Raw genomic sequence first — 72,089 nt, 5'->3', positions numbered from 1 at the left:
ATGATCCACAAAGAAATCGAAGTATACGTGGACGACATGATCGCAAAGTCGAAGGACGAAATGGACCATATCCAATATTTGAGAAAACTATTCAACCGGCTTCGCAAGTATCAGCTTAAGCTAAATCCGGCTAAGTGTACTTTCGGAGTTCGGTCGGGTAAGCTTCTCGGGTTCATCGTCAGTGAAAAGGGCATAGAGGTGGACCCCGATAAACTGAAGGCAATAATGGAAATGCCTCCTCCTAAGACCGAGAAAGAGATAAGAGGATTCCTCGGCAGGGTGAACTATGTCGCAAGGTTCATCGCATAGTTGACTGACACGTGCAAACCAATATTCAGGCTGTTGCGCAAGAATCATTCCGAATCTTGGGGTGAGGATTGTCAACGAGCTTTTAACAAGATCAAACAGTGCTTGGCCAATCCACCAGTATTGGTGCCACTTGTCGAGGGAAGACCGTTAATACTCTATTTAACCGTGCTTGATGAGTCCATGGGATTTCTGCTAGTCGGTGAAACCCTCTACAAGAAAAATTATGACTCGGTCTTGTTGAGATGTATAGACCAAGTCGAAGCTCAAAATATGATCAAAGAAGTACATGAGGGGGTTTTCGGTACCCATATCCCCGGGCCTGCAATGGCTAAAAAGATCCTCAGGGCGGGATACTATTGGTCGACCATGGAAAGGGATTGTTACCAGTACGTGCGAAAATGCCATAAATATTCATGTCCCACCGACTCCACTCAATGTATTGGCTTCACCTTGGCCATTCGCAATGTGGGGCATGGATGTTATTGGGCCCATCGAGCCGAAAGCATCCAATGGACATAGATTCATCCTTGTGGCCATTGACTACTTCACCAAATGGGTAGAAGCGGCATCGTATGCTCATGTGACCCGAAAGGTGGTAACATCCTTCATCAAGAAGAACATTATATGCAGATACGGTATTCCCGATAAAATCATCACTGATAATGGATCTAATTTGAACAACAAAATGGTAGAAGAACTGTGCCAAGAATTCAAGATCCAACACCACAACTCTTCCCCATATCGACCAAAGATGAATGGGGCAGTCGAGGCAGCCAATAAAAACATCAAGAAAATTATGCAAAAGATGGTTGTCTCATTTAAAGACTGGCATAAGATGTTACCCTTCGCTCTTCATGGTTATAGGACTTCAGTACGCACATCTACAGGAGCTACTCCATTCCCCCTCGTCTATGGGATGGAGGCAGTTCTACCTGTCGAAGTCGAGATACCTTCGCTAAGGGTAATCATGGAAGCAAAACTTTCCGAGGCAGAATGGGTTCAAAGCCGATATGACCAATTGAATCTTATCGAAGAGAAACGGCTGAACGCCATATGCCATGGTCAAGCCTATCAGAGGAAGATCAAAAAGGCTTTTGACAAGAAAGTCCACCCTCGAGTCTACCATGAGGGAGAGCTGGTAATGAAGAAATTACTACCAGCTCAAAAGGACAAAATCGGAAAGTGGGCCCCGAATTACGAAGGACCATACGTGGTAAAGCGAGCCTTCTCAGGAGGAGCATTGATCCTCACGGACATGGATGGAGAAGAACTTCGATACCCAGTCAACGCTGACGTGGTAAAGAAGTACTATGCTTGAAGACGTTGCTTGCATAGGCCCGCTAGGATGAAAACCCGAAAAGGGCGTCCTAGGCAAAAGTTAGGGCAAAATAAAAGCCCGCCAGTACAAGGGTACTAGGCAAAATAAAGGCGAATTTATCCCCGCTAGGATACGTCCTAGACAAAAATTAGGGGCAAAAGAATAAGACACAAAAACAAAGCAAGCAACGATCACTTGAATCGAAAACCGAAAGGCGGTTCAAGTGATTATCTTCTAGAAGCAAGCGTCTTGCAGTATCTACACTCCTGGCTCAGGCATCTCACCCGAAGAAATTAGGGGAACGTAAGAGCAACAATTACAGATATAATTGTTAAGCCTGATGTATATAGCCTACCCTGGCCAGCCATTCTTCAGAAATTCCTTTTGTATATCTTTCTGTAAAACCATTTGTGAATATCAATAAAATATCTATTCATTTCTCTTCTCTCTTGACCATGTGGTTATGCCTCTAAATTGGTGTTTCTAAAAAAAAAAATTGTACGAAATTCCTTTAATAATCGGTCAATAAAGAAAGTTGGAGGGGTTCCTATAAAATCCGTAATCTCCTGCGTAAAAGGCTCACAAAAATATTCCCTCGCGTCGACGACAGAAATTCCAACAAGAAGAGGAGGATAGGGAGATCCATTCATTTTTCTAAAAACATTAACAAAATGATTAAACTTGCATTTGTGCATCACACACACATTAGTTGCACATTCAAAGACCTTATCATGAGGCAGTCGCATAAAAATAGAAAAATAGGTAAAATTTGTTGTGTATGACAGCAGCCAACAGAAAAAGCCGAAATCAACGAAAAAAGGCAAAATTCAGAAAATCCAACAAATATACAGAATAATTGAGCCTGGAGAGGCTTGCCGAAATAATACTCCCCAGAGACATCTCAGCTTGCACTTTTGGGCTGAATTCCCAGTGAAAGCTATCAGAGCAAGATCAGCAAGATTCCCCAATGGAAGCATAATCGTCCAAACAAAATATCCAAGTCAAAGGACTTAGACTTCCTCAGTGGAAGATAGCTTTCCAACTCAAGCGACGAGTGAAGCTAAGCCTGAAGAGGCTTTCTAAATAATACTCTGGGATACACAAGATCCTCAATCCCCATTCGCCTACTCAGAGGCACTCCTCCAAAAAAAAAGAGGGAAAATCCAAAAAGATCAATACCCATTCCCCAAGAGGAATTCGGTATTCAACCAAACACCGAACGTCAAGATAATCCGCCTAACAGAAGAGGCCAATCAAAATCATACGACAGAATCCCCCAGCGGATAACAGCCTACACAGAGGCAACAAAACCAGAAAATCAAAAAGAGTCACCCGAATAAGGATAACCGGGATACTCCACCACCGTCGAAAGGACGTCAGCCAACCATAAGGCACCGCTCACATCAGAAAGAGCATCTTTGTGTCTGCATCCCCAAGGAATCAGAATTTCCCCAATGGGCACCAACTACGCAATGGAAAGTTGGGACACAAGAACCTATGAGTAACTGCACATCCCCTAGACGGATCCCTGCGCTATCCAGCCCTCAGCGGCACCAAAATCAAAAACAACCGTCGAAGCAGCATCGTGGACTGTGGAGACAAAATCATCACAAATCCCTGGAGAGGGCAAACTCACGCTACCAAAGTGACCAGAAGCACGGAGGTATGCAACCCTGGGGAGGGCAAACCGCAGACCCTGGAGAGGGCAAACTCACGCTACCGAGGTTGTCAGAAACACCGAGGTATGCACGAGCCTGGAGAGGCGACGACTAATACTCAGCTACCCCGTCGTCAGAAACACGGAGGTATGCAGCTACCGAGGTTGTCAGAAACACCGAGGTATGCACGAGCCTGGAGAGGCGGTACTCAGCTACCCCGTCGTCAGAAACACGGAGGTATGCAGCTACCAAGGTTGTCAGAAACACCGAGGTATGCACAAGCCTGGAGAGGCGGTACTCAGCTATCCCGTCGTCAAAAACACGGAGGTATGCAGCTACCAAGGTTGTCAGAAACACCGAGGTATGCACGAGTCTGGAGAGGCGACGACTAATACTCAGCTACCCCGTCGTCAGAAACACGGAGGTATGCAGCTACCGAGGTTGTCAGAAACATCGAGGTATGCACGAGCCTGGAGAGGCGGTACTCAGCTACCCCGTCGTCAGAAACACGGAGGTATGCAGCTGCCAACATCGTCAGAAACATGGAGGCATGCAGACCCTGGAGAGGGCAAACTCACGCTACCGAGGTTGTCAGAAACACCGAGGTATGCAACGAGCCTGGAGAGGCGACGACTAATACTCAACCTGGAGAGGCCACTCAACAATTTTCCCACCGGAAGACACTACAAGTCGGAAGGATGGCTTACTCCCCGGACAATTGGGTCAACTCCTTTACTTGTCAATCGGTACACCAAAAAGCCGTTCGACTAAGTAAAGGGGGGGCAGCTGTAGACCCCTAAAATTGTCCGGGTCGGAAATAAAGCTCAAAGACTCTCGAAGACCGAAGGAAAGTCAGCCGGAAGGACTCCTGGAAGACCCTAGGATGATTCTTTGTAGGTCTAGAAGTCTTAGAGTAGCTTAGAATAAGGGTGTGCGAGGATTGGAGCTCAATACACCCTCCCAGAGGTTCAGTACGGCCGTACTGAGCCATTTGAACTGCAATACGGCCGTAGAGAACTCAATACGGCCGTACTGAAGTTTTTGAACTTCAGTACGGCCGTACCAAATTCAATACGGCCGTACTGTAGTTCAAAAAACTTCAGTACGGGCCGTAGTGAAATCAATACGGCCGTACTGAAGTTTTTGAACTTCAGTACGGCCGTACCAAATTCAATACGGCCGTACCGTAGTTCAAAAACCTAGTACGGGCCGTATTGACCTCCCAGGCCGTATTGCGCCCCAATCCTATAAATAGGACGTCATTTGCACGTCCTCACACACTTTTTTGATACTTCTGGACCCTCTGGCTGAGGATTCTTGGGTTTTTGAGCTTTTCTCTGCCCTAGGAACCTCTCTGAGAGCCAACCCGACTAAGTTCTTGAGTCATGAGCCTTGAAGCTTGAGACTCGAACAAGTCGAAGGGAAATCTCTTTGATTTCCATAGTAAACATTATTTTTAGGGAAAGGAGCGAGCGAACGTGTAGTGGGAAGGAGCGCCAAAAAGCCTCCTAATTCCTTTTTGAATCTATAAAAGCACGCTTCAAAGGTTTCTTTCCAAATTCTTTCTTTTACCGCTTTCATTTATCGCTTTTTGATTGTTGCATTGCACGTTTAAGCTTTCATCATGTAAATATTATACTTATAATCGTTTCTAATAAATAGGGGTAATTTAGTAACTTTACACTATTATTCATGAAATAATCCGTCATAGGGAACCCGAAAGGGGCGTTGTGGGGTGCTAACACCTTCCTCGCACGTAACCGACTCCCTTACCCAACTCTGGTTGTAATGGCCAAGTTGATTTGTGAAAATCAATTGCCTTATTTCTTTTTCCAATGTTTTGAGTAAAACATTGGTGGCGACTCCAAGAACCCCCTTTTGCGAAAACCACTAATCCATGGAGGGTCCCGCTTGGGATTAAGATGGATTGGTGAATCATTTAATAAAATTGTTAGTTCGATGAGGTCTCAGTTTGAGAATAAGTCGTTCTAACAATCCACCATCTTTCAAAACTTAAAAAGAGTCCAACCATCGTCGCGAATGCCAAGGTCCGTTTCGGCGGGTGGCGACACGGTTGACTTTAAATTTTTTGTAAGTAGCCGTTTTGGTCGGCCATACTCTTATTTCTATAACTGATACCGATTTTTTGCATGTTTATAGCGCCTAGTAATGTAGACATAATCCGACCTGTATGGGTGACCAAGTGGACGTATATCGCGATTAGTGTTGATGATTAGTGCATATTTCGTGTGTTTAACCGAGTGTACTGTTTTGGTGAGTGTTCGGTTGAAGTTACGTGTTTTGATCGATTACTCGAGATTTTCTCGGATGCAGTGTGTTCGGAGTGTTCGGCATAGGGCACGAGTGTTTTTCTTTTGATTAACCGAGGATTGATCGGGCTCGGTACGGATCGCGCGTAGTGCTCGACCTAGGGAACGAGTGCACTCTCCGTAATCGACCGAATACTGGTCGGCGTCGTCGCGGTCGTGCGTAGTGCTTGGCTTAGGCGCATCCTTAGCCGAGGAGGGTACTCGGGAGGGAAGCCTGTTGCGCGCGAGTGCACATTGTTGTCGTCGGCCGATTATTGCTCGGCCTCGTCGTGGTTGGGGATAGTGCTCGGCCTAGGTACGTCCTTAGCCGAGGAGGGTACTCGGGAGGGAAACCTGTTGGGCACGAGTTCACTTTGTTGTCGTCGGCCGAGTATTGCTCGGCCTCGTCGTGGTTGGGGATAGTGCTCGGCCTATGTACGTCCTTAGCCGAGGAGGGTACTCGGGAGGGAAACCTGCTGGGCACGAGTTCACTTTGTTGTCATCGGCCGAGTATTGCTCGGCCTCGTCGTGGTTGGGGATAGTGCTCGGCCTAGGTACGTCCTTAGCCGAGGAGGGTACTCGGGAGGGAAACCTGCTGGGCACGAGTTCACTTTGTTGTCGTCGGCCGAGTATTGCTCGGCCTCGTCGTGGTTGGGGATAGTGCTCGGCCTAGGTACGTCCTTAGCCGAGGAGGGTACTCGGGAGGGAAACCTGTTGGGCACGAGTTCACTTTGTTGTCGTCGGCCGAGTATTGCTAGGCCCGTCGTATTTGGGTGTATTGCTCGGCCTAGACAGAATAAGAACAAACGATATGAAATTTTGAACTTTTATTAATGAAGTGCCTCGTTAAAAACCTTGCCGACCCAAAAACCCTCCTTAGGGAAAAAAGAGTCGGTCAAGGAAAAGAGTGCACCATTACATCAGCTGTAATACATCTTTAAGTGTGTCGAATTCCATGTCCTAGGAATAGGTTCTCCTGATAGGTATTCTAGCTTGAAAGCTCCATTGTTTAGGTTGTGTCGGATGCGGAATGGTCCGTCCCAATTTGGGGCGAGCTTCCCCTGTCTCGGATCTTTTCTTGCTTCACCTGTGGCTCTCCAAACAAGATCTCCTTCTCGAAATTCTCTTGGTTTCACCCTGCTGTCAAATCTTCGCTTGTAGCGTTGCTTGGTGGCCTCGGCCACGACTAGTGCTCGGTCACGAATCTCTTCTACCGTGTCCAAGTTTGTTTGGAGTTCGGCTTCGTTGCTTGCTTCGTCAAAGTGGGCTCGGCAGAATGACGGTTCTCCGATTTCCACTGGGATCATCGCGTCGGATCCATAGACCAACCGGAAAGGTGTTTCTTGTGTGGTTGACTGGGGGGTGCATCGATATGGCCATAACACCTCGGGTAGCTGCTCGGCCCATGCTCCCTTTGCTTTCCCTAGACGTTTCTTCAGTTCTGAAAGGATGACCTTGTTGGCTGACTCGGCCTGACCATTCGTTTGCGGGTGTTCGACCGATGTGACCTTGTGCTGCACTCCTAAGCCGGCTAGGAATTCGTTTAGTTTTTGGTCGGTAAATTGCAGGTCGTTGTCGGTTAGAAGAGTGCGTGGGACACCGAAACGGGTGATAATATTCTTCCATAGAAACTTTTGGACTTGATGGGCCGAGATACACGCCAAGGGTTCGACTTCGATCCATTTGGTGAACAGGTCGACGGCAACGATGAGGAATTTGCATTGGCCCTTGGCGACCGGGAAAGGTCCGAGTATATCGGCGCCCCAAGTGGCGAACGACCATGCTGGGGGAATGCAATGTAATTGCTCGGCTGGCTGATGGACCAAATTGCCATGCTTTTGACACGGCAGGCACTTCTTTATGAACGTAGCGCAGTTGGTGTTCATGGTCGGCCAATAGTACCCGACTCGTAGGAGTTTGGAAACGGTTGTCCTCGCTCCCGAATGCAGTCCACATATACCCTCGTGCACTTCTCTCGTCACATAATCAGCCTCGGCGGAGTTGAGGCACTTGAGTAACGGGGTAGAGAAACCGCGTTTGTACAACTGGTCGGCGATGACAACATATCTGCCGGCTTGGGTTCTTAGCCGTTTGGCTTCGGACGGATCGGTCGGCGTGTTTCCATTTACGAGGAACTCTTTGATTTCGGCTCGCCAGTCTTGGGAATCGTCTTGATCGGCGCAGTCGGCATTGACATTTGCCACCACTTCTGCATCGACACTAGGGCGGTCAATCTCTTGTTGGATTATCGTTCTCAAGTGCCTCGGCTTTTTGGTCGCGGCCAGCCGAGCCAACTGGTCGGCACAGGCATTGTCTTCGCGTGGAATGTGCTCGACCGACACCTCCTGAAAGCCCGCTTTTATTTTTTGATAAGCGTGATAATACTTCATCATGTTGTGATCCTTTACTTGGAAGCTTCCACCAACTTGCTCGGCCACCACTTTGGAGTCGGTTCGACATTTGACTTTTGATGCACCCATGTCCTCGGCCAGTCTTAACCCTGCCAATAAAGCTTCGTATTCGGCTTGGTTGTTCGAGGCTTTGAACCGGAAGCGCAGGGATTGTTCCAATGTTATCCCTCTCGGCCCTTCTAGGATCACTCCTGCCCTGCTCCCCTGGCTGTTTGAGGATCCGTCCACATGGAGGGTGATAGACCATGGGCCAAGGGCCCAGTTACCAGAGCTATGGCTAGAAGAATACAGGAAGAGTTGGACCTTGTAAAGACTAGTGGACTTGCCAAGCCCAAGGTAGTCTTCATTTGGAATGCTCTATCATGAAGAGAAGCCTAGTTCTACTTGTATATATTGTATAGTTTCAAATAAGTATCTTGTATAGGTTATTTTTCCTTTGTATTTGTGAGGCACTTTACTTGTTTTTTCCTAATGTTTGTATATTGTTTTTAAGGTAGGCTACTTGGAGAGTTTAGCTCCATTTAACCTCCCTAGTTGATACATTCATTTTGTATTTTTTCAGTAGGGAAAAAGGGGTGACAATTAGCAAAGCTAGGGTGTGTGTTTAGAAATTGGGCCTGAGTTGGGCCTAGGCAAAATTTTACATATTGGACTCATTTTGCTCCTAATTTTTCATAGATTTGATTTAGCTAGGTCTCATCATCATATGATGAACCTAACTAAACCAAATCAAGATTTTTCAAATTAAATCAAGGAGCAAAATGACCCAAAGGCCGCCTAGCTCTCCTTCTCCTCCTTGGCCGAATTTTTGAACTAGCACCTCTAGGTTTTGAAGCTTGCCTTGCAAGCTTCTAAACCTAGGAAGGTTAAGACAACCTTACCATGGTTCTTAAGTGAACCATGGTCAAGGTTGGCTTCTCCTACAAGCTACCTAAACCGTGGGAGTTAAAGCTTACCCTACCATGGTTCCTAGTGAACCATGGTTAGGGATAGCTTCTCCTACAAGCTACCTTCCCCTATATATTTGATTTTCCTACACTTGTACTCACTTTTGGACATTAATGAGACTTAGAATTCAGAAATTCTCTCTCATTTTCAAGAGTCAAATTCGTGAGAAAAACTTCTCCTAGTTTTCTCTCAAAGTTCCTTCTCCTAGAAGCTTGGTTCTTCAAGCTTCTTCACCTCTCTAAGAGGTAACCGAACCTCCTCAAAGGTGCTTCTCCTCCATTGAAGCTTCTTCAAAGGAGAATTCCAAGGTCAAAACGTGATAACCTCATGGAGCATTTCGGTCCTTGCATGGAAAGCTTGGAAGAATATCAATCCTCTCCAAGTACTTCCATCAGTTTTGGTATCTAGAGCCTAGTGCTCTTGAGGTTTGGTATTCTAATTTTTTTTGTATGAATCCGTGTTGTCTCTTCCTTCTTCTATGTCTAAATATGTGTTTGCTGCATGGATCTAAATTTTCTAAATTTTTTTGATAGATCCTATATGTCACATAAGAAGTAAATTGATTCATGTTCTTGCTTGTTCCTAATCCGTGAATCAATTGTTGTTGTGCTTTAGGTTCTCTTTGCTTGTACATTTTATATTTGCTTGAGTCTTCTCCATTCCTTAACATGTGTCCGTGATTGGACTTCATTCAAATTGCATTGGTTTTATTTTTGAATCAATTGTTTTGTCATAGAAGTCATGTGTAGTCCTTTTGATGTTGAAAATTCCTAGACTAGCTTGTTCACCTAATTTTTTGTGTGTTGTTTGTGTCCGAAATTTTTTGTGTATTTTCTTATTGAATCTGAACCTTACCTATATGTGCTTTTGTTTTACATAATTGTGTTCATAATTTGCTATTAGTTCTAGCAAATTTCCTAGAGTTAGGTTTCCTTTATGTCTTGTTAAAAGTTTGTCAAGAAAAATTGTAAAACACTAATTCCTATTAGGTTTCTTTGAGTCTTGTGTTGTGGCTGAAACTTTTAACACTTTTTAGGCACTTAAAACAGAGCCCAAACAGAGGTGTATGTGTTCTAAATGCATGAGAAAAACAAAAGAATGAGTGCTTAAAAATTTGACCTAAAAACACTACAAAATTATGAAGCACTAGTTACAAAATGCATATGAACACCTCTTGTTTTGTGTGAGATTTTTGCTGCAGTTTTTAATGACTTAAATCCGAGACTTATATGTGTTAAAAGGAATTTTAACTCCTGAACATTAAAAGAAAAAGAAGTGAAAAATATTTTGCCAAAAAGAAAAGAAAGAAAAAGCAAAAGAAAAAGCCAAAAGGAGTGAAAATTTGGTATGTGTAGCTCTCGGTTTTGGTAATATTTTTGCATATAAATTTCTTATCCAGCCACATCATTTGTGTCTTATTTTTGTTTCTAATCTTAGCTTTTGATTTGTAATCCATTCTAGTGCCTTTGATAGGATATCTCTTGTGTGCTAGCTTTCCAAAATTAGCCTTAATTGTTGTTTGTCATTTTTGTGAAACTCCTTCTAGTTTGTCTCATTTCATTCCACCAATTGGTGTAGCTATTCTAAATTGTTCCTTTTTTCAGTTTTTGCACTAATATTCCAGCAACTTAAGGTGTGTTGAGTGCCTCTTGGAAGGTGTTGAAGGCCAAGCTTAAGGATAGCCAATATTGAAGGATTTTGGTGGTGACCTAGGAGCTTGTTTCTCATTGGATTGGATTCTTGGAAATTCAAACACCTAGGAGTAACCAACATCAAGGTTGCTTCTAAAGAGGAGTGAAACACATTGTGAGGCTGCAAGCTAGGTGGCTGAATTGGAGAAAGAAGGAGCAAGAATTTTGAAAATTTTTGTGAAAATTTGGAGACTAATTTTAGTCACGGAATTTTTTAGTTTCTAAAATTTGTTTTTCCTTACAAAATCCGTCTCTAAAATTTGTTTCTAATTAGTGGCTAATTTTTTTTTTCTTTGAAATTAAGTGCAGCCACTAATTTCATTTGAATGTGAATTTACATTTCATTTGGAGTGTGAATTTGCATTTCATTTGAAGAAAATTTGAATTTCATTTTTCTTGTAATTTTTGATTTCCAAATTTTTGTACAAGGCCTTTATTAAAGAGTGTCTTGGAGTGCCTTTGGTGTATCTCCATCTCTCCTTAAGAATTTTCATAGTAATTTCCGTGTAGTACTTGTGAGAGTGGTCCTTGAAGGTCTTTGGTGCCTTTCAAGCTCTCACTTAGGTTTAATTGCTTTCAACGCCTAGTTTATGTTTTCAAGTCATTTATGTTTTAAGCAATTTATGTTTTAAGTCATTTAAGTTTTCAAGCAATTTATGTTTTCATGCTCTTTATGTTTTCAAGCATCTTATAAATTGTACACATAGGCACTTGCTTGTTATTTTTCCTTTAAGAAAAGTTCTTTGTGAAAATTGTTTTGTGCAAGACAAAAGTACAAGGGGGTTTAGAGATTTTTACTTGAAGAGGCTTGGTTATTAAGTGGCTCTTTAGTAGCTCACCTCCCTCCAAAGTTCAATTTGTACTCTTAGACCTCCAAGTGCCAAGTCTAAAGCACTTCAAAAACTTTATTTTCATAAAAACTATTTTTGTGTGAAAAATCTCTTGAATTAAAATGTCTCAAAATTCCTCCAATAGTGAAAGTGATGGCTCTCCAAAAAGTCTTTCTTACATCACTAAAGAGCTCAAATCACTTAAACTATGGAAAAAGCAAGAGTCCATTCAAAGAGAGAAGGAAAGAATTGAAAGAGAATGACAACTTGCTTATTTAGAGGAAGAATTGAGAATTTTAAGGCAAGAGGAAGAAAAATTAAAAGAAGATATGAAGAAACATAGGAAAAAGAGTAGGAGCTCACATTCCCAATACACATCCCCTAATGAAAGCATGAATCAAGGGGATCACTACCAACATACTCCTAGGAGAACTACTAGGCCAAGGGAAGTCAAAGTTGACCTCCCACAATTCTTTGGCAAAGATGATGTGGAGTCTTATTTAGATTGGGAAATGAAGGTTGAGCAACTCTTTGCTTGCCATAGGGTAAGTGAAGAGAGGAAAGTACCTTTGGCTGCCCTTAGCTTCCAAGGGCATGCCATGTATTGGTGGACAGCCCTAGAGAGAGAGAGACGCCTCCACAATGATCCTCCAATTCAATATTGGAATGATCTTAAAAGTGCAATGAGGAGGAGGCACATTCCCACCTACTATGGGAGGGAGCTTATGAATAAGCTCCAAAGGCTCCAACAAAGAGACATGTCTGTAGAACAGTACAGGCAACAAATGGAGCTATTAATGATGAGGGCTTGTATTAGGGAAGAGGAAGCTACTACTGTAGCTAGATTTTTGAGTGGTCTTAATTTAGAAATAAGAGACCAAGTGGAGCTACTACCCTACAGGGACCTAAATGACTTGGTCCAACTTTGTGTAAGGGTAGAACAACAAAGAATAAGGAAATCTTACAAAAATAGCTCCAACTCTTCATTTCTAAAGAAAGATTCCAAGAAGGAGGGAAAAACTTTTGAAAAGAATAAAACTTTTGAACCCTCCAAAAATCTAGCCACAGAAAAAGATAAGGGAAAGGGAAAGGACACTACACACACTAGTTCTAGGACTAGTGATATTAAGTGCTTTAAATGTTTAGGGAGAGGCAATATTGCCTCCCAATGCCCCACAAAGAAGGTCATGATCATGAGGGGGCATGACATTTATAGTAGCCAAGATGAGGCTACTACTTCCTCTAGTAATAGTGAGGAAGAAGCAAGTGATCAAGAGAAAGGTGTAGAGTCTACTTTTCCTTATGAAGGGGAGCTCTTAATGATTAGGAGACTCCTCAACAACCAACCTAGTGATACTCTATCACAAAGAGAGAACATATTTCATACTAGATGCAAAGTTTCAAACAGTGCATGTTCTCTCATTGTTGATAGTGGCTCATGGTGCAATTGTTGTAGCACTAGGCTGGTTGAGAAATTGGGCCTAACTACTAGTCCCCATCCTAAACCTTATCAACTTCATTGGATTAATGAGGATGGTGACTTGGAAGTTGACCAACAAGTAAAGGTCAAGCTTTCTATTGGTAATTATGAAGATGAGGTGCTATGTGATGTAATACCAATGGAAGCTTGTCATATCTTATTAGGAAGGCCATGGCAATTTGATAAGAAAATCATGCACAATGGCCTTACTAACGAGATTACCTTTACTCATAAGGAAAGAAAATTTGTGCTTCATCCTCTTTCTCCTCAACAGGTGGCTGAGGATCAAGCACAAATGAAACTAAAAAGAGATAATGAGAAAAGGTTTAAAAAAAAAAGAAGAAAAGAGTGAGAAAAAAAAAGTCTGTGAAATATAAGGATAGAGAGGAATCTAGGGAAAAAGGAGTTCCCTCCCTAGAGGTTGTTGCTCAAGAAAATAATTTTTCAAAAAAAAACCTCTTGATTCAACAACCCTCTTATATCCTTCTCTGTAAAGGAACTCTTTCTTGCACTGCCACATCTAGTGGACATGAGACTTTACCTAAGGGGGTAAAAACACTTTTAAAAGAATTTGAAGATCTATTTCCTCCCGAGGGTCCAATGGGCCTTCCTCCTTCTAGAGGAATAGAACATCAAATTGATTTGGTGCCTGGGGCTAGCCTACCTAATAGGCCTGCCTATAGGACCAACCCCCAAGAAACTAAAGAAATAGAGTCTCAGGTCCAAGATTTGTTGGAGAAGGGCTGGGTTCGAAAGAGCTTAAGTCCTTGTGCTGTTCCAGTGTTGTTGGTTCCAAAGAAAGATGGCAAGTGGAGAATGTGTTGTGATAGTAGAGCCATCAACAACATCACTGTGAAGTATAGACATCCCATCCCTAGGCTTGATGACATGTTAGATGAGCTTCATGGAGCCATCATATTTTCTAAAGTTGATCTTAAAAGTGGATACAATCAAATTAGAATCAAAGAAGGAGATGAATGGAAAACCGCTTTCAAGACCAAGTTTGGATTATATGAGTGGTTAGTGATGCCCTTTGGGCTCACCAATGCTCCTAGTACATTCATGCGTCTCATGAATCATGTCCTTAGGGATTGTATAGGTAGATTTGTTGTAGTTTATTTTGATGACATCCTCATATATAGTAGGAGCCTAAGTGATCACATAGGACACTTAAGGCAAGTTTTTGATATTCTTAGGAAAAATCAACTTTTTGGAAATTTAGAAAAATGTACTTTTTGTGTAGATAGTGTTGTTTTCCTAGGTTTTATAATTAGTAAAAAAGGGGTTCATGTGGACCCCGAGAAAATCAAGGCCATCCAAGAATGGCCCACTCCTAAAAGTGTTGGGGATATTAGGAGCTTCCATGGTTTGGCAAACTTCTATAGGAGGTTTGTTCCTAATTTCTCCACACTAGCCTCCCCATTAAATGATCTAGTCAAGAAGAATGTGGAATTTATATGGGGAGAGAAACAAGAAAATGCCTTCATAACCTTGAAGCATAAGCTTACCCATGCACCACTTCTAGCTCTACCAGATTTTTCAAAAACTTTTGAGTTAGAATGTGATGCCTCTGGAGTTGGTATAGGGGCGGTTTTGTTACAGGGTGGGCACCCTATTGCATATTTCAGTGAAAAACTCAAGGGTGCCTCTCTTAACTACCCTACCTATGACAAAGAGCTCTATGCTTTGGTTAGGGCCCTTCAAACTTGGGAACATTACCTTATTCCCAAAGAATTTGTCATTCATAGTGACCATGAGTCACTTAAATATTTGAGGGGCCAAGGCAAGCTAAACAAAAGGCATTCTAAGTGGGTAGAGTTCTTAGAACAATTTCCATATGTGATTAAATACAAGAAAGGGAAAAATAATGTTGTGGCTGATGCCCTTTGTAGGAGACACACTTTGTTAGTCTCCCTTGGATCTCAAATCTTGGGATTTAATCACATTAAGGAATTGTATACTAATGATCTCGAATTCAAAGAAAATTATACCCAATGCTTAGCAAAGCCTCAAGGAGGTTTCTATATTTCTGAGGGGTACTTGTATAAAGAGGGAAGAATTTGTATACCCCAAGGATCTATAAGAAAACTCCTTGTTCAAGAAAGTCATGAGGGTGGTCTCATGGGGCACTTTGGAGTTGAAAAGACTCTAAGTTTTCTAAAAGAAAAATTCTTTTGGCCCCATATGAGAAGATGTTGAGAGGTTTTGCTCTAGATGTATAGCTTGTTTACAAGCAAAGTCTAAAGTAATGCCTCATGGCATCTATACACCCTTGCCCGTTGCTAACTCTCCATGGGTTGATATCAGTATGGATTTTATTTTGGGCTTGCCCAAGACCCAGAGAGGCATGGATTCTATTTTTGTGGTAGTAGACAGATTTAGTAAAATGGCCCACTTTATACCTTGCCACAAAATAGATGATGCAAGCAACATAGCAAGACTCTTCTTCAAGGAAGTGGTTAGACTTCATGGTCTACCCAAAACTATTGTTTCAGATAGGGATACTAAGTTCCTTAGCCATTTCTGGAAAACTCTTTGGAGTAGGCTAGGAACTAAATTGCTTTTCTCTACTACTTGTCACCCACAAAACAGAAGTAGTTAATAGATCCCTATCTACAATGTTAAGGGCAGTCCTTAAGGGTAATCATAAGTCTTGGGATGAGTACTTGCCCCACATTGAATTTGCTTATAACAGGGTAGTCCATAAGACTACCAAAATCTCACCTTTTGAGGTTGTATATGGTTTTAACCCTCTTACTCCTTTAGACCTAATACCCCTACCAGATTCTTCTCATTATTTTCATAAAGAAGGGGTATCTAGGGCTGAATTTGTTAAGAAATTGCATGAGAAGGTTAAAACTCAAATACAACAACAAAATGAGAGAACTGCTTTAGATAGAAGCAAGGGAAAGAAAGCCCTCATTTTTGAGGAAGGGGATTGGGTTTGGCTTCACTTGAGAAAGGAAAGGTTTCCTTCTCAAAGGAAGTCTAAACTCAATCCAAGAGGAGATGGTCCCTTCCAAGTCCTCCAAAGAATTAATGATAATGCTTACAGGTTAGATCTTCCTAGTGATTATGGAGTGAGTAACACTTTTAATGTAAGTGATCTTATTCCCTTTGCAGGTTATGATGAGGAAGATGAGCCTACAGATTTGAGGACAAATCCTTCTCAAGAAGGAGGGGATGATAGACCATGGGCCAAGGGCCCAGTTACCAGAGCTATGGCTAGAAGAATACAGGAAGAGTTGGACCTTGTAAAGACTAGTGGACTTGCCAAGCCCAAGGTAGTCTTCATTTGGAATGCTCTATCATGAAGAGAAGCCTAGTTCTACTTGTATATATTGTATAGTTTCAAATAAGTATCTTGTATAGGTTATTTTGCCTTTGTATTTGTGAGGCACTTTACTTGTTTTTTCCTAGTGTTTGTATATTGTTTTTAAGGTAGGCTACTTGGAGAGTTTAGCTCCATTTAACCTCCGTAGTTGATACATTCATTTTGTATTTTTTCAGTAGGGAAAAAGGGGTGACAATTAGCAAAGCTAGGGTGTGTGTTTAGAAATTGGGCCTGAGTTGGGCCTAGGCAAAATTTTACATATTGGACTCATTTTGCTCCTAATTTTTCATAGATTTGATTTAGCTAGGTCTCATCATCATATGATGAACCTAACTAAACCAAATCAAGATTTTTCAAATTAAATCAAGGAGCAAAATGACCCAAAGGCCGCCTAGCTCTCCTTCTCCTCCTTGGCCGAATTTTTGAACTAGCACCTCTAGGTTTTGAAGCTTGCCTTGCAAGCTTCTAAACCTAGGAAGGTTAAGACAACCTTACCATGGTTCTTAAGTGAACCATGGTTAAGGTTGGCTTCTCCTACAATCTACCTAAACCGTGGGAGTTAAAGCTTACCCTACCATGGTTCCTAGTGAACCATGGTTAGGGATAACTTCTCCTACAAGCTACCTTCCCCTATATATTTGATTTTCCTACACTTGTACTCACTTTTGGACATTAATGAGACTTAGAATTCAGAAATTCTCTCTCATTTTCAAGAGTCAAATTCGTGAGAAAAACTTCTCCTAGTTTTCTCTCAAAGTTCCTTCTCCTAGAAGCTTGGTTCTTCAAGCTTCTTCACCTCTCTAAGAGGTAATCGAACCTCCTCAAAGGTGCTTCTCCTCCATTGAAGCTTCTTCAAAGGAGAATTCCAAGGTCAAAACGTGATAACCTCATGGAGCATTTCGGTCCTTGCATGGAAAGCTTGGAAGAATATCAATCCTCTCCAAGTACTTCCATCAGAGGGTCCACCATGGTTCCTCGAATTGGCCCTGTGGGTGAAGTTCATTTATGAAGTCGGCCAAGCACTGAGCCTTGATCGGTCCCCTCGGTTTGAAGGTGATGTCGAACTGCGAGAGTTCTATCGATCAGGCCATCATTCTTCCGGCGAGTTCGGGCTTCCTTAACACCTTAGCGATGGGGCAGTCGGTGTGTACAACAACTTGGTGGCTTTGGAAATAATGGCGTAGGCGTCGGGAAGTGTGTACTAGACTGAGCGCCACTTTTTCGATCAACTGGTACCGAGTTTCTGAATCTTGTAGCAGTCGGCTGACAAAATACAGGAGCTTGGTTGCCTTCTCTTTCCTGCACCAGAACCGAGCTGATCGCCTCCTCGGACACGACCAAATATACCAGTATTGGGCTGAGAGGGTCAGGCTTCGCAAGGGTCGGGGGAGTCGCCAAAGTCATCTTCAAGGTTGTGAAAGCTGCTTCGCAGTGCTCGTCCCACGAGAAGGCCGACGCCTTCCGCAGGAGCTTTGTCATCGGGCTAATTTTGTCGCCTAATCGTGGGAGGAATCGGGATAAGGCGACTAGTCTCCCAGAGAGGCGTTGCAATTCCTTGAGGTTGCTTGGGCTTCTCATGTTCAGCACGGCCTGGCATTTGTCTCGGTTCGCTTCTATGCCTCTTGCTGATAGCATAAAGCCTAAGAATTTGCCTCCCTTGACCCCAACAGTACACTTCTCGGGGTTTAGCCTCATGTTGTGCTTGCGGAGTTCGCCGAAGATTTTGGCTAGGTCCGTGATGTGCTCGGTGAGAGAATTGGACTTGACCACCATATCATCCACGTCGATCTCTATGTTTCGGCTGATTTTCCCCTGGAACACTTTGTCCATTAACCTCTGATAGGTTGCCCCGGCGTTCTTCAATCCAAAAGGCATGACTCGGTAACAGAAGTTGGCGTTCTCAGTGATGAATGTCGTCTTCTCCTCGTCGGAAGGGTGCATCCTTATCTGATTGTAGCCGGAATAGGCGTCGAGGAAGCTGAAGATAGAGTGCCCGGACGCTCCATCGACAAGTCGGTCGATGCAAGGGAGTGGATAGGCGTCCTTGGGGTAGGCTTTATTGAGGTCGGTGTAGTCGGTACACATTCTCCATTTTCCATTCGACTTTTTTACCAAAACCGCGTTAACTAGCCAAGTCGTGTACCTGACTTCCCTTATGAACTTAGCCTCTAACAACTTCTTCACCTCGGCGTCCGCAGCTTTTCGCTTCTCCTCCCCCATCTTTCTTTTCTTTTGCGCGACGGGTCGCGCATCTCGGCATACGGCTAACCGATGGCATAAGAACTTGGGGTCTATCCTTGGCATATCTGATGCCCTCCATGCGAATAGGTCTCGGTTATCCCTCATAACGCACTTGACTCGTCTTGAGTCGGCTTCGCTCAACTGAGATCCCATATTTGTGATTTGTTCGGGGGTATTGCCTAGCTTAAAAGGTCTGAGGTCCTCGGTTGGCTCGATTCGTTCTTCTTCGCCTAACCGAGGATCGAGTTCGATGTCTTCCGTCATCTGCTGCCCTACTACATTCACACCCTTCGTCCTCGGGGGGTCGGCCATTGGCTGTACCTTTAGACTGGAGAGATAGCATTCTCGTGCCATTTTTTGATCAACATGTACGGTTATCACTTGTCCATCTCTCGACGGAAACTTCATGCACAAGTGGGGGGTCGAGACAATCGCCCCGAGGGCGTTAATGGAGGGTCGACCTAGTAGGATGTTATACGACGTGTTTGCGTGCACCATGATGTAGCGGATCTTGATCTCTTGGGAAGGCTTTTGATCGAACCCGAATCGGGTATACAGGTCGATGCACCCTCTCGTCATCACCCTTTCGCCTGAGAAGCCTACCAGTGGCTCTTGGTACGGCTCTGGGCTCTCCTCAAGAATTCCGAGCTGTACAAATGTATTCCAGTACAATATGTCGGCCGAGCTCCCCTAATCAACCAAAGTTTTCTTTACGATGCAGTTGTGTACTTCGACGGAAATCACCATGGGGTCGTCCTGAACAGGATCAACCCCCCGGAAATCTCGGTCGGAGAAGGTTATGGGTGGCATCCTGGGCATCCTTGGCTGGTTCACACTATTTACCGACCGCATTGCCCGGAGGTGTCTTTTCCTCGCCGAAGAGGTGGAACCTCCCCTGGAGAAGCCCCTGGCTATCGTATTTATTATCTTTCTCGGTCGGTCATCGTCTTCTCGAGAATGCCTTGACTGGTCTCTCCTTTCGTTTGACCAGGATCGGCGGCGTCAGTCTCTTGGTGGGGGTGCTTCACGTGAGTGGTGGCGGTTACTCCCCCTCGACTGGTGGTTCTGGGGGGTGATGAAGCTTGACAGGTGGCCCTGTTTGATGAGGTCCTCGAGTTTGTCTTTTAATGCTGAGCATTCTTCGGTCTAGTGTCCTCTGTTTCGGTGGAACCGGCACGCTTTCGCCTTATCGGCTCTCGGGGGAGTGTTCGCCCTTTTCGGCATCACAAGGATTTCGGAAGCGAGGGCCTGCTCCATCACCTTGACCCTGCTCGTATTCAGGGGGTGTAGGCGGTGTAACGTGGTCCTCTCGATGGTCGAGTGCTCGAGGACTCGGCATTCGCCTTTTTCAGGGGCTCTCGGCCTGGCTCTTTTCGGCCGTAACCCTCTTCGGCCCTGGCCTGGTTTTGGGTCTCCGCCAGTTCCTCCATTTGCATATACTTCTCGGCTCTTCGTCGGAGGTCATTCATATCAACGGGTGGTTTTTTGCACAAACTGTTCACGAATGGTCCCGGCCTGAGGGCCGTGCTCAGCCGATCCAATGCCACGGTAGGATTAAGATCACCAATCTCCATTGCAATCTTGTTGAATCGGTCCATGAAGCTTCTCAAGCTTTCTTTCTTTTCCTGACGGACCCCGGCCAAGGCTAATGAGGTCGTCTTGTACGGCTTACTCGTTGCGAACTGCAAGGTGAACTGGGACGACAACTCACCAAACGAGTCAATGGAGGCACTCGACAGTCTCGTAAACCAACTCAAAGCTCTTCCTTTCAGCGATGTGGGGAATATTCGGCATAAAGCCGAGTCGTCCTGCGTGGAGAGGGTTGCCTGGGTCAGGAAAACGTTTAAATGTTCCTTGGGGTTGGATGACCCGTTGTACTTCTTGATCGGCATGCTTTTCCAATGGTCTAACAGGGTTGCCTCCATTATTCTTCGGGAAAAGGGATGCCTTAGGGAGTGAGTGGTGGTATCGGCCTTGTTGGCTATCAATGAGCTGACGGGAGTTCGGGTCACATGGTCGGTCGGGGCGTGATATGCCGACTCCTCTTGGAGAGTAGGGGTTGACGGCACATTTGTTTGGTTAAGACCTTGGAGCTCGGCATTTTGTCGTCGCAGTTCGGCCAACTCCCTGGCGTCGGCCTCTCTCTGCCATAGGATAGCGGCCATTTCCTCTCGTAAAGCACGCAAGTCATCTTGGAGGTCAGGTTGGTCTCGGTTAGTGTTCGGCCGGACCTCTTGTATCACAGGTTCTGGTTCGGTTTGAGGCATTCCATACAGGTAGCGTTCTTGGTTGGTCATGACGGGGTTGCTATCGGGATTAGGAATCGGTTGAGTTGTTGTTGATTGTCCTTTGCGGGTTACTACCATGTCTTGGTCTCAGTCGTAGAGTTCGGAAGGGGCTGAAAACGTCTTCTCGGCCCCACGGTGGGCGCCAAATGTTCCTGTGTTAGGATACACACTTCAATTATCTTTGTTGTGACGGGTCGGATCTTCGGTCTCAGTTTTCTCGTTCCAATCTGGGCAGTCCGAAGCAGAAAGGGGGGGGTGTGCCTGCAAAGACACTCCGACGCTCAAGTTAGTGCTCGGCGTAATAAATGCGGTAGTTCAGAATTAATTACATACCTCGTTGGGGTCCTATTTATAGTAGTTCTTATTGGGCTGCAATTAGGGACTGGGCCCCGGAAAATTAGGGGTCTAATCCTATGCATTATGTTAATTAATCTCTCCGTAACCATCTAGATGATGCCGACATACTCGGCCGACTCCGCCGACCCGTTTCGCCCCATCTGGGGGTGGTCGGCGGGCTCGGGTACTCGGCATAAGCGACGGTCTCGGGTATTCGGGCGATTCGGCCACCATACGGTATAATTCATAATTAGTAATAAATATCCTGTTTTGCAATCATATTAGATGTCATATTTTATATTTATATTTTCTATTATGCCTTAGAAATAATGTATACATTCAATGTTGTTCTAAGGCTCCTCAAATGTATTTGTGCTTTTGCTATTTCAGTTGAATTGGATTGGTGCAGTTGCTAATTTGGTTTACCTTAATTCAATTATATATAAGTTGTTGGATGGATTTTGTTAAACATTTATGCTATAGGTAGTACATATACATGACCAAACAATAATATGATACTAAACTAATAAAATACAATACTAAGCATAGAAATGATACATAATACAACAATAAACTTGCTATCTTAAAGACAAGTCTCCTAAAGAGAGTATGTTCTCATTGCCAACAAACTTTAGATAATAACACACTTGCCTAATTACATTCCTACTAGGCTATTATTTAATTAAATATAATTCTTATACATAGCAGCCATCATGCAGTTTCTAATAATTAATGCAAAATTACTTATCAAAGTTTCTTATTGGTATTAGTCCGAAACATAGAAGAGGAAAATAAATGTTATGAGCCATTATTTTCTCACATATCTTTTTCTTCATCTTTTTGGATGATAAGTACAACATGGGTGTGATTACATACCCAACATTCCTTGTAACTAGAAACATGAAACACATAAAATGGTGCTTTAGTAGAATATATGACAAGTTGGATGAATATGATTTAATGAATTTAAGTGGAAAGCTAATTGTGGATTTTTAGTGAATGGTGAGCCATTGTGGTTGATTGACAATGGAATAGTAACAATGTTTTTGAAGGGCAACCTATTCACAAAATTTTTTTGCCTTAAGTGGTGAAAAGAGAGATTATAAGAAAACAATATAGATAAAGTGAACTTAAGTTGATCCATGATTGCACAAGCTGAGAACATGTGTGGAACACATGCAACACTCACATGGTCCATAAGTTAATTGTAGTGACAGAAATCTCATAAAAACAAACTATGCCACATATGTGAACATTGTGAAGCTTGCCACAACCCTCATAATTAGTAATAAATATCCTGTTTTGCAATCATATTAGATGTCATATTTTATATTTATATTTTCTATTATGCCTTAGAAATAATGTATACATTCAATGTTGTTCTAAGGCTCCTCAAATGTATTTGTGCTTCTGCTATTTCAGTTGAATTGGATTGGTGCAGTTGCTAATTTGGTTTACCTTAATTCAATTATATATAAGTTGTTGGATGGTTTTTGTTAAACATTTATGCTATAGGTAGTACATATACATGACCAAACAATAAATATGATACTAAACTAATAAAATACAATACTAAGCATAGAAATGATACATAATACAACAATAAACTTGCTATCCAAAGGAATGCATTCCTCTGTTCACATTCTTAACTTCAGGCCTAGAAAGCCAATCAACATATTCTATAAAAATTACAGAGTTTCAATTAACTAATTTTTCATTCTGAATTCTGTCAATTACCTGTAATTTTCTCTTTGTACAATAGAGCTGAACCTTAGGAATCTCTTTCACTGTTTCTAGTATATTAAAAAAAAAGCTTATTGCAGAAATCAAGATTAGTTAAACTAAGGTCTAGTTCCTTATACCTCCTTTGCTTTGAGGTATTGAGATCTAAAAGAACTGTAATAGGAAAATTAGATGAAAGATAAACTATTTCTAATATACTAATGAGGAAGAAAGAAAAAGACTATGTTAGTATGTTAAGTTGGGTCATCACTCATCACAAATGTTTAAAGATAAGGGTGTCTGTGTCTTGATAAAGCCCCACATTGAGCAACTTACAAAACTGAAGTAAACTCTATATTATAAAATAAGACACCTACCACAGCTTGTAAGCATGGAGCCGTGTGATAAATACAAAGCGAACTATTCTTTCGCCTTTTACTAAAGAATACCGTGTATTTGTCACATATAGCGGCATACTTTAATTTTTTTAAATGGTTCTTCCTTAGAGGACCTTACAATACTAGTCAAAGTTTTTAGTGTTATATATAAAACAAATAAATTTATTTTATATATTGAATATATTTAAATTACTTTAATTTTATATGCAGTGAATAATTGACTAAATTGAAGTTTTTTTAGTTATGTTTAACTATTTTTTTTGTTGATAATAAGTTTACAAATTTAGTACAGAATGACGTAGATTGTTTTGGGGTTAGTTACAAAATTTATTCTACTTTGCATGGATTTGAAATTTTTGTGATAAGATCAAAGCAATATTACACTCATGCAACCTTTTTTGTTGAATGTCTTGCGAATCTGGGATAATTCTATTAAAAATTATAAGTAACTAAACGAGAAAGTTTAACGTTAATAAATTTTTTTGTATATGGGTATAAAGTCCCACATGTTATACAAAGAAAGAAAGTACTCTAATAAACCTGGAGAACAAAAATTCAAAATAACATATTGTTGGGTTTGAAGTCCCACATCTTTCATGAAGCCAAAGTTACTCATCTTATAAATTGCAACATTACTGGCAGTGACATTGACCAAAATAATAAAATAATTATTAGTTATAAATTATACATTATTAATTAATTTAATTGTTCTCTAATTTAGCTATAAACTGCACCATTACTGGCAATGACGCTGGCCAAAATTATAAAATAATTATTAATTACTTATAAATTATAAATTTTTAATTAATATAATCCTTCTCTAATTTAGCTATAAAGCCCTGAAAAGTAATGTTTATTTACTTTTCTCTCCATATTCGAGTTTCACATTGTTTTCGTCTTTCCATATAGATGAACATGAGATAATTGTCTAGAAAGAATATTCACAATTTTAGAAAGGGTGAATGTTAATTAATGCAGTAATTACTAGATGTAAAAAGGATATATTATTTGATTATCATCCAGGGTTAATTTCAACCAGGTTACAATAAATTTAGAACATATTAAATCTGATATAGCCTTTGCCATGGGGAATTAAAAACTAAGACTCATAATGAATCTAAATAATCTCCAAAAGTTTGATTAGTGGTGATATGAAGTTAAATTAATTCATAATCTCTTTAATACCACTTTAGTTTTGCTTTAATAAATTGATTCTTAATCTTTAGTTACAATTTCAGTACTGCATCATGTTTTTCTGTCACTATTTCTTATAGGACAATGTCAAAGCCATTGAAAAGGTATTTTTTTTGATCTTCAATTTGTTTTTGGTTTGCTAACACATCTTGTGCTTCAATTCAATGTCTTATTTTTCAATTCAATATCTTTTTTGCGTGTAAAAAAAAATTGTTTTTGGAGTATAAGATGAAAATTTGTCTTCTGCAAATCCACTCCACTTCTGGACCATGGAGTTGATTAGAGCTATATCAAGTCATTAACCATGGGAATAGATTCCAGTATCAATTGTAAGAAAAATCAGTTGATAAATTGTTCATGCTGAGACTGTAATGAATATACTATGTCAACTAAGCTACCATTGTTACCTTAGTTTTCTTATTTTCAGTTTCAGAATTTTTGCTTCAAGTGTTAGTTAACTTTTGCACTAGGCACAACAATTTAATACTGCACCATATGGTTCTTAGTTGCAGTGTTGCATGCCATCTTGGTAGTCACTAATGCATTCATCTTAATGATAAATGTATATGATGGCTAAAAGTATTGTTTCCAAAATTCGTTAATCTTTATTCTTCCCTGTCTATAATTTTCTTTCCTATTATATTGTTATATATTTCAGAGCAGTTTTTTTTTTTTTTTTTTTTTTGCCTAATATCTTTTATTTCTTGCATCTCTGTAACCTAAACTTCTTGAAAGTTATTAGTTTTTAAATCTTTTTCAAAACTTGAATTTGGTGTTTTAATATGTATCATTGTGAGTGATATGTTGGACTTATTACAACAGTACTAAATACTATGTGATAAGAGTTCCAGGACTAGGAGGGACAATTAGCTTGTTGGGTTTAGTTTACTTTAAGGGTAGAAAATGTTATTAACTGTTACAAGAATATTCTTTTTGGAAAAAAAAAAAGTAAATATGGATCTTCTGATTATATTTTTGTTCATCATTGAAACCATTTTCCCTCTGATTACAAGAGATTTATAAAGTAACATGTCCTTCCCTTATTCTCCTCACTTGAAAAGAATCTTAAGAATCCTTGCTTATTAATAGGTGCATTTCTAATTTCTATTCTCATGTACTATTAACACTGGCTGAACTTGGATAATCTAAAGGGAAAAATACCAGAAACTTAATAATTTGACCAAACTTGTCTACTTAGTCCCACACCGTTGGAAATTACACATGCATATAGTCTTTGATACATTAAATAACTAGCATCTAGCAACATTGAAACATACTTACCTGGATGGAGTCAATGGAAGATCAAGAAGGTCCATGGCCTAGGTTTGTGACCTCCATTGTACTTTGGAGAGGTGCAGGTCTAAGGTCTCCTCAAGTAGGAGAGCCTACATCATAATTTGTGGTGGTAGTGGAGCTTGCGTTCGCGCAGCCCCTTCAATTTTAGTTTTCAATATTCTTTTAGATATTAATTTAAATGCTCTCATATTGTTTTAAAATTTATTTTAATATTAGTTTTGCATTTAAATGATCTTGTATTTAATTTTAAATATGGTATAGTTTAAAGATTGGTTTGGTTATATACTTTATTTTAGTTATTATTGAAGGAGATGCTGTCATAATTTAATTTTTATATTTATTTTAATATTAATTTTAAATTTAAATGATCTTGTATTTAATTTTAAATATGGTGTAGTTTAAAGATCGGTTTGATTATATATTATAATAGTTATTATTGAAGGAAATGATGTCATAATTCAATTTTTATTATGATGTCATAATTCAATTTTTATTTGAGTCAATAATTGTATAAGTTGACTTTTTTCTTCTTCATGTATTTGTAAGTTGTAGCAGAAGTAGGGATATTAGCCTTTACTGAGTAGGAAACATCATTTAATTTTATCCAGTTCTGGTTTCTATATGCAAATTTTTAATTGTGAAGGTAAGGGTTGAGTTGTATAATTTTGTTGAAATATTTCTGATAGTATAATCTCATTCTATTATTTAATTTTGTTTAATTATTTTATAAAATTCCTTGTTTCCTCATATTTGATATACATCTTAGTTATTGCAAAAGTCACAATTTTGGTCTCATTTCTTAATATGCTACATCATAATTGGAAGTGAGCCTGCTTTGTGCGGTCTTCTTTAATTTAAGCCCAAATTTTTAGTTCAGGTCATATTTTTTAATTAGTTTAATTAATTTTTTTTAATCAACACATATATATATATATATATATTTATATATATATATATATATATATATATATATATATATTTTAGGGAGCTTTTAAGAAAAGAGAGTTAAGAATTTTGGAGGGAAAGAAATTATTTTTATATTATTAATTAATAGATTATATTTTCTATATTAACGTAATAAATAATAATTTTTATAATTGTTTTTTTATATTTTAAAGAAAAAGAATTGTAGTAGAAGTTGTTCACTTTACTAATGTGTTTTGTTTTTTTGGTTAATATTCATTATTTTTATCATATAATTATAATTATTTTTAATAATTATTTTTTATGTGAATTTTGTAGTTAGTTTTACTTTAAAATTGTAATAATTTAAAATTAATGTAATTAATGAATGTTTGAGAAAAAGAGCTATAAAGAAGTTATTCCTTTTACATATACTAATTTTATATGTAATTTTTCATTTAAATTTATTTTAAAAACGAATTAATTAGTAATTAATGTAATTAATGTTTTAAGATATTGTTACAGTTTACAATATTAATGTATTATTATTTTTATTTTATAAGAATATTATTTTAGAGGAAAATCTTTTGAATTAAATTTTTTTGAATATTTTACTTTAAAATTATTTACATAAAAATATTAATATTTTTTTAATATAAAAGTATGTTTAATTAAATTCCATAAATTAACATAATAAATAATAAATTTTATGATTATTTGATATTTTAGAGAAAAAATGTTGTAAAAGTTTTTCATTTAATTAATGTATTATTTTCTCTGTTAATATTCATTATTTATTTTTTAAAATATAATCATAATTATTTTTATGTAAATTTTATTATTACTTTTATTTTAAAATTACAATAATTTAAAATTAACATGATTAGTATTTTATGATATCGTTACAGTTTTTAATATTAATAGGTTATTCTATTATATAATTATATAAACAATAAAATTTTATTTTTATTTTTTAAAACTTGTATATATAAATATGGTGGAGGGAAGTTTTGGAGGAAAATATTTACTGCTTTATATATACTAGTCAATGCACATAGATTTACTTTCATTTTAACACTATTCTTTTCATTTTGTTGATGATCTTAATATATTTCAGTTTTATCTAATTGTTTTTGTTAATTTTATTTTATTTATTGGAATTTACATAGCCATCAAAAAATAAATTTATTCATTTTCTTTTATTTAAAAACCATTAAAATTAACGATAATAATCAAATTTTATACATAATTAAATGTCACACATACTTCTAACTCTTGCAACATAAATTTAAACTCTTTTAATATATAGAAAAACAAATCCTCATATGGAAGAACATGAAGAATGAAAGAAATATAGATCAATTGAAAATAAAAATACAAATTAAATAATTACTATTAATTTCACCTATAATACACTTTCTCATTTCATGTCACTTGTTGGTTCAAAAGTTCAAATCCTTCTTCTTCTTTTTTAATTTTTCTATATTTTTTTTAATATAATATGTGAAAAATTTGTTAGTTATTAGTATTAATTATATATAATTCATTTTTATAAATTTATTGATTTCTGTATTAGTTATAGTCTGAAATTGAAGATGATTTTTTTCTTTTTCTTTTGATCTTTTTAATATATATATTTTGTAATGACCTGCCAGGTCTCACACTATCTATAGCATCCAGATACAAGTATAAAATAAAATATCATTACTAAACAATTATATATATAATGAGAATGCACAACTAAAAAGTCTCATAATATATATAACTGAAAGTAGGGAATAATACCCTATACAACAACTAGGTAGTCAAAAGCTACCAATCAACTAAATACAACGTCAGCCCTCCTCCTGAGTCTCAACCAAAAAGAAGCTCACCCAGTCTAACAGAGCATCTAATCCTGATCTGCTCACATACCAAAATATGGTCATTGCAGTCCCAACCACAAGGGAAAACATGCTAGGGTAAGCTCACAACATTATTTTATTAAATATTAGAAATGGTAAAAAAAAAAGTACAAAATTATTGAAAAAATTAAATTATAAAACATGATATTTTTGAAAGACGCATAACAACCAAAATTTAAATGTAGGTCATTAAAAATTGTCAATTTAAGCTTGTTGACTTAAATTTCCTTGATAGTAAGGATATTTTTTCTTGGAGTGACCTACATTCCTACATAGAGAACATCTTTTTGGTTGTCCTGGTTCAACCTTATCCATTTCAGTGCGTATTTTGGATGACTTTGGACGATCTTTTTTATTTTTAATCTTTTCCGGATTTGGTATGGTTTGTGGTTCTCCACATCTGGCCAATAAGATTTGTTGGGCAGTTCACCTAATAATTCGCTATACACATTTGAAACATACTCTAATGTGTACATCTGATCTATGTAAGATTTGTAATTATTGTGAATATGCTTACATGCAGCAGGAGCATGACATGTTTAGCTTCTGGAATTTCCCACAAATACACCACTTGTCATGTAGTCTAACCATGAAATTTCCAGTCGATCGTGTTTCCCTTGGGTTAATGGTCTCTTACACCAGAAAACATGTACTACGACGATCAAATTCGAGGACATGATGACTAATCGATTCTGCATCTCTCGTGGCCTTATTGATTATTTCCGTATAAACTTGGACAATCCTAAGTTTAACATTGACTTCCTTTCCACTTTGGATAAATAAGGCATTACATCTCTTATAAGTCGACATGATAATTGTATAAATTGGCAAATTTCTTGTTTTTTCTAAGAATGGAACTTGTTGCCTCTGCTAAGTTGGTAGTCATGTGTCCCCATTGTCGGCCACCGTCCCATGCAAAAGTTCATTGTTCTTTTGGTATAGTGTTGAGCTATTCAATTACACCTTTGATTTCTAGTTCGCTCCTTAATGTATTGTAGTAGTAATTGAATCATAGCTTAGTCATTCCATAAGCTGTGAAATTAGATGAGCAAAAAATGAACAATTTAGTATTGTTGAAATATGGTCAAACAAATAAAAATAATTAATGATAAGTTTGAAATAAAAAAAATTACATACCCATGTTGATGATTAATTTTGTTCTTTCTGCATTCTTGAAATGTCTCACGAAATTTTGGGCAATATGGCAAATACAAAACACATGCACTGAATTCTCTGATGTCCAACCACTACCTTGCCTAGTGTAGGCATTTTTTATGGACTCATGCCTGTCAGAAATAAAGCAAAGGTCATATTGAGGGCAAACATGTCTTTTGAGGTAATGTAGAAAGAAAAACCACGCATCTACTGTTTCACCCTCAACAATTGCAAAGACAATTGGAAAGATTTTGTTGTTATCATCTTGAGCCACGACCACGAGAAAAGTTCCTTTGTATTTTTCATACAAGAATGTGCCATCAACTTGAACAATGGGTGATGAGTCATTATTTTCCCTTATTTATTTATCTTTCTGTACTTATTTTAATTATTGATTTGGGCTTAATCGCTTATTAATTGTACAGTTTTATTGTTTGGGCTTCATTGGGCCAGTAATTTGAATTTTAATTAATTCCGATTCACTTGGTCTAATTTTTGTTTATCAATTATTTTCAAGTTAATTGTGGAGCATTTTTGGGCTTGGATATTATTTTTGGACTTCAAGAGATAAATGCCATGTCAACACCACTTCACCACATCAGCACCACATCAGCATTTTGTTTTATTTTATTTTTCATTTATTTCATTGTAAATTCGGGTCAGAGTTGGATTGGGGCCCGTTTTGACTTTTCTAGGGTTTTTAGGACTTAGAGTAGGGACCATACAGCCACCATCTGATGTGACCACGTTTTGAGAGCTGCTTCCCTGTATTTTTACGTTTTGCTTCTTTTCCATTTATGTTTTTCTTCCACTTCTTCTTGGTTGCATCTGAACTGCATATTTTACATTTGAATGAAGACAAACATTTCATCTTCTTCTCTTCTACCTTGCTGTATCTGCATTTTCATTTTAATGGAAGGCTAAAACCCTTGGGGTTGGCTCCTTGAGCATATTGTAATCTCCATTTGAGGTCTTATTCGTATATGCATTTCTGTTACGCTTGCTTCTTCTTCATTGAACCTCTGCATTAAAATGCTTTCAGCACCTGTTCATGTTTAATGAATCTGGGTTGTTGCATATATAAGGCCACAATTTGCTTAATCTTGTGGGGAGGTTTAATGTTGTATATGTTTGCTTAATTCGTGTAGGGAAATCTTGAGTTAATCTTCGCTTAGTTGGTTAACTCGGATGGAACAAGGATTAAGTTGTGAACAGAGAAATCTTTTGAGAACCAGGGATAAGAGAGTTACAATCTTAACAAGGAGCCAATCAGTTTTGCTTGTTCTGCTACTTTGCATTTTATTGTGTTTTAACTTTGATTCTGAACAAAACTCCCCCCTTCGTGTTTGAACCTTTGACAGAGACAAATGGTCCTTGGAAGACGACCTAGGAAAGCTTCCTAGTATTACATTTAACTATTTTTATTTGACCAGGTACGACCTCGATCAATGGGCTTGTGGTATTTGAACCCATGGATACAAGGTTTAAATGTCCAAAATACTCAATGAAATTCAACATAATCATGAACCATGTCACCTTGTTGGTTGTATAGTGGCCTTGTTTACTTTTCAACAACAAATCCATTAAGAAATATTGTCATGGCATTGAGCAACTTGGGTAAATCATGGTAAGATTATTCCTAAATGCCATATAAGTCTTCAATTTCCTTTTGCTTTTCCATCCATGCTTTGCGGTATGAGATTGTGTACCTTTCAGCACTTTTGATGTGTGATATTATTGTTGGAATTGAAATTGATAGACCACTCTCCACCGATGCAAGAATACTTTGGCTAATATATACATAGCCAAGGTTGACATGATCTTGTGTGATAACAGGGGATGAACAAGAATGTTCACTTGATAGCTTACAAACCTCCCATTTTTGGCTTTTGTTAATGAAAGCAGCTCTGCACCTCCAATCGCATCCAACATTAACACATCATGCAACAATTAATGTTGGTGACAATTTCTCTACCCTGTAATACAAACCTTTCTTTATATGGTGTGCGTTTAAAACATGTTGGACTTCCTCCTTTATATCGAAAGTCATGCATTAAAATAGGGTGTCAGAAGCGTACTCGACGTCAACATGGTCAAGTGCATGTCTATACTCTAGGTCGACGAAATCTGTTTGTAAATCAACATTATGCATGTGTGAATAAGTTCGTTTTGATAATAAAAAGGTTGGTTTTCATAGGAAGAAGGTTGGTTTTCATAGGAAGGTGGAAGATTGTTATTTATTGGTGTGAGATCCGCATATAGTTGAGCAGAAGTAAGAAGTTTATGGCTACAAACCATTTGAATCATACCATGAACGTCTTCATTGTCGATAAGCTTGATAGCTAAAAAATTAAGCATTCCTCTGCTTACCACTTGTGGATATCAGAAGTAAAGTTGATCAACTGAATGTGGTTATGGTAAGTTAAGTCTTCTTTGGATCTTGGCTTTCAACGCATCAAGTGTGATACGTGGATTAACTAAGAAAAATATTTGGTTAGAGGATACAAAAGTATCCCCTTCGTTTGTTTGAGTGATTTCACCATTGAAGAAGACCAACACACGAAAAGAAGAGGAAGACATTGTTGTAGACAAAGAGTTTATATATCTGGATTTGAAAACAAGAATACTTGGCTCAATTGCACTCTACATTTGAACCCAAGAATGGTCTCAATTAAATAGAAGGTGGAGATAGGGTTCAATCAATGACACTCATCACTAAAGGTATTGGATTCCTGACGCGCATGCATTAATGACACTCTGCATTAATGACACTCATGACTAAAGTATTAGATTCCTGACACGCGTAAATCAATGACACTCTACATCAACAACACTTTGAATCAATGACACTCTGCATCAATGACACTATGACTTAATGACACTCATGACTAAAGCATTAGATTCTTGACGCGCGTAAATCAATACACTCTACATCAATGACACTCTAAATTAATGACACTCTATATCAATGACACTCTACATCACTGACACTCATGACTAAAACATTAGATTCCTAACGCGTGTAAATATATTATTCTTTATATTTTATTTGTGAATTTTAAATTAAATTATCTCTATTTTTTAAATAATTTTTTAATAAAATAAATAAGTTTTAACATTATCTTTATTTTTAACATAAATTTAAAAATATTATACATAATTTTTAAATTATATATATAATATAATATTAATTATTTCAAAATAAAAAAATATATAATTTAATTATAAAAAATCATTTCTAAATTCTGAAAATTAAAATAAATTAAAACTTTTTAAAAATTTAAAAATCAGAAAATGCAAAAAAAAAAATTGACCCATGAGAAATTGGTTAACTAGGTAACCGATTTCTCAATGAAATTTTAAATTTGTTTTTCAAAGTTCCATTAAAAAATTGGTTACTCAGTAATCAATTTTTTACCTTGGCCCGAAAGTGAGTTATTTAGATAAATAAAAACAAGTCTAGGTTATTAAGTACATAAAAAATATATTTTAAAAAAAAAGTCTAATTCATAAAGAGGAAATATTTTAGTATTTTTTTTATATTATTTAATTAAACAAAGAAGTGAATAACTAGACAACGGTCGGCTTGACCCACTCATTTCAAATTCGGCAATTTGCAGCCCACAAATTGTCGTTCCGTCACTGCATATAATAAGGTAATAACATTCTTCTCTCTTCAATTCTTCACATTTTCCTTTCACCCCATTTTGATCTTTCCCCAGTTTCTAATTCGTCTGACAAACCTCAATTTGTCCTTTTCTTTCTTCAATTTGTGTTTCATTTCACCTTTATTTCTGCATAACAACACGAAAAGGGTTGTAAACTTATGGTTTTAACTTAACACCCGGGAACCAATTTTCCAATTTCAACTGTTGTAGATTGATCTGCTTTTATCTTTTGAATTTAAAGATAGAAATTGTCTTCTGTGTCAAAGGCCATGTTCTTTTGATATGTTATTTCATCCATCTTGTTTGGGAGTATTTAGAACATGGGTATGAAGTTGCATAGAAGAATAATTTTTTGAAATCTACCATTAGTTTTTTCTACACTACCTATATTAACAAGATGCATATACTTTTCGGTAGCTTATCTCATTAGAATTTCACAGTTAAGCGTCCTTGACTTGGAGTAATTTAGGGATGAGTGACATTTTGGAAAGTTTTCCGAAAAGTATGCGAGTAAGGACAAAAAATGCTAAAAAGTAAAGTGTTGTGAAATGGAGCCCTTGAGAGGTCAAATGTGAGGGGTGTGGAATTAATAAATCTATTAAAATTAAACAGAAACTTTTTGACGAATTTATTTGTCAAAATCACATAAAAAGATTTTCAAACAATATCAACGGATATATTTGTAAAAAATTTTCGATGGATTTTTTTTTCGACGCCTTTTTTTTCGACAAATTTGCATCCGTTGGAAACTCTCTTTTTCTGACTTACATTCCTTTTTACCAACAGATTATGTCTGTCAAAAATTTGTGTTTTTCTTGTAGTGTCTATGGATGGTCCTCCATCACCTGGTGTCTACAACTGCCCCTCTTTATTTGGCCTTTGGATAGCAAGACAATACGATTGCATTTTCCAAAGGCAAGTAAATACGTAGACGTTTCGTCCGGGTATTTAGCCTCCCGTCTCCATGGGGATCAATGGGGAAAGAGTATTCTTTGCGACCTCTATAAGCTAATACTGGTGTTGATACTCGACAAGATCTAATGATGTCTTACAGTTGAGCGAATGAGTTCATCTTTATCGAGCTTCTCCAAGCTTGTTGAGAGGAGTTGAGTTCATCTTTTTCGAGCATCTCCAAGCTCAGTGAGTATGTTGTGCTAACCTTTCCAGGTTTCTTGAGTGTTGTTGAGTCAGCCTCTCCAAGCTGAATGAAGATTGGCGGTTTCATGTTGATCGAGAGTATTCTTGAGCTCAACCTCCCTAGGTTGGATGGGGATCGATGGTTCCATGTTGACTGATGGTATTTTCTAAGTACAGCCTCCTCAAGCTGGACGAGTATTAGCAGTTCCATGCCAGCCAAAGGTATTTTCTGAGCACAACCTCCTTAGGTTGGACGGGTATTAGCAGTTCCTCACCAACCGAAGGTATTTTTTGAGCAAAGCCTCCTCAAGCTGGACAAATATTAGTAGTTCCTCGGCAACTGAAGGTATTTTCTAAGCACAACCTCCTCAGATTGGACAGGTATTAGCAATTCCTTGCCGACTGATTATGGGGAATTGAGTATTCTTTGCAGCCTCTCCGGGTTGGTGAGTATTGCCATGCCTTTTCAGGACTTGAAAGGTTTCTTTAACCTGATTGCCTTTTAACTTAGGCAAGGATTGTCTTTTGAAGACATAGATAGTAGGCACAGAATGGTTGTTCACCCTTTGGAACGGCCATTCTCAACCCAATTTTTACACTTAGATTTTGATTTGGAACGGTCATTCCCTTTCTAAGAACAACCATTTTGGTTCTCCATAGGAGTAGTCGATTTCATGACAAAAATAGTCGTTCAGCCTTCTAGGCTTGATTGCATGCTTCTAGGCTTGATTCTTGATTGTTTGACCCTTGGAATGTCTACCAGAGGCCTCCTGATCCTTCCTGAAGTGTTCCAAAGTCTTCAAGGTCCTCTAAGAGTCACTTCTCTAACTTTAGAAGGTTCTCATCTTTAGATTCTCATCTCGAACAGAAAATGGTGTCTACAACTACCCCTCTTTACTTGTCTTTCAGATAGCAAAGACCCAGCACTTTCTATTCCAAAGGCAAGTAAAGACGTAGATACATATCTGTTCGGGTCTTCAGATTTCTGATGCTGACAAATCCTCTAAGGGTTAAGTGTTTTGTACAACCATCTCCAAGCTAAATATGGATATTGTTGCTCGGTAAGATTTGTTGATGTCTTGTAGCTTGAGAAATTTGAGTTCATCTTTATCAAGCTTCTCCAAGCTCACTATGGATGTCGAGTATTTTTATGTAGCCTCTCTAGGCCTAGAAGGGGTGAGTATTCTCTAAGCTCAACCTCTCTACGCTAGACAAGTATTAGCGATTTTTGCCGACTATTGAGTATTTCTACGCAACCTCTCCAAGCGTACAAGAGGTGAGTATTCTCTAAGCTCAGCCTTTCCAGGCTAGACAAAGGATTAGCAGTTCTTACCGACTATTGAGTATTTCTACGAAACGGGGTAAGTATTCTTTGAGCACAACCTCTCCAAGCTGGACAAGGATTAGCAGTTCTTGCCGACCATTGAGTATTTCTACATGAACTTTCCAAGCCTACAAAGGGGTGAGTATTCTCTAAGCTTAGCCTCTCTTGGTTGGACAAGGATTAGCGATTCTTGCCGATCATTGAGTATTTCTACATGACCTCTCCAAGTCTACAAAAGGGTGAGTATTCTCTAAGCTCAACCTCTTTAGGTTGGACAAGGATTACCTATTCTTGCTAGCCATTGAGTATTTCTACGTGGCCTCTCCAATCCTATAAAGGGGTGAGTATTCTCTAAGCTCAGCCTCTCCAAGCTAGACAAGGATTAGTGGTTTTTCTCAATCGTTGAGTATTTTTACACGGCCTCTCTAGGCCTACAAATGGGTGAGTATTCTTTGAGCTCAGCCTATCTAAGCTGGACAAGGATTAGAAGTTCTTATCGACTGTTGAGTATTTCTATGCAACCTCTCTAAGCCTACAAAGGGGTGAGTATTCTCTAAGCTTAGCCTCTCCAGGCTAGACAAGGATTAGCAGTTCTTGTCGACTGTTGAATATTTCTACAAGGCCTTTTCAGGCCTACAAAGGGGTGAGTATTCTTTAAGATTAGCCTCCCTAGGCTGGATAAGGATTAGCAATTCTTGTCGACTATTGAGTATTTCTACTAGGACTCTCCAAGCTAGATAAGTATTAGCGGTTCTTACCGACCATTGAGTATTTTTGCGTGACCTCTCTAGGCCTACAAAGGGGTGAGTGTTCTCTAAGCTTAGCCTTTCCAGGCTGGACAAGTATTGACAATTCTTGACGAATGTTGAGTATTTCTACACGGCCTCTCCATGCCTACAAATGGTTATGCTTAACCAAAATGCCTCTAGTGTTAGGCAAATGAGTCCAACAGGGACGATGTTTTGAGAATTTCCCCTTTATTGTGCAGGATCTTGGTTGATCCATTGGGGAAGGAGTGTTTTTTGTAAGTTTTGCTGAACTAAGCAATTGATGCTGTATATTCCTCTTTACCTTAAGCGGGTGAGTCCAACAAGGATGATGTTCTGTAGATTGCCCCTTGGTTAGGCAAAATTCAGGTTGTTCCACTAGGGAAATATTGTTAGAAGCTTTATTAAGTTGAGCAGTCAATGTTGAAGGTGCCTCTTATCTTTAGGCAGGAAAGTCTAATAAGGATGATAATCTGAAAGTTGCCTTTTTGCTAGGCAAAAATCTTGATTAAGAGCAACTCCGCTAAGGGGTATTTTTTAGTTGAAGTATTGTTTATCTAAAGCTTCTCCAGGCTTGGTATGCACAGTTAGGGAATAAGCTACTCTTTAACCAAATTTTGCTTGTATATGGATCTTGATTACCCAGTTGTCAATCTAATTTGACTAGGTATCTTGTGGAAAGTTACCCGATTATCAATTTGACTTGACTGGGTACCTTTGCTTGTGGCAACCCTTGCCCCTGATTCAGATCTTAGATATTTGGTAGCCTATATGGCTGTTAATCTTTGCATAGCTTTATCACTGATATGATGGAAACGGGTATCATATGGGGATAATTTGGATGCCCCCTAATGCTTTGCCTCTGATAGGCAATTATCCAACTTGGATAATTTAATTATGGGATGTGAGTATTATTGGCAAAGCCTCTCCAGGCTTGATTCCTACCGGGATGCTTTTCGGTGTTTAAGTATTGTTTGCCTAAAGCCTCTTTAGGCTTGGTATAAATCTCTAAGGAGATGATAATCCCTATTGGATTTTTGATAAGCAATGCCACTGAGGAACTAAACCCATAATGGATGACAATCAATGTCGAGTGCTTGACGAACAACGTCAATGGGGTGATCTGGATGCCCCAAGTGCTTGATGTGCTGGCCTTTTGCTAGGATATTCCCATTTGGGGGTTATCATGCTTTGAGCTTTCTTAGTCCTCTAAGGAGATTCTTTTTAGTGTTGTGCCACTAAGAAGGCTTTGCTTTAGCTATTCTTGTTGGGAAGTCGACTTAACTGTCCAATAGCCTTCTTGGCTGATATGTTTTTGCTTTTTTGTGAAATAAGGGTAGTTTGTGCCCCTAGTCTTGGATCTCTCTTATCTGGTAGTCTAGTCGTCTGTTAGTCTTGTGTAACTCTATGTTGATCTTTGTTTGTTGTTGATTGTTTCCCGATAAGGAGCTAAATTTTATTTTTCTAAGCTTCAACTTTTTCTTCATGATGAAGCTTAGCCTTTTTCTCTTTATTTTTGCCTTTTTTCTTTACTAATTTATTTTGGCTTTTTCTTTGCTAAAAATAAAATGAAAGACAAAAATTGAAAAAACTAGTATTTCATTAATTGAAGGAGTTGAATACATAAAAACAGAGAGTTCAACAAGAACAAATAAATACTACAGGAAAGCAAAATAAACAAGGCCTAGTCATCGAATAGGGGTGATGGGAAGCGACACCTCATCCACTCGAACATCCGTTCTTGATTTTGCTAGATCTCTATGCGATGGTGATCTGCTGCATCAAACCGACGCTCTAGGGTATCAAAGCGACGATCCACTTGCTCGCTCAAAAGATCCAAACGTCAACCATATTGGTCGAAACGGGCCTCACTAGCCACATGCATCTACTCTATGCGACGTCGGAGGTCTCCCACATCCTCCTAATGTTGTGGCTACTACTCTAAAGACTCTATTACTTTGACATCAAAATCAAAGTCAAAGATATTAGCAGTGATCTCCCTCTTGAGAGCATAGTCGTCTCCCTCTCCTTGGATCATCTTCATATTGAGTAGGGATGCAGCGCCAATGAGCTTTGGGACTGGACCCACATCGTCATTCTCCTTAGTGACTCCATGAAACATGGCCAACTAAGTGAGCAAAAAATCCAACAAGGATGTAACCCAAGCGCTTCCCAGTGCCTTCCTTAACACCAAAGTCATCCACATGCCTTAGGAAGAAGGTATCAGGGTTCCATTTCCAAACCATCTTCATGTAGTAAATTGGAAAGAGGCTAGCACGAGTCACTGACCCATTGTTGTGTCGCCAACCATGGATAAACCCTTCCATCAGCTTGTGGATGGATCCCAAAGCCTTCGCAGACTTTTGCATGGTTGGAATGCCAGTGAGCTCTATCCATATGGCATTCACTGACATCTCAATTAGCCTAGCCACCAAGGCTTGTGGATAATCTAGGTGGCAATGTGCTCCACCGGTACAAAACCAGCATGCACATTGAAGTCCTCTAGCTTCAAAGAGTGATAGCTTCCGCTCATCCAGTAAGACACCATAGGGATCTCTACTCCGTGTGGTGTCCTGGTGACGTGTTGAGTCACTAAGGCAAGGAACTCCTGGGTAGTGGCTTGGAATCCCCTCTCTGAGATCCCCAGCAAAAATTCATAGCCAATGTTGGCTAGGTATTCCTTTACCTTCCCTACAAGGCCAACCTTTGCCAAAAACTCAATATCCAACACCCTATTGGACAAAACTCGAATCCTTCGAGAAACTCGTACTTGCGTCGGATGACGTTGGTCATCTCTTGGGGAACCAACGGAGAAGAGACTTTTGGGCATTTATCTTGCCTCCGACTCACGATGACTAAGCAGAACACTAGAAAAAACTAAAAATATGCAAAGAAGAAAGCTAAAAAGGGAGTGAATTGGATTGCTTTGAAGGGGAAGGGGAGACACCCTTTTATAGGCCTCAAAAGTGGCCTAGAATGGTCGTTCCATGGGTGAGTATGGTTGTTCTAGGGAATATTCCCCTGAAATATTTCCTTTTCAAATTTTTTTGTTGGTAAACAATACCATTTTATGCACACTCGTGCCATATGTACGCTATGAATACTTTTATGCTAAGCTTAAATGCAAATTCAAATTAATTTTAAATTTTGAGAAATTAATATATACACATTAATCGTTGATGTGGATCGTTAGTCTTGACCGTGCCTGATCCATTTGTACTGGGGTACTCTCTTGAACTTGAGACCGTACATTTTGGTCTTGCTTTGCTTGTACGGGATATGATCCTTATCTCAACTCCTTGTGTAACGATCCGCCTTAAGTTGTCACATCAACAACCAACCAAACAACTCAAAATAAATAATATAAAATAAAGAAAAAAGAGCAAATATCAGCTACCCTAGAGTGAAAATCGATTAAAATGTATAAATTTTTTTCATCGTATAAAACGTGATTTTATAAAAGAGTTATCATCAGTAAGGTTATACAGTCATCCAAAAAGATAATATAGTTACAACATCATGAAAATATCAAAATAAGACACCCTAGGTGCTGGTCAAGCTTTAAGTCTAGCCACTTCTCAAAGCAGCTACCAAAAGACTCCTTGCCATTCCAAAGCCTCACACCTGATCTGCTCCCCCACATAGTGAGATCATCACAGTCCACATCATGGAAATATAAGGATTAGAACGTATAAAACCAATCATAATACAATATAAATAAAATATCATCAAACCAGATATTTATCATCAACATTTATCCATACCAAGGGAATGACTACATTATTACCTTCCCATCTCCATGCCAATATAAACAAATTCAAAATCCAATGTATACACATCCATACCAATGCGTACATAATCTATAATAATAAAGAATCCATAAACAATGTATACAATCCATACCAAATGCATACATATTTCATATCCAAACCAAAGTCACACCACTATATAATCCCATGAAGTAGCCAACACATCCAAACCAAATGTTGGCCTCAACAGATCCAACCCAAGTGTTGAGTTTGTGAACATGTCACCTGCCCATTCACACACCTAACCTCTCATGGAAAATACACAACTTGATTACGTTGTCACATAACCCTAGTGATCCTGGCCACTTCATCCATCGATATGACTCAACCTTGCCCCTATACCGGTAGCAAATAGAATGCTTAGAGGAGTACTTCAGAATCTACCTAACATCTGAAGTGGTTTATTATATAATCTTTGGAAAAGATCCATATTGAGATCCTCACCATGGGACCCCCCAAATTCCATATTTTCCCAAGGATTATATCCAGACCTCACTAAGAGATCTCCCAATCTAAACCATAACCTTACTCCTCTAAGTCCTATAGCTTTCCAAACCAAACACACATAAGCATATTCCATAATTACATACAATCTTTTCCATAACCATGCCACATTCCATACCAAATATATAACATCAAAAGATGATATGATTCAACTTTTAAAAGTTTCATAACAACTCAATTATAAAAGGTTTTTCTCAAAGAAACCACGCGCCCAGCACAATGGTATTTGCGCTCAGCGCAGCCAAAAATGGGAGCCTATCAGGCTTTGCTCACTCAACGCATGACCACATGCGCTCAGCCCATGGCTACATGCACTCAGTGCATAGACCTGTGTGCTCAGCGCGCTCGAGACAGAAAGCCCTGTTCTTCAATGCGCTCAGCGCATTGTCGCATGCGCTCAACGCGCATCTTGAATAAAAAGTTCTGTTCTTCAGTGCGCTCAGCGCGCATGCATCAGATAGCGCGTTGGAAGTTTAAAAACTTTGATTTCCCCCCTCAAATCCATCCCAACATGAATCCTAAACCAAATTACACGATTTCGAACCATTATAGAGTATAAACACCATCCAAACCAACATATTAAGTGATAAAATCAAGTATTAACCATTAATCCATGAAAATCATGGGAAATCATGAGGAACCTTAATCAAACCCTCTCCAACTCGATCTACCCTCTATCATGCGTAAAATATGGAATCAATGTGATATTTCAAATCCATACATACTAGATTAAGTCTTATAAGTACTACCCTTACCTCAGAAACCTCAAAATTGCAAGATTTGAACTAGATCCTCAAATCCCAACTCAAACTTCAATCCCACTTTTCAAGCTTTTAGAGGCTAAATCTCTTGAAATTCCAGTTGTGAAGATTGATCCCGGCTTGATAAACTTCCCAAATGTATCCTCAGCTTCCCTCTAGACCAGAGCTTCTCTCTCTACTTCCTCTCTCTAGAAACTATTTCTGTTTGACAAATGAAATCCTCCGGTCCTAAGTCCCTATATATATCCATTTTCCAAAATTTCCAAATTTCACCCTTAACACCTATTCACCTCAATTATCCTACTCCTTGAGGTATTTCAACTCCCTAAGCTCTAAAACAACTTCAAATTCCCTCAGAAAGACCATATTTATCTTATGTTCCTATCCTTCAATCTCCTACCATTCCTATTCCTTTTTATGCTATACTCACAACTCACCACCATATGAAATGCAACATATAATAACATACAAACAAACATTACATTCATATACATACTCATGGAATAATGAGTTGCATGCCACAATACTTCACTTAACTAAGATGAGAAGGAAGGTGATCAATCTTCTCCCCTCTTACAACCAATTCAGTATAATGTTGTACAATGCATCATTCACTACACTCATGATACACATGCCTATATAAACATCTCAAAACAACAATATCTCGTCTCATTCTGTGAAATCACTCATGAATCCAAATAACTAATCAAAACCACCTAAATATACAATATGCACAAAGGTAAGTACATTTCAAATCCACATATTCATAATCCAATCCAAATCTACATAAATAACATATACATACATACATACATGTTAAGTCAAACGAAGCGCATTCACAATCCCACCAATGTTTTGAATATGACAAATATAATACATATTGTTATTACTAACATGTGCATTAGTGTTTTAGTCGGGTAACGAAAAGTCCAAACAGTGGAATATATTGAAGCATAATCTGGCTTGACAAAACATCAGACGATAGAAAGGCCAGCATTAAGACTAAGGTTGATTCAGGCTAAAATCAAGATACAAAGTCTATTTGCAGAAGCCTGAGGCATCAGACGCAAAATTCGCCAACACATCGACATGAAGTGACCATCAGAAAGAACCAATATAAACTAGAAGACGAAGTTATCACTTTCATACTCAGACGAAAAGGGTAGTCAAGATCATACGTAGTATCTTGTAACCAGACGATGTCAAGAACATTGAAGCACGTCTGAAGTCCACTAATCACATTGAAAGGAATTATACAAGAAACACAATAGGGAATCAACGTGAATAAAAATAGGGAAAAAATGCATTCACAAGTCAAAACTGAGTGCATCAGAGAAAGGACACCTACTTTTCAGAAAACGATAGCACCGCAGTAGCTAAACTGATGAGGAAACTACAAATATACCTAGATCATGATTGAAGTTAGAAATAAAAGAAATCAACTACACAGAGAGACTCCACGAATACAAGTAAACATTTAATTCAATATCAAATGCATTAATTGAGAAGATCTACATGAACATGAACGAAGCCTCCATCTACAACAAAAAAAAGTTATGCTCCAACGGACAAATAAAAATTTAAACAACGGGCAGATTTATCAAAAATATATAAGTATCAAGACCAAGAAGTAGGAGATAAAATAGAGAAGCAAAAAGAAAACGTGCAATACATATCTCAAGAGAATCAACTATTTTTTGTATATCTGTGTAAAATCTAAGATAGCTTATCTTAGTGAGTGTTGCCAATAGTTCATCCTCTCTACGAGAGTAACCAAATCTCAGACACTACCTAAAAAAAACTAAGGTTACACACCTTAGTGAGTGTAGAAATTACCATATCCTCCCTATGAGAGTTATACACGCACTCAAAACCTACAACTGCTACAAAGCCTGAAGAGGCTGGTAGAAAAAATACTTGTGAACCAGAAGTGGTTGAGAATACTAGCATTGGTGAGTGAAGCCAATGAGCCAGGAGTGGTCAAGAGTACTTGGAGAACTAGAAGTGGTTAAGAATACTAGCATCTAGTTGACGAGACAGAAGTGGCTGAGAATACTTGTAATCTTTTGTGATTAGTGGAACCCTTCTGTGGAAGGAAACTGGACGTAGCTCAAATTGAGTGAACCAATATAACTATCTGTGCATTCTCCTTACTTTTTAGTATTACTTACTTTGCTCTTGTTCTATTCCATTTTTCAACAAAGCTTTGGACGAAAACATACTTGACCTCGTTAAAACTATTTTGCTAGACGATAACGTTTTCTTGATGGAAAACTAGTTTACTTAATCTTTTACGTTGAAAATCAGATTTGCTGAACAAAAAAATCACTAGACAAAAAAGTTTGCTTAATTTTTCCAACCAAAAGTATTCTTGCAAAATAACTCTAAAATTTTCCTTTGAATCCAAACACACACATTCAACCCCCCTTCTGTGTGTATTTCTGCTAACCTCAATTGGTATTAGAGCTTGACCCCTTGGGTTGAGCATGTAACATTGCAGGGGAAACGATCATGGTAAATGAAGGACAAGCCGTAAACCGACCACCCTTCTTCAAAGGAACAAAATATGACTACTGGAAGCAAAGTATGATTGCATTCTTTGATGCATGTCATATAGACATGTGTGATGTCGTTGAGTAAGGAAACTACATTCCCCTAGGTCAAGCCAGCAACGAGAAACCCAGAGCACAATGGACTGAAGAGAAAAAGCAAAGATTCATGCTGAACTCCAAAGCATGCAATGCGCTCATGTGTGCTCTGTCTGAAAAGGAATACACTAAAGTTCACAGCTTTAGAAGTGCCAAACAAATGTGGGACACCCTAACTCTAACTTATGAGGGGTCCCTAGAGGTAAAACGCAACAAGCTAAGCTTGTTGGCACGTAAGTATGAACTTTTTGAGATGGAAGAAAGTGAATCTATACATACTATGTTTGGAAGATTCCAAACCATCGTAAATGAACTTTTCTTACTAGGTAGAACTTATGATAACTTTGTCATATTGAAAAATTACTTCGTAGTTTACCCAGGAAATAGAGACCACAAGTTACTGCTCTGAGAGCATCCAAAAATCTAGAAAAGCTCTCCCTGGAGGAACTCATTGGACTACTTAAAGTTCACGAGTTGGAGTTACAAAAAGATGATGTTGGGAAGAAATAGAAGTTTATTGCATTAAATGTGCAAAAGACAAAATCAACACCATCCCCCTCAAAAGCTCTAAGGATCAATGATACGTCTGATGAAAGCTGTAGTGAAGGAACTTGTGACACAGATGATGAAATATCCTTTCTGTCAAGAAAGATTCATTTAATGATGAAGAAAAAGGGAGGAATACGATGGAGAAAATACAGCAGACCTTCGACTAAAAAGGCACAACCATTGTGCTATGAATGTAAGAAACCTGGACATTATAAAACGGAATGTCCGAAACTCGAAAAAGAAAAAGAAAAAGAGAAGAAGAAGTTGATCCCCTTCAAAAAGAAGAAAGCCATGATGGCCACCTAGGAGGATCTTGACACAACATCGTTAGAAGAAGACGAAGAAGCAAACATCTGTCTCATGGCAGACGCATACTCATCATCAGAATCAAATAATGAGGAGGTAACTGAATTTGACCTAAAAATTCCTGAGCTTGCATACAATCAACTTCTATCAAATTCAGCAAATATTTCTACAACATATAAAGAACAAAAGAAAAGAATTTTGGAATTACTTGAAGAAAAACGTCTACTAAAAAATGAAAATACAAAACTTCTTTCAACTTCTTAAGAAGTAATCAAATTAACCAAAGAAAACGATTTATTAAAATCTGATTTGTCAAAATTCACACTAGGAACTAAAAATCTTGAGCATCTTCTAAAGCAATCCAGGAGTGGGAAAGATAAAACATGATTAGGATTTGTTGAATCTGAGTCCAAAATCAAGACAAAAACTTATGCATCTTCCCTGTATGGAAAGAATGGACATTTTACGTCCAAATGCAGTCACATGCATAAGAAAAGAGATTCCAAAACCTCTAGTACTAACACTCATGGACCCAAATCCATTTGGGTACCAAAAACTAAAATAGTGTCTGTTGTAGATCTGTTCAGCAAAAACAAAAAGTGCCCAGTCATGGTACTTGGACAATGGCTTCTCGCGACACATGACGGGTGAAAGGTCTATGTTCCTAGACCTCAAGTCCAAGAAAGGAGGGCAAGTCACATTTGGAGGAGGGCAGAAAGGATATATCATGGGAATAGGTAAAATAGGTATAAACTCCTCTATTTCCATTGATAATGTTTTGTATGTTAAAGGATTAACGCGTAATCTACTAAGCATAAGTTAATTGTGCGATAGCGGTTATGAAGTATCCTTCAATAAAGATAAATGTACTGTTAGACAACCTGATTCATCCATATTATTCACGGCTAATACATGAAACAACTTGTACAAAATAATGCTTAATGAACTAGAAAATCAGAACGTTGATTGCTTAGTTTCATATGAAAATCAGTGGATCTGGCACAAGAAACTTGGTCATGCAAGTCAAAGATTAGTCTCAAAACTGAAAAAGCATAACCTTGTAAGAGGACTACCGAATCTTGTGCATCAGACGAACGATGTATGTGAAGCATGTCAAAAGGGGAAACAAGTTAAAAGTTCATTTCAAAGCAAAAATCATGATTCCACCTCACGACCTCTTGAACTGCTCCACATACATCTATTCAGTCCCAATAGAACTGCATCTGTGAGTGGTAAAAGATATGGATTGGTCATTATGGATGACTACACTAGATGGACATGGGTACTGTTCATAACTCACAAGGATGAGTCTTTTAGGGTATTCCATGTATTCTATAAAAGAGTTCAAAATGAAAAAGGAATATCAATTGCATCTATCAGAAGCAATCATGGGGGAGAATTTGAAAATGAACAATTTCAAGAATTCTGTGAAGATAATGGAATAACACATAATTTTTCAACACCTAGAACTCTACAACAAAATGGGGTTGTAGAACGAAAGAATCATTCTTTACAAGAAATGGAAAGAAACTTACTAAACGATTTCTCCACCCCTAAACATTTCTGGGCAGAAGTAGTTAATACTTCCTGTTATATTCAAAACAGAATATATATTAGGCCCTTACTGAAAAAGACTCCTTATGAATTGTGGAAAGGGAGAGCACCCGACATATTATATTTTCATCCGTTTGGATGTAAATGTTTTATCTTGAATACCAAAGATAATTTAGGAAAATTTGACTCAAAAACCGATGAAGGTATCCTGCTTGGATACTCTAAGAGGTCAAGAGCCTATAGAGTGTTTAACAACAAAACTATAACTGTTGAGGAAGCCATTCACGTTAAATTTGATGAACACAAGCCTAATAAAGAAATATCAAAGCTAGGCAATTTCTTTGAAAATATGCAGGTAAACAACGATCAGTCGAAAAAGCCTGAGTTTGAAGAAATAGCAACTCAACAAGGCGAAAGAGAGGATAGAGAGCTAGTCAATCGCAACTGCCTGATGAAGGCTCATCATCCACGAGAGCAAATCATTAGAGAGTCAAATGATGCAGTAAGAACTAGAAGTTCGTCCAGAACGCAAGCACAATTTGTTTTGCTATCTCAAACAGAGCCAAGAACCACGGACGAAGCATTATCAAACGAAAGCTGGGTTTAGGCCATGCAAGAGGAATTGAGTCAATTCCAGAAGAATGATGTTTGGAAACTTGTTTCAATGCCTAAGGACAGGACAATCATAGTAACAAAATAGGTATACAAAAACAAATTGGACGAATCTTGAAATGTGGTAAGAAACAAAGCGAGGTTAGTTGCAAAAGGGTACTCTCATCAAGAAGGTATAGACTTTATTGAAACTTTTGAACTTGTTGCTTGAATAGAAGCCATTCGAATTTTACTTGCTTTTGCTGCATGTATTGGTATGAAATTATATCAGATGGATGTTAAAAGTGAATTTTTAAAAGGAACAATTTCAAAAGAAGTTTATGTGTGTCAACCTTCTGGTTTTGAAAACAAATTACTATCATCTTATGTTTTCAAACTAAATAAAGCTTTATATGGATTAAAACAGGCACCACGTGCATGGTATTAAAAACTAAGCTCCTTTTTAATAGATAATAACTTTATAAGAGGCAAGATTGACAACACCCTATTTAGAAAAACAATCAAGGATGATTTCATAATAGTCCAAATCTATGTTGATGACATAATTTTTGGTGCCACTAATGAAAATCTTTGCCAAGAATTTTCCAAGCTCATGTAGGATGAATTTGAAATGAGCATGATGGGAGAACTGAAGTTCTTCTTAGGACTTCAAATCGTCTAGTCAGACGAAGGTGTTAAAATTCATCAAACAAGATACACAAAAGAACTGCTACAAAAGTTTAAGATGGAAGATGTGAAACCAATGAAGACACTAATGCATCCTTCAACAACTCTTAGTCTAGACGAAGAATCACCAGATGTTGATAGCACAATGTACCAAGGAATGGTTGGTTCTCTCTTGTACCTAACAGCGTCGAGACCCGACATCATGTTCAGCATCTGCGTTTGTGCTAGGTTCCAAGTACGACCTAAGGAGGTACACTTGCAAGCAATTAAAATAATTTTAAGATATCTAAAAGGAACACCTAACCTAGCATCAACTTCTATAGAAGCCAGAACTTTTCTCTTCTAGGATATTGTGATGCAGATTATGCAGGAGACAAATGGGAGAGAAAGAGCACTAGCAAAGAATTCCATTTTCTTGGTCATTGCTTAGTTTCATGGACTAGCAAGAGGCAAAACATGATTGCCCTATCCACTTGTGAAGCTGAGTATGTTACCGTAGGACAATGTCTCACACAGCTACTATGGATCAAACATCAACTAGAAGACTATGATATTTACGAAAGTAGTATTCCTGTACTCTGCGATAAAACTGTTGCTATTAACATTTCTAAAAATCTTGTTTTGCATTCTAGGACTAAGCATATAGAGATTAAACATCACTTCATTAGAGATCATGTGAAAAAAGAAACATCTGAACTGATTTATGTTAAGACTGAAGAACAACTTGTTGATATCTTCACCAAACCCCTTCAAGAAGATAGATATGTTTGGCTGAGAGATAGGCTAGGAATGGAATTGATAGATGATCACTATAATGACATTCTCACCCTCTATTTCTTTTTGCTGATTACAAAGGGGGAGAGAAAGAATACAAAATCTATCAAACTAAACCAATCATCAAGTAAGGGGGAGGAACCTCATGATATTTTCTCTATGTCTGATACAAAATGCATGATGTGTATAAACATGTATGAACTTGATAGATTATATTTGTCATCATCAAAAAGAGGGAGATTATTAAGTCAGACGAAGTGCATTCACAATCCCACCAATGTTTTGAATATGATAAATATAATACATATTGTTATTACTAACACGTGCATTAGTGTTTCAGTTGGATAACAAAAAGTCCAAACAGTGGAATATGTTCAAGCATAATGTGGCTTGACAAAACATCAGACGATAGAAAGACCAACATTACGACTAAGGTTGATTTAAGCTAAAATCAAGATACAAAGTCTATCAGTAGAAGCCTGAGGCATCAGACGCAAAATTGGCCAACACATCGACATGAAGTGACAATCAGAAAGAACCAATATAAACTAGAAGACGAAGTTATCACTTCTGTACTCAGACGAAAAGGGTAGTCAAGATCAATCGTAGTATCTTGTAACCAGACGATGTCAAGAACATTGAAGCACATTTGAAGTCCACTAATCACATTGAAAGGAATTATACAAGAAACACAAAAGGACATCAACGTGAATAAAAAAAATGGGCAAACATGCATTCACAAGTCAAAGCTGAGTGCGTCAGAGAAAGGACACCTACTTTTCAAAAAAAAGACAGCACCGCAATAGCTAAACTGATGAGGAAAGTACAAATGTAGCTAGATCATGATTGAAGTCAGAAATCAAAGAAATCAACTACATAGAGAGACTCCACGAATACAAGCAAACATTTAATGCAAGATCAAATGCATTAAATGAGAAGATTTGCATGAACATGAACGAAGCCTCCATCTGCAACAACAAAAAGCTACGCTCCAACGGACAAATAAAAATTTAAACAACGGGCAGATTTATCAAAAGTATATAAGTATCAAGACCAAGAAGAAGGAGGAGATAGAACACAGAAGGAAAAAGAAAACGTGCAATACATATCTCAAGAGAATCAACTATTTTCTGTATATCTGTGTAAAATCTAAGATAACTTATCTTAGTGAGTGTTGCCAATAGTTCATCCTCTCTACGAGAGTAACCAAACACTCATACACTTATCTAAAAAAAAAACTAAGGTTACGCACCTTAGTGAGTGTAGAAATTACCCTATCCTCTCTATGAGAGTTATACACACACTCAAAACCTACAACTGCTGCAAAGCCTGAAGAGGCTGGTAGAAAGAATATTTGTGAACCAGAAGTGGTTGAGAATACTAGCGTTGGTGAGTGAAGCCAACGGGCCAGGAGTGGTCAAGAGTACATGGAGAACCAGAAGTGGTTAACAATACTAGCGTCTAGTTGACGAGCTAGAAGTGGCTGAGAATACTTGTAATCCTTTGTGAATAGTGAAACCCTTTTGCGGAAGGAAATTGGACGTAGCTCAGATTGAGTGAACCAATATAACTGTCTGTACATTCACTTCACTTTTCAGTATTACTTACTTTGCTCTTGTTCTATTCCGTTTTTCAACAAAGCTTTGGATGAAAACATACTTGACCTCGTTAAAACTACTTTACTAGACGATAACGTTTTCTAGAAGGAAAACTAGTTTACTTAATCTTTTACGTTGAAAATCAGTTTTGCTGAACAAAAAAAATGATGGAAGAGCATGGGCTAAAGGCCCAACCACTAGAGCTATGGCCAGGAGGTTACTTGAAGATTTGACTGCTTCAGAGCTTAGTGGGCCCAATGGGCTTGGTGGGCCTAGGGTGCTTCTCACTTGGGCTTTGATTGATTGAACACCATGTTTAATTGTATTTTCTTAGTATAGGAATTTACTTTAATGTTGGTCTTGTATTTTGACCATAGATTAGGGTTTAGGTGTCTTGGGCTTAAATTTGGGCTTCTTGGGCTTTGGGCTTTTGATACCCAATATTAGGCTCATTCTTCTTCTTATATTTTTTCCTATTCATTGTATTCATTAGACCAATGTATTTCGGTCATTAGATTAGGGTTATATGAAGAATACGTTAATAGGAAAATTAGGCTTCATTTATGCATCATTTAGAAGTAATTTGAGTTGAATTTGAGTCACATGGATGGCATGGTGTGGTTCCGGCCATGTGAGCTTCAAATGCAACTCAAATCACTTCTAAATGACTCCTAAATGAGGGTAGCATCTGAATTAGTCACGTTGGAAGCCAAAGTTTGAATTTCAAATTCAAATTTGAAATTCAAACTTGGCGCCAATTTGATTGATTTGAAATTGCCGCCCAAGTTAACCTAGTTTCTTCCTATAAGTGTATCTTTTCCCACCTATTGTAAACACTTTTGAATATATGAGATTCTGAATTTACTTCAGCCATTTCGAAAGTCACCGAAATCCCAAGAGAGAGCTATAGAGAGTGCCTTCATAGTTTCTTAGGAAAAACCTAGTTTCCTTCACTTTGAAGTGTGCAATCCCTTGAGGCTTGAGCTTGGATACTTCCCTCTAAGGCTTTGGCCTTCCATCCGAGAGTTCTTCTTCTCCTAAGGTGTTGATACAATCGGTTTATCTCCATTGAAGTTGATCCGAACTTAGAAGGAGCTTTGGAGGAGTTACAAATCTTCACTCCTCCTACTCTTTCCATCAAAAATCATTAGACAGAAAAGTCTGCGTAAGTTTGCCAACCAAAAGTATTCTTGCAAAATAACTCTAAAATTTTCCTTCGAATCCAAACACACACATTTAACCCCCCCTCTGTGTGTATTTCTACTAACCTCAAAATGTATAAGAAGAAGAAAGAATACAACATTCAATGCATTAAGGAAAAACACCAACTCGTGAACACAAATACAATCATTAAAAGCAAGCAAGGTGACAAGTCAAATCAAAGAATGACCTAAAAATGATAGAACCCTCACAAGATAATGTTTACTCTCATCTCTCAAGTGTTTAAGTTTGTGTTTACACTCAAGTACATCATGTTATACTAGTACTACCAAACTTTGACAAACCTCTCATTTCAACAACTTGAAACACATGTTATTAAAGATAAAAAGGACTGTATTGGCTTGTAATGCGGCCAATGTAAAGATAGGATAAGAGAAGGATTTTTAGGCTAAAACAAAGAGAAAAGAGGAATAAGGGGAATAAGTAAAATAAGTATGAAAAATGCCCCAATATAAAAACCTCTAGTAATGAGAATCGAAAAAAGTACAAGGCAATTCAATTAACATAAAATAACATTTGACCTGTGTAGGTTAGGCATGACTGAGTCAACCAGACCGATTTAACACCTATAGTAATGAGAATTGAACTTAAGTTCCCATACTTCTAATAACTGAATCTCTTTCCTCCAACCACTAGAATCGAATACAAAAGATTATGTTGCGCGAGAATGTGTTTAGGGACTTCTAAGTGCAAGTATGTTTTTGAAAACTTCTATTTAATAAAAATATTTTTAAAGATTGATTTAACTACTTATCATATTTAACATTAAATTAAATTTTAACATTTTAAAATAAATTATTATTAATTAAAAAATAACTTTATATTATATGAAAATCTATTATAAATTTAAAATAAAATTTATATATTTAAAAATATCTATATATTCAAATTTTAAATATAATTTATACATTTTAATATAATATTTATTTTTATATATAATTTATAAGTTTTAGTTATATAGAATTAACATTCAACTTTTACACTTTATCACATACTATTTTATTTTCTGATTTAAATTCCCGTAATTAGTACCGGAAAACATTTGGGTGAGAGTGCATTGGGGTAACGTAAATATAGGCAGCGCAAACCTCCCTCCTTGTGCTCTCAGAAGAAAGAAGAAGAAATGAAGCAGCTGCCAACGCTGCTAATGAAGTCTCTCTCAGTTTGTTCTTTGCCAGCTTCCACAACCACCCTTCAACAAGTTGCTCTCCTTCAACCCAAAGGTGTCACTTTCCTCTCTCTCTCTCTCTCACTGTTTTATGTTCCTCCTCATTCGCTTCCTTACATATTCCACACGAACTATTTATTTCCATGGATCAAATTTCAGAGATTAGTGTAGGTTGAGTCCAAGCGTTAGTTTTAGCCTTTAAATTTTTATTTTTGCTCGTGTGCTGCCAATGTTGGTGGTAAAAACTATAGCAATTCGTGGATGAACACCGTTGTGGTGCCGTGTTTGTAATTTGTATGCGCATTAACTGTAAAAGTAAGTGGAAGTTTGGTGAAGACGATGGAAAAGGCTCTGGGTTGTTGTTGTTGTTGTTGGACACTTGTGGGGTTTTGCGATGTAGGGCATGGTGTGCTTCGCTAGTTCAGTTATCAAATGTTGTTATCGAACTTGTCAAAATTACGGTCAAATGTTGTTGATGCAGCTGAAATTACAGTTGCAGACAAGTTTATGCTGTTACTTATGGGTTCAAAAGTGTTACTATTGTCTTCAAGCTCATGAAACAAATTAAGATTTTTTAAAGAGTGATTATTTGTTAATCATGCATGCTTTACGAAAGAAGCAACGGGTTCTATGGCTTAGTTCAATTAGATTGTTAGCTTTGACTTTAGCTTTTGGATCAAGGCCTGGTATATATGTTTGAAATCCTCGTTGCCCCTGTATTTTGCCCATTGCATTTTAAGTTAAAATGTCATATGTCAGTGGCAATTGTCTGGCTGTTTTGACTAGTGGCTTCATCTATGTGTTTTCAATATACATAAGTACTTGCAAAGTCATACATCGGAAAGTCATATTCTTTTAAACTCACTGAATTATTTTATGAATAGTTTGGGTTTGGTAGGTGTTGCAAAGGTTGTACTAAAAAAGGGGAAGACACAACTCTTTAAGGATGGAAACCCAATGGTGTACAGTGGAGCTGTTGATAGAATAATTGGGAGGCCGCCACCTAAGACTGGAGATATTGTTGTGGTAGCAGATGGGACTGAGAGACCAATTGGATGGGGCATGTACAACTCAGTTTCCATGTTCTGTGTTCGGCTCATGCAGCTTGAAGATGAGGCTAACAGGTTTGTATATTATATCTATAAGTATTCATTCCTTTCTATTTTAGCTTAAGATTGACAAACAATGTAGGACTAGCCGAGAGTGTTTCTCTGACTCAAGTTAAGATATTCTCTAAAGAAGTGGAAACAAATCATTATTATGCTGAAAGCTTTCCAATCATGTACTACTACCTAAAGCCTAAAGAGTATTTATAACCCATAGAAAAAAGAATATATTGGATAAATCCTAGGAAAATATGACATCATAATCAAAATGTGAATTTCTTAAGATATGAAATCCCGATCAAACAAAAAATCTTAACATGATAATATTTACCCAAGAACATATTTTCCCAAATTTTATAAGAATAACATAATAATTCCCAAATAACAAAAATAGTTCTTAAAATTGCTTTTCCACATGGCATTACCGGACCTTTGATCTTTAATTCTTGATGATACAGTGATTCATCTTGTGCATTGAATATGGAGAAGCTGATTGAAACAAGAGTTGATGCAGCTGTTGAATTGCGTAGAAGGTTGGGTCTTCCATCAGTCCACACAAATGCATATCGTCTAATCAATAGTGAAGGTGACAGGTGGGAGATGAAGGCTTTGAACTTTTCTTCTTTATGTTTCAGTTTGTCAACTTTAAAATACCGTGTCAGGCACTCATATATGCTATACAAATATGAGTAAGGGGCAGAAGATGGATTTGAACTCTAACAACCTTGCCTATGTGGTGAGGTGTACAGGAAGGAAGGGAAAATGATTAGAGAGGCAGGGATAAAAGGGAGGGAAAGTTAGGGGAGATAGTAGGGAGCCAGGGAGTCATGGGTGTGTTTTGGGGCCTTGGGAAAGGGAGGTACAGACCCTTGAAGTTCTACATTCTTCTATCCTTTGTTTCTTGTTTTTTTTTGAGTGATTCTCATCTGTGTGTGGTTTATTAGAATTTTATTTCATTAATGATGCACATTCTACTCTTTAATAATCCTTATGTGCATGCCTAACATTCACCATTTTGGGTAGCCATCATTTTTTAAATTAATATATCTTAATTAGATCATTGCTTTCTTGGAAAATAGTTAACGAGTCGAGAATGTCTTTGATCCATTGTGCTACCAAAACAATACTATAATGCATTGTACTATCAACAATACTATAATTTTAATATCTGATACATGTTTTGTCAGATGGTTACATATATCTCTTTTTAATGTCTTGTACAAGTGTACAACATCAAATACTAAGTAGGCCCCATTAAGATTTCATGATTTTGAATTGGGTTGCACTGGTTCCCTACAGATTATCAGGATTGATAATTGACGTCTTTGGAGATGTAGCTGTTGTAGCGTCATCTGCTGCTTGGGTTGAGAAATACAAATCAGAGATCGAGGCATGCATCATGAAAATCAACTATATCAATCATATAAAATGGAGGCCATCTGTTGATATTTTAAAGGAAGATGGAGTTAATGTATCAAATTTAAAGGAAGTATGTTCATCTACATGTCCTGAAAGAACAAAGGTAAGCGATGATTCATCAACGATACAGTTTTATTTTTTTTAACTTACGTGTCCTTGTCCTTGATGTTGTGTTGTGTTATGTTGTTGCTGTTTGGGAAAGACTAGGCCTGACATTGAACTTGGTAAAGGAAAGGTATCCTGCTTAGACAATATTATTATTTTCTTCACGAGGGTGTTTGTTTCAATGCATAATATTGCATTCCCGAAGAATCACATTCTTAAGAATATTATGCCTAGGCTAGGAAATGTTCAACAAAATAGTTGTCAATAGTGGCTGCTATTGCAGTGCAACGGAGCGGGCGGCTCCATGCTGATACATTGAGCCTGGAGCGGAGCGGTGTCAAATAGTGGTTGAAGCAGGTGTATCGCATTGGAGTGGAGCAGCATGGCAGTTTTCGTGGCAGAGAAAATATACGATTTAAAAAATTTGAGAAAACCTTGTATCTTTTTCCCCTTATTGGTGAATCTTTTTCCCTTTAGCCTCATTTCACTAGCTATGTCATTATATTTATTAGGATTCAATTGCTGACATGCATCTTTGCTTTGTTTCCAAATTGGATGATGAAACCCACCTTCCACCTAACTTGGACCTTTCTCCACTTTACCATCATATTCTTGAAATCTAATCCCTACTTCACACTTATCAACGTGCTTTCCAGAAACCTAAAGGCCTACCTGTAAACCGTCCTCATGATCATCACATTCCTCTCTTACCAAATTCCACCCCAGTGAATGTTAAACCATACTGTTATCCTCACTCTCAAAAAACCATTATTACCAATCTCATTGTTGAAATGTTGAAGGATGGGATGATTAAACCTAGTACTAGTCCTTTTTTCTCACCCGTTTTACTTGTTAAAAAGGACGATACCTGGAGATTCTATGTTGATTACATAGCGCTCAATTCTATGTTGATCACCCTGTTGTTAATGAGAACACGCTCCCCCAACGTTCATCTACACTGTCCACAACAAACACAAATGCATTTGGAAATGCCACGTTGGCATCGATCCGTGGCATTTGTTTTGATTCCAATGACCTTGAGGACAAGGTCCTGTTTGAATGGGTATTGTTACAAAACAGAACAGGCCAGTGCCTCAAAGGCCAAATGAAATGTTCAACAATCCAGTTGGTTGGCTAATTATATCTAGGAGGCTGACGGACTATTGTAAAATGGGCTTTAGTTTTTGAATTGCTTTTCATTCAATAATTAAGCCTTGTATTTCCTTTCAAGAGGTATTAATGAAGACTGGTTGTACGAATTTGGGTATGGAATGAGAAATATCTTTCTTAGAGTAACCCTAGTGTAGTTTCTATTCTCTAGCTATTTCTATTAACATGTTTGGTTGACATGTAATGTCATAAAAAAAATTAGAAATCATTTTATTAAAAAAATTGAAAAAAAAAAAAAAGCGAAAAGTGGGGATAGGTAGTTAACATAGAAAGTAACTTCCGTTCCTATGAGAATATAAGATACCCACCTTTCACCATGGGAATATGAAGTATGACAAATGGACATATTTTATATTCCTTGGAGTCAATCAGTCAACAGTTATTTAGAATGTTTTTCATGGGAATATGATATTCACAATTGTACATTCATGGGAATCCTTTTTGATACCTTGAAGAAAGAAACATAATCTATATATTTCTTGTTTGTTATCAAATTGATGTCCGGCACTAGATAAATAGCTTCAATAAAGAATAAGTACTCCATAAGGTTAACTGAGATGTGTCTTTGGTAAAAAGTGAATACACAGGAATTTTTAAAGTGATATTCCCAAGTGCACACTCCTGGGAACTTTTTGATACTTTGAAAGAAACATAACCTATATATTTCTTGTTTGTTGTCAGATTGATGTGTTGCACTAGATAAATAGCTTCAATAAATGAGAAGTGCTCCATAAGGTTAACTGTGATGTGTCTTTGCTGAAAAGTGAAAACACGCTGGAATTTTATTTTGTGAATGAAAATAATTTAATCTTTTGTTATTCTTACATTATGCACATCAAATATATATTTTGCACCTTAAGATGTGTTTTAGTCACATAAAAATATATTGCCTGCGTCTTCACTTATTAAAACCTTTTTTCCCCTCTCTCTCCCTCTGTGTGGGGGTATGTACTACTAATAGCCCAGTCAAAATTTTGTTGGGTTGGAATTACACTCACGCAGATATGAAATTTACTAATTTGCTGATTTTGGGGAATGTTGTTCCCATCTGTCAGATTGTGGAAAATGGAATTGTTTACACAATTTCACTGAATGGCCAGAAGACGGGGTTCTATGCTGATCAGCGCGAGAATCGTCAGTTTATATCAAGAATTTCAGATGGGCAAAAGGTTCTTGATCTTTGCTGCTATAGTGGGGGTTTTTCTCTAAATGCAGTGCGTGGAGGTGCTCTAAATGTCACTGGTACGTTATATGTTGTGAATTCTCATATTTCTTTTATTAGTTATCATTGTTTATGATTAGCATCATAATAGTGTAGATAATTTGGTTGTTCAACTGTCTAAATGTCACTGGTACATTATCCGAATTTGGGATTAAATGTATTACAAAAATTTAAGACAGTTAAACTTATTAATCAGGCAAGAATCTACAGCTATTGTGCGTGGACTTTGATCTGAAAGGCTTAGAGCTTGCATTTCGATGTGACCCTATGAATGGCACTGGCATTACTCTACTAAATTCATTTTTATATATACTCAGCTTGACTGATCCTGGTTTCTAGAGAAAATTAAGAATGGGAATGAAAAATTAAGAGTGGGAATGACTAGCTCATTTCATTATTGTTAGTCTGATTACTCTCCCTCTACATTCATTCTATGAAAATAAAGACTAATAAAAGAAAAATTGGCCAAGCCCAGTTAGTCATAATAGCTTGAGAACTATTTTGTAATGTATCACCACTAATAGGATTTTTTTAACTTAGGTGAATTTCTTTTTCCTGGCTTAAATTACTGACTCCCTAAAAGTAGCTTTGAGATTCATCAAGAACAATAGAGAATTTTCTTGAGTTTACATTATAATGATCTCTTAAAAATTCTTTGCTGGAAAGAAATGTATACTGGGATAGTTTATCTGATCAGTATTAAATGTTTGTTGTGACTACTGAACTGATTTAATAAGTCTGATTATGTGAATATCTTTGTTAGGTATTGACACATCACTGCTAGCTTTGGAGCTAGCTAAAGAAAATGTTGTACTCAACAACATTGATCCGGGGAAAATATCCTTTTTGAGAGAAGATGCATCTGAATTTATGAAGGGTGCTATCTTGAGAAATGAATCCTGGGATATTGTCATCATTGATCCTCCTAAACTTGCACCAACAAAAAAGGTATTAATTATGGCAGCATACATATAGTTATGTTACAGCATAATGTGACACTTTGCTTTAGGCAACAAAAGAAGAGAGTTAGAGGTCAAAGTGATGTAAATTGGTTTTAAGCTTTTAGCTTGAGTTGGGTTTATTGAATCAAATGCTTGTGGATGCAAATGAATATGCTAATCCTACCCTCTGATATGCATATGTAAAATATGTAAATTACAAACAGCCTACTCTTAGCAAAATGATTCTTTATAAGAAAATTTAAACCATGTCTTTTTACATAGTATGAATGGATGTGTTCCCTGTAATGGGGGTTGTTCATTGCTTGTTTATGATATGGTTTGTGTTTTTGGTTTATTTTTTCTCTTTCATTTTCTTGTATGCCCCATAATGATATGTAATTAACTAATGTTAAAAAGTTGGGTAACGTGATTGTACTTGTATGTGTATGTGACTTTGTATGTTTGGGAGTGGGCTTTTAAGTGTAACAGGTTGCTTCTTTGATCTAACAATTGTTATCATTAGTTTTGTAAATTCTCAATGACTTGCTTTTTTGTTTTTTATTTTTATTTTATCTGTCGGAATTACAATGATAGTACCAAGATTCGAACTTTAGATCCTATGCATCCTACTTGAGTCCCCCCACCACTAGGCCAACCAATGATTTCTCAATGACTTGCTTTAGGGATCTTTTTCTTGAAAATGTTCACATATATGGGTCTAATGCTACGACTTAAATATCCTTTTTATTCCCCAAATTTTTTAACTGTCATAAAACTGTTTCCATTTAGAAGTGATTAAATATAGTTGTTTTATAAACATTTCTTAATGAATGTAGCGATTTGAAGTGGTACTTCCATTGCTAGTTTTCAGTTTACTAATTAGCTAGAAGTAGAATATTGAAGCTTAATCCCGCTCATGGAAAACAAATTACAAAATAAACATTCAGATTTGAAGTAATAAGAGTTACAGTTTAAAGATTTGAAAATGTGATGCAAAAGCTTGAGTGTCTCACGCACTCAGCTGCTTTGTATAAATATTATAGTGTTCTACGAGGAAAGAGAAAAAGAGAACAGTTCATGCACAACTATCAGCTAGGATAATCATATACCACCTAGAAACAGCTTTTCTTACAAAAATATATCCCAATATAATAACTTTTCTAACACTTTCTCAGTCCCTCTCAAGTTGGAGCATATAAGATTTATGCACCAAGCTTCGAAGATATGAACTAAATCTATTAGCACGAGCAGAATTAATTGCAAATATTTGCAAATTAATTTCCTTATGTGTACTACACTTTATTTATAGAAGCTCATCATTATTCCAATTATATTTTAATTTTTGGAATAATTTAAATTTCTTAAAATGTATAAAACAAAGTAAAAGGAAAGAAAATGATCAATTCGAGTGATGCTCTATCCTTAAACATTTGAGTAAGGTGAGATGAGTGAACTAGGCTTTGATTATGGAAAATTAGCTTCTAATTAGAGTTGATTGAGATTGCTCGTTTGCAAAAACATTCTTGATTTGCTGCCTGTACTTCTGTTTTTCTGAATTCGGTTAGTTTAAATTGAGTGCCAGTTAGGAACCAAGAATTGGAATGAGAAAGAAAAGAAAGATTTTATTTCTTGATTGCAAAAGAACAAAGAATAGTAGAGGTAACTCTCTTCCAAGGGTTTCTCCTTCACAAAGGATTTCCCCTTCAAAAAGAGCTAATGGTGAATTTACAAAAAACAATGTCTCCCTTCCATCCCACTACCCTTCCTATTTATATCTTTTGGAAAAAAAACAATCTTTAAGGAAAAACAAATCTTAAGTGAGCTGTTTTATGTGTTGCATTTCATTTTATTTATGCATTTTAGTTAGGATAGTTTGCATATTCGCTCATCTATGACTTAGTTATGGTGGTGTATTTTCATTGTTTCTTCCAATCTTTATGGAACTAGTTATGCGTTTTTCCAATGACATGTAGAAATTAACTGTTTTCTTATAAGTTATAACCAAACAATCTTTATTTGTGAGACAAACCTTCAGTGGCCTATCATATGCAAACAGTGCTTTACTTAAATGTACTTGGAATTGAAAGAAATTACATCAGTATAAATCTTGCAAATTTTTGTATGAGCTGGTGGTTCTAAAAAATTTTGCAATTTGGAGGACCATTGTTACTTTTTCTGTCTGAATGTTTTTATTATCTTACAGGTTCTACACAGTGCATCTGGTATGTACAGGAATTTGAATTCGCTCGCCATGCAACTTACTAAAAGAGGTGGTCTTCTGATGACCTGTTCCTGTTCTGGAGCTGTGACCCAAAGTGGGATATTCCTGCGTATACTTCAGGTATAGCCTATATACTTTATATCTAACCTGAGATTCATCCGCCAAGAATTATTTTATTTTAAATAATTTCTGATAGGTCATGAGTTTAATAATCATAGTTTTTGTTCTTGCTTTAGCAGGAGATAGTGGATAATTTTGAATAACAAAAGAAAATGTTCAGTGAAATATGTAATGTTTGTTTAATAATAAAAAATATATATAAAAAATATTTTTCAAGAGGAAGAATTTGTTTACTTCAGGAGTAAGTTCAATAACTCATACTTTACATCAAATTTCAATTTAAAGTTTTTAATACATAGATCAAATATGCAAATTTTTAAAAAATTTGAAAATCATTTGATTCTTCATTTTATTAATTCAAATTGACGGATGATCATAAAATCATTTTATACATTGATTTGAATTAACGAAACGAAGTATTAAATGATTTTCAAATTTTTTAAAAATTTGCAGATTTGATTTATACATTAAGAACTTTAAATTCAACGTTGAAATTTGATGTAAAACATGAGTTTAACAAAATAAGTCTAGGTTGACTTACTCCTGAATTAAACGGATCCCTCCTCATTTCTTAGAATGTAAAGTCATTTTAAAGTTAAAGTTCAAAATAAAAGTTTTCAAAATAAGGTAAAAACTGTTTGATTGTTTTATTTAAAAGTTACTTCAATTAGCTTTTTTTCTTCTCCTGAAAGCTATTTTCCTCCGTTTTCTTTTGTAAAATTGAAGTTTCGTTTTTTTGAGTTTTTCTGCAAACACATTGGACCTAATTTTCTCCCTTTTAAAGAGAAGAAATGCACTATGTTTGGGAGGGACACTAGCAAAAATTAGATTATTCCAATAGTTATTTTCGAGGTGAAATTTTTAAAGCTTTTATTGTAAACTATACATTTTTGCTATATATATATATATTTCTAATTTCAAGCTGGTAGTGTAAGAAAATCTAATAGTAACTTTTATTTTATATCTATGTTATTGTTGATATTTATATTGTGAATTTTATATTTAACACTCAAATTTTTGTTTGTTAATAACTTGTTGCATTTTGTGATATTTCTTGAATAATCTCTTTTATTTTAAAAAATTCGGTATATTATTCAAATGAAATATTTCTTGTCATTAGGGTCGGTCGATGAGGGATTCATGTAAAATGTATAAGATCTTAAATTGTAAAATGTATAAAATCTTAAATCCTTATGTCGTTATTGTAATTTTGATGGAAAAAAAAAACATGAAATATTATTTTTATTTAACTATCCTAAAAGTAATTTATGTTTACATATTTTCATATTCATGGAAAATTGTGCAAATTTTATTTAATTTTTATGAATGAAAAATTGATGACAATATATGAAAGAAATAAATATTTCAACAAGTTTTAATGTAAAAAGGAATTACAAATATTATTAATATAAATAAGTAACTAGACATCCTTTTTACTTAATTTACTATGCAAAAGTAATTATTTTATACTATTGAAATGAGATAGATTATCTTAAAATATTTGAGTAAAAATATCTAAATAAAAATGATTATGATTATAATTGATTGTAACAATAATCAATTATATATATAATTTTCGCAAGTTTTTTATGATCACTTTCTTAATGTGTTAGATTAAAAATATAGTTTTGTTTTGTTGAGAAACGTATATTGTTTTGGGATATGTGAATATATAAAAGGATTTAAATTTTATATGTTGTCATCATCCAACCATTGCAAAATGCTTACACAGGCCTGATAATGTTATACTTCATGTCGACAATCGATGAAGTTTAAATTTGTTCTACAAAATTAATATTATAAATATAATAAGAAAAAATGTTGTACCATTCTCACATTTTCTACCCAATTTTGGGTATTCACCACCATAGTACTTGAAAGTTTTTGATAACACGTGCACAATTATTTGTGCTGGTAAGTTTTTGAATTATTACTCTTCCTATTCCAAGTTCTAAGTTAATAAAATATTCCCATTTTTTTTTATTAGGGTGCAGCATCTATGGCAGGTAGGAAAATCACTGTTCTTAGACAGGCTGGAGCAGCTTGTGATCATCCTATTGATCCATCATATCCCGAAGGCGCATACTTATCAAACATTCTTTTAAGAGTTTCATGAGTAGTGTATTTGGTGGTTTCATTCATTTAATGTTTTTCCATGTAATTATATGTTTTAATGCATCATTGCAAAATATCCTGTTGTCAGAATCACCAAAGAAAATATGTCTGATACATCGGTTGAAAACAAAAATTGGGGACAAGTTACTTATTTGATTAATTATTACTGTATTAATTTATCATTGAAATGAAAGCTAACATCTCAGTTATCCATTAGGTGGCTCTTCTAGCCAAATGCTAGAGGCCACAATCCCTTAGGGCGTTTGTTTCAAGATATCAATTTTCATTTTCAAGAATAATATTTTTAGTAATATAATGATAGAGAATGACATTCTTAGGTATTTAAAATAAGTGTTTTGTTAGTGATGAGAATGGTTTTATGAAGATGGGTATGAAGTAAATCAAAATGAATAAAAATTAAAGTTGAGAATGGTTTTATGAAGATGGGTAATGAAGGAATTTAAAATGAATAAAAATGAATGTTTTATTAGTCCCATTATGTGAATAACTTATCTCCTTTATTGGGAATAAAAACATGAAACTATAAACGTTATTTTATTCTTAGATGAAAATACTGAAGTTATTATATTCCTAATGATGAATGTTTTATATTTGGAAATAAAATTTGTAACCTTTGTTACAAATATGAAAAACTACAGATCTTATCTATAGATTTTCAAGAATATTGTCAATTAATTTAAAACAAATGACTTTTAAGAAGTTAGAATAAAATGCCTAAAGGCAAAAGTTCAAGCAAGTGACAATTGTTAAGGGCCACAATCTATGGATTCTTGATTTGTAAAGTGGAATAAAATCTCTAGAGATTTAAGAGAGGAATAGATAATTTTTACTGCAAAATTTTTCATTTCCTTTATATTAGTTTTCCTTTTCTATAAATAGAGAAACCATTCTCTTACAGTAATGAAAAAGGAGAATAACAAACTTCTGACAAACCTACTCATTATTTGACATAAGCAATGAAAAGACAATGTTGAGATATATTAGTGTATGAAATCATCCCACGTTTGGGCCTTGCATCAATAGCAAAATTAGTACTACTACTATCAACAATACTTGTATTTAAAGTGAAAGAACTCTAGAAAACTTTATCCGAGATTTCATATACTCTAATCTCTAGCAAATGTTCCATTTCTCTTGCCTAGTACATAACATAAACATTAGCAAAAGCCACCTATTCATGCATGAAGATTAAATTCGAATCTCTCATTTGTCAATGAATTAAAGTCTCAACCTCTAGCTCTGGCATAAAATTTGGAGTCCTAGCTTTGTAGCACTCATGTTTGCCTTATGAGTGTATAAAAAATTATTAGATAATTAAGGACTACCAATTATATTTTTAATTAATTACTGTATGATATATATTAAAAAAATTTCATTTATGAGAATTAATTAATAACAATTGATTACATGTTATGTATAGATTAGTTAGGGAACATGTGATATATGATTATCAATAATTTCTTATATTATTCAAAGTTGGAAGGAAGTGCGCCCTTCATATTTCTTTTCATTCAACCATTGTGCTATAGTGTGTATTTGATACTTCTCATGCTCTTTGGTATGAAAATGGATTTTATTGAATATTATAATTTGGTTGTGTGCATATTACGTTCTTCATGCCATGTTTGGTGGTTCTTGTTCATTTTCTGTTTAATAATACAAAAATGGATTGTGGTGAATTTTGTGGTGATTGTATTCTTTATTTTCTCACCTTTTTCTTCATTCATAGGTATATAGGGTCTATTTTCAATAGCATCCCAAATGACTTTTCAATTGCTTCAATTAAAATTTTTATTCTAATTTTTCAATACATAATTTTTACCATTGAAAACATGAGATCTATGTATTGAAACACCTTCAAGATAAGTTAAATTGTTTCCAATCATTTTACAAAATAAGCATTAATTTTCAAGAACCAGCTCTAGATACCAATCGTTAGAGAAGATGGTTGATCCAAGATGGGGGAGAATTGGATTTTAAAAATTCTTATTAATTATCCATGGATAAAAGCTATTCCAAAGACTTTCCAATTGAACCAATTGATTTTAACCAAAATGCAATGGATTGTTGAAATCACTTATTAATGCAACCCAAATTTTAATTACCATGCATGCAATATTCAAGATACATGAAACACTTCAATAATATATACTGGTTCAGTCACTTCCACTCTAGTCCCTAAGCAACTCGATTGAGATTTCCACTATTTTTTAATTTTTAATGTTTTACAATCATAAACCACATGTAAAACACTTCAACAAATTAAAGAAATTACTTCTTGAAGTTTTACAATCATACATATCTTTATTGAGAAACGTACTCAAGAAATAAAAAAGATTAAGAAAAGATATCACCTAAAGTACAAAACAACATGCACAAGTGTATGAAGAACAAACCACTTAGCCATAAGCCTTCAAGTAGATGATGATGACAATTAACTCTCTTGATTCATGTTAAAGGTTCCCACAAAGGGTTTCAAACATCTCTTCAAGAAAACACTTTTCTCAAATCTCACTCAATGATCCATTTCGTAAAGTTTTCATTCTTCTTCAAGTTTTGAGAAAGAAAAATGTTATATAGATTTTTATGACAAAAATAATTGATATTGTTATGAATAAGTGATTACTTTGTTCTTTGCAAATTTGGAAATCCATGAAGAACACTTTAATCAATTATTCCATAGGTTCATTGAAATAATCGATTATTTGGATAGATAATCAATTGTTATAGCAAGGTTTTCTATGTTATTGAAAAACACAACAAATAATCTCTTATTACTGGAGATAATCAATTATTTTGAGTAAAAATTCAATATTTCAATTTTTTCATACTAGGTCCTCTTTAAACCAATTTTAAACCTAACATATATCATCAATCATCACTCTAAATGAAGAATCATAAACTAAGAATGATTTAGTACCTAGCTAATGCACAAAACAAAACAAAAACATGCACAAAACAAAACACACACAAAGAAAAACATTCACAAAGTAATACATACGACAAATTACAATTTGAACTCTTTTCTTTCAAAAGTCTACATAAAATACATTTGTAATCTTCAAAACATTTGCAATCTTCTTCTACTTGAGCTTGATCAATAGTAAAGATAGAACCAGGTGTTTTGCCCCCACTCAGAAATCTTGCCACTAGTCAACGTTCTCTCTAAGGCCCTCCTCTAACCCAAACACAAACCTAACCACAAACACACCCTCCACCATTGAAAACAAAAGCTCCTACCTCTTAGCCTCAAATAAACATTCATGACTCTCCATCTAACTTAGAGTACAAACCCCTTTCCTTCTATCTTTCTCATTTTCAACCCATATCGTCTCACCCACCAACACCATAAATGATGGAGGACAATCCAAGGAGGCTACACACTTGAAGACCATTGGGCCTTTAACTAGGTCCATGGTTAGGAGGCTAGGGGAGGCTTCTACAAAGGAGGTGCTTATTAGACCTATGCTCTTCATGAGCATTGAGTATAATTCCTCTTTTTAGTCATTTAGTTTCCATTGTATATACCTTGTAAGATACTTGTACATAGTAGTTACTTGTATAGGTTAATTTTGCCTTTGTAATTGTGAGGCACTTTCTTTATTTTCTTATAGGATATCCCTCTGGCATTTTAGGGTATGTTACTTGGAGACCTTTGCTCCATTTGACCTTATATTAAGGGTCATTGATTTTTATATTTTTAGTAGTCGAAGTGGGGTGACAAATAGTAAGGTGTGTAGGTGTAACTAGTAATTGGGCTAGAGGTGGGCCTAGGCTAAATTTTACATATTGGGCTTGTTTTCCTCCATTTTTTCCCAAGGAATTGATTTAGCTAGGTCTCACCATCATTTGTTCCAAGACTGGAACGGGCCGTTCCCAAGATCGAAACAGGCTGTTCCCAAAACGGAATGGCCCATTCCAAAATAGTTTTTTATAAGCAAGATTTGAACCCAGAACGGGCCGTTCCACTTTAAGAACGGTTCGTTCTAGTTCTTATTTTGCCCATAACAGACTTGCCAAGAACGGGCCGTTCTAATACTAGAACGGGCCATTTCAAATCATCAAATGGGCCTAAAACCCTAGTTTGGAACGGCCATTCCGGAACAACTTGTTGTAAGTAAAATTCGAACCCAGAATGGGCTATTCCACTTTTGGAACGGGCCGTTCCAGATTCTTATTTTACCCATAACGGACTAGCCCAGAACGGGCCATTACGAATCTGGAATGAACCGTTCTAGCCCCCTTCTGATTCCTATAAATAGAAGTCTCAGGCACAATTCTCCGGGCGGCCAGAGAAATTTCGAATAAGACTCCTTTGAGCACGAAAATTCTCTATCTGTCTCCCTTCTATTGTATTCCTTGAGATTTGTGTTGCATCTCTATCTTCTTTCTCCCTCCTATTGTATTTTGTTGAGATCTGTGAGGCATACTATAGTGTGAAAGGTCGCCACAAAGCACCTTCTCCATATTTGAAGATTCAATAAAGCTCATTCAAGAGGTATTTCAGTCAATCTTCTTCTGTTCCTTTTATGTCTCATATTTATCTCTTTTTTTGTTATAATAAACTTCATAATGTAGATATTTTAGGGTTAATCGCTTAATTTATATTTTAAGCATGTAAATGTAGACACCCAATTTCGTCCGGGAGCATACAAACAAGGACATGGACCTCTGTTATGAAGGGAATGAGCTCCCGAAGCATGCCAACAACAAGGCAGGACTTTAGAAGGCCCAAAAGCTATTTTTAATGGCCAGGAACGGGCCGTTCCAAAATCGGAACGGGATGTTCCAAGGTCCAGAACGGGCCGTTCTTAAGATGGAACGGGCTGTTCCGGGGCTCCCAAAAGGCCAAAAACCCTAAATTGGAACGGGCCGTTCCAAGATTGGAACGGGCCGTTCTAAGATCAGAACAGGATGTTCTAATCTTATAAAAAGTGGGTTAAAACCGTTACTGGAACGGGCCGGTCCCAAACTGGAACGGGCCGTTCCAAGTTAAGAAAATGGCCTAAAAACTCTTGATGGAAATCTAATCCCCAAGGATCCCTTTGGAAGAGGTAAGACCAAGAAGGGTGAAGGTTGATCCAAGGAGGCTCACACTTGAAGACCATTGGGCCTTTAACTAGGTCCATGGTTAGGAGGCTAGAGGATACTTCTAGAGAGGAGATGCTTCTTAGAGCTATGCTCAATATGAGTATTGAGTATGATTCCTCTTTTTAGTCTCATAGTCTCTATTGTACATACATTGTATAGTTTGATTTCTTGTACCTTGTATATAGTAGATACTTGTATAGGTGTATTTTTGCCTTTGTATTTGTGAGACACTTTATTTCCTTTTATTAGCTATTGTATATTGTTTCTAGGGAAGGTTACTTGGGCACTTTAACTCCATTTAACCTAATCTAGAAATATACTCTTTTCTTATTTTTCTAGTAGTAGGATTGGGAGTGGCATTAGCAACCTAGAGAGTGTGACTAGCAAGCTAGAGAGTGTTACTAGCAATTGGACAAAGAGATGGACCTAGGCTAAATTTTTGATATTAGACTCATTTTACTCCTAATTTTTCATAGATTTGATTTAGCTAGGTTCCATTCACATTGGATGAACCTAACTAAACCAAATCAACATTTTTCAAAACCGGTTGGAGTAAAATAAAGTCCATGAGCCGCCCACCTTGATTTGTGTTCACATTGCTTGTTCACATTCAAGCTTAGAAGCTTGAAGCACAAGCTTCTCCTTAGCTTGCTTACCAAGCAAGCTAAGTGAGTAGCTTGCTCTCCATGCCTCTAGACCATGGATGGTTAGCTAGACCTTACCATGGTTCCTAGTGAACCATGGTTAAGGCTAGCTTGCTCTCCAAGCTTCCTACTCCTATATTTTCGTTTTAGTATTTGTATGTTTCTGAACATCTTAATGCTCATATGATGAAATTCTTATTAAGTGCTTATTGTTTTTGTTGCATAAGTATCATGTTATTTCTCTGTTTACTCTATTTTTTTTGGTTTGGTTAAGCCAAACAGGGGGAGAAATTCATGAGAAACTGTTGAAATGATTGTTTATGTTTGTATGATTTACATAAATATATTAAAAGAAAGAAATGGAAATAGAACTGCATAATGCTTTGTATGGAAGTTTTTGTTCTAGACGTATGCAGGTTCAAATTCAAGTTCAAATCTCAAACAAACAAGTTAAACAAAACAACATGATGATCGTGAAAGTCAACATGAAGAGTTTGGCTCATCAAAACCAAAAAGGGGGAGATTGTTGAAGATTGAAGAATCTACATCTGGAAGATGTTCTCTGGAAGTTTTTGTTTTGATGTTTTGTTCATGTTGTTCTTTATTTTTAAGCCTATGTCAAAAGGATAATGTATTGATTGTTTAAAAGATTAGGCTTGTATGTGTTTGTTTGTGGTGAGTTAAAATTTAGTAATTAACGTGTAGGCAAAAATACCATAATACTCACTTTCTTATTTCATTCATTGTTGAGAACATGAAGTAATATATTACTGAGTGTTTGAAACTTTAAATGAAAACTTGAAAACATCAGAAATTTTCTGAGTTATGGAATAGATTACCTGACTCATGCTGAAAAACTAATTGAATCTGGAATAATCGATTACCATATGTGGTAATAGATTTCCAAACTGATTCTGATGATTTCAAGAGGAAAAAGAATCGTGTTAATCGATTATCTCTTACAGTAATCGATTACCTCTGATCCTATGTGAGTTTTGTGTTATTTTGTGACTCGTATTAATCGATTACTTTATTTGGTAATAGATTAAAACAGTTTCTGAAACAATTAATTCAGTTATTCTGATTCGTGGTAATAGATTACCTAAACAGGTAATAAATTATCTCTGTTACGAAATTAACTGAAATAACTGTTTCCTTGCACACAATAATTGTTTTTAAGATTAAAACAGAAGCTTTAAAAATTATTATTACACACAGAAAAAAAAAAGACTTTTTCAGAATACACGTGACTGCAAAAGAGAAAAAGATTTTCTGAAGAAAGAAAGAAAGTATCAACTGCTGAAAATCAACTTTTGAGAAAAATTGTGCAAGATCAATTCAAGAAGATGAAGTTCTTATAGAAAATTCGTTTCAAACTGGTTTAAGTCGTTGAAGATCATATCTACACAAACAGGTGTACTCTTTTCTGATCTTTAGTTTTTATTTGAATGGTTTTTAATTCTTGAGATTTGAGAATCTCTGGAAGAGTTGTGTAAAGAGAAATCTTGAGATAGGTTTTTCTCAAGTAGGATATTGTGGGATCAATATTCTTGGGTTATATGTTTCTTGTGGTTTCAAGAAATGGTTTGTTAGTCTTGCGGGTGACAAGATTTGTTTGTTAAATTCATTGATTGGATATTGCTTGTGCAGGGTGCATGTAAAGAATATCAATAGTGGATTTGACTGGATTTAGAGGTGTATCTAAATCTGAAACTGGATGTAGGCCTTTGTATGGCTGAACCAGTATATATCTTGGTGCATGATTTTCTTAACCCTTACACTCTTTACATTCTGTATAAGTTTCTTGATTAATGTTGTATGAAGAAAAACATTATCTGCAAAAACTGAACTTAAATAAATTCTTGGTAATTGATAAAAACAATCTTTACGAATTTTGTATTAATTGTGTTAATCAAATCTTTTTGGATAAGCTGTGCATATATAACTCTGAATTACCTTTTGTGTTTAAAGGTTTGATCAAAATCAAGATTTGTTTAGTAAAGATTTTGAAAGAAGAAAAAGCAGCCATAAATAACACAGAATCTATTCAACCCCCCCTTCTAGATTCTGACCATAGGGACCAACAATTGGTATCTAGAGCTGTATCTTGTAAAACATTCAAGATTAGATCTTTAGAAAGGTTAGATGGCTAGTAATCAATTACCGTTTGCTGAAGGTGCTTCTATAAACAGACCCCCATTGTTCTGTGGAGATAACTATCCCTTTTGGAAAGTTAGAATGAAAATTTTCATGGAATCTGTTCATAGAAATATTTGGCAAGCTGTAATCACAGAATACAAAATACCCACTCAGATAGAGGGAGGAAAACAAATAGAGAAACCTTATGATAGCTGGGATCAAAGTGAAATTAGAAGAGCTGAGAATGATGCAAAAGCTTTAAATATCATACATTCTGCACTAAATTCTGATGAATTTTTTAGAATTTCAGCTTGTTCCACAGCAAAGGAAGCTTGGGATTTAATCCAAGTAACACATGAAGGAACTCCAGAAGTGAGAAGAGCTAGAAAGAACACACTCATTCAGGAATATGAAACCTTCAGAATGAATCAAGGTGAAACTGTTATGGATATGCAAAAGAGGTTCATTCACATAATAAACCACCTAAAAGGATTAGGGAAAGACTTCGTGGAAGAAGAGGTAAATGTCAAAATCCTGAAGTCATTAAACAGAAGATGGCAACCAACTGTCACAGCAATTACAGAATCAAAGAACTTAGCTCAGATGACAAGTGTAGAGTTATTTGGAAAGCTAAGAGAATATGAAATGGATCTGTCAAGGATTGCTGATGAAGAACAGAAAGATAAGAAGGCAAAAGGACTGGCCTTAAAGGTAAAAGAATCCTCAAGTGATGAAGAGGATAGCAGCAATGAAAGTTCTGAACAAGAAGAATTAAATCTGATGGTGAAGAAATTTAGGAAGTTCATGAGAAGGAAGAACAACAACAAGAGATTCTCCAGTCAGAAGAAATCCTTCAAGAAGAATGAAAACTCATCTCCAAAGTTCAAATGTTTTGAATGTGGAAAAGCTGGACACATGAAAGCTGACTGTCCTAACCTGAAAAAGAATGAGGAGACGAAACAGAAGTTCAGATCAAAGAAAAAG

General features: G+C 36.7%; 1 protein-coding gene and 2 non-coding genes across 4 annotated transcripts; all 3 read left to right on the top strand.

Moving 5' to 3' along the window:
* The first annotated feature begins 23,270 nt into the window (after nt 1–23,270).
* LOC145950964 (U5 spliceosomal RNA) lies at nt 23,271–23,388 on the top strand. The gene has a single exon (XR_014428791.1). It is a non-coding gene; the product is annotated as a U5 spliceosomal RNA (small nuclear RNA).
* A 2,352-nt stretch (nt 23,389–25,740) lies between these two features.
* On the top strand, nt 25,741–25,903 carry LOC145950963 (U1 spliceosomal RNA). Its single transcript, XR_014428790.1, has one exon. It is a non-coding gene; the product is annotated as a U1 spliceosomal RNA (small nuclear RNA).
* Nucleotides 25,904–52,661: 26,758 nt separating this feature from the next.
* On the top strand, nt 52,662–63,399 carry LOC109808804 (S-adenosyl-L-methionine-dependent methyltransferases superfamily protein). Of its 2 annotated transcripts, none has more exons than XM_020371947.3 (8): nt 52,662–52,846; nt 53,690–53,915; nt 54,356–54,490; nt 55,197–55,419; nt 57,647–57,833; nt 58,577–58,761; nt 60,958–61,095; nt 63,083–63,399. In XM_020371947.3, exons 1-8 carry the CDS (start codon nt 52,747–52,749, stop codon nt 63,209–63,211), a joined length of 1,323 nt encoding a protein of 440 aa, XP_020227536.2. In that variant the 5' UTR covers nt 52,662–52,746; the 3' UTR covers nt 63,212–63,399. The 2 variants fall into 2 exon arrangements, with proteins under 2 accessions (XP_020227536.2, XP_082918461.1); XM_083062335.1 differs by having other exon boundaries at nt 52,690–52,846; nt 53,676–53,915.
* The last annotated feature ends 8,690 nt before the right edge of the window (nt 63,400–72,089 follow it).

The sequence above is a fragment of the Cajanus cajan genome, chromosome 8 (assembly GCF_000230855.2).
Source record: "Cajanus cajan strain Asha chromosome 8, NIPB_CcT2T_4, whole genome shotgun sequence".
Lineage (NCBI taxonomy): Eukaryota > Viridiplantae > Streptophyta > Magnoliopsida > Fabales > Fabaceae > Cajanus > Cajanus cajan.
The sequence above is the reverse complement of the archived record's forward strand: the minus strand, read 5'-3'. Positions and strand labels throughout refer to the sequence as shown.

Excerpts from the sequence above, each read along its gene's own strand:
- LOC109808804 (XM_020371947.3), top strand. The coding sequence starts at position 52,747 with ATGAAGCAGCTGCCAACGCTGCTAATGAAGTCTCTCTCAGTTTGTTCT. Across the intron at positions 53,916-54,355 it reads CTTGAAGATGAGGCTAACAG|TGATTCATCTTGTGCATTGA; the intron begins GTTTGTATATTA and ends TTGATGATACAG. Across the intron at positions 58,762-60,957 it reads AACTTGCACCAACAAAAAAG|GTTCTACACAGTGCATCTGG; the intron begins GTATTAATTATG and ends ATTATCTTACAG.